The 72,089-nt window shown below is 42.2% G+C and overlaps 4 protein-coding genes across 4 annotated transcripts in view; all 4 read right to left on the minus strand.

The window, feature by feature from the left end:
- Window positions 1-4,839: 4,839 nt before the first annotated feature.
- Window positions 4,840-17,161, minus strand: LOC115191309 (zinc finger protein 23-like). The gene is made up of 3 exons (XM_029749181.1): window positions 16,678-17,161; window positions 15,492-15,622; window positions 4,840-6,426 (listed from the first exon to the last, which is right to left on the minus strand). Exons 1-3 carry the CDS (start codon window positions 16,958-16,960, stop codon window positions 5,263-5,265), a joined length of 1,578 nt encoding a protein of 525 aa, XP_029605041.1. The 5' UTR covers window positions 16,961-17,161; the 3' UTR covers window positions 4,840-5,262.
- Window positions 17,162-30,552: 13,391 nt separating this feature from the next.
- LOC115191355 (zinc finger protein 25-like) lies at window positions 30,553-34,512 on the minus strand. Its single transcript, XM_029749230.1, has 2 exons — window positions 34,463-34,512; window positions 30,553-31,914 (listed from the first exon to the last, which is right to left on the minus strand). Exons 1-2 carry the CDS (start codon window positions 34,473-34,475, stop codon window positions 30,953-30,955), a joined length of 975 nt encoding a protein of 324 aa, XP_029605090.1. The 5' UTR covers window positions 34,476-34,512; the 3' UTR covers window positions 30,553-30,952.
- A 1,387-nt stretch (window positions 34,513-35,899) lies between these two features.
- On the minus strand, window positions 35,900-38,714 carry LOC115191306 (oocyte zinc finger protein XlCOF29-like). The gene is made up of 3 exons (XM_029749176.1): window positions 38,207-38,714; window positions 37,689-37,819; window positions 35,900-37,492 (listed from the first exon to the last, which is right to left on the minus strand). Exons 1-3 carry the CDS (start codon window positions 38,481-38,483, stop codon window positions 36,293-36,295), a joined length of 1,608 nt encoding a protein of 535 aa, XP_029605036.1. The 5' UTR covers window positions 38,484-38,714; the 3' UTR covers window positions 35,900-36,292.
- A 10,488-nt stretch (window positions 38,715-49,202) lies between these two features.
- Window positions 49,203-72,089, minus strand: part of LOC115191316 (oocyte zinc finger protein XlCOF29-like) — a 27,987-nt gene continuing 5,100 nt past the window's right edge. The window contains exons 2-5 of the mRNA XM_029749191.1: window positions 56,925-57,097; window positions 51,153-51,317; window positions 50,692-50,803; window positions 49,203-50,454 (exon numbers count right to left, since the gene is read on the minus strand). Coding sequence (XP_029605051.1) covers window positions 49,538-50,454; window positions 50,692-50,803; window positions 51,153-51,317; window positions 56,925-57,097 — 1,367 coding nt within the window. The 3' untranslated portion in view covers window positions 49,203-49,537. The remainder of the gene's footprint in view (window positions 50,455-50,691; window positions 50,804-51,152; window positions 51,318-56,924; window positions 57,098-72,089) is intronic.

Below are 72,089 nucleotides of genomic sequence, written 5' to 3' on the forward strand. Positions count from 1 at the left end.
CTGGTATGGAGTTTGTTTTGTTCACCTGAAATGACGCTTTAGTAATAGTAGCCTACTTGTTACTACTCAATCATCTATTGTTGTTTAGACTAAGATATCTAATCTTTACATACGAGTTAGCGTATTTGTACATTACGTGTTGATTCTTTGAAGTGAAGTGTTTAAACTTGATTTAATTGTTAAACTATTATTCAAAATGTATTAATCACATATCACAATCCTGCAATAAAGAGTGGAAGGGGTTCTGTCTGTAATGTGTCTGTGTGTCTGTGTTGTATTCTCAAATTAACATTTCCTTCGTGTGTAAAATCTAGCTGTAAAATCTCCAGTCTTTTATTTGGTTGTCACTCTGTCGCAGTATATCAGCTATCTGAATCCATTTTGCAGCTTATCATACGGCTTGCATCACCAATGCAGCCACAGGCTTACAGTATAATGGCATTACTGGTCTTATGGGCATCTGTCATCTGAAGCAGAGAATATCTAAACTCACACATTGTTTACATGTTGAGCTATACGTTCTCAGTTTAAAATGATACCAGTAGACAATGTTGATGAGGCAAACCATATACCAGATTTTGTACATGCCATTTAAGTGCTGACATGTAAAATGGTTTAGTGCAAATCCAACTCCTGTAATTTAGGTAGAGTATGACAATAAGGAGATGACAATTAGGCTACAGGAGATGAGTATTACAGGTAACATATTATGATGTTCATTTTATTTTATTGATTTTAGCAATGTTGCTTGCAAAAAGATTGCAGTTGTTCCCATAGTAGATAGACCAGGGGTATTCAACTCTTACCGTACATCGTCCGGAGCCTGCTGGTTTTCTGTTCCACCTGATAATTCATTGCATTCACCTGGTGTCCCAGGTCTTAATCAGTCCCCGATTTAGAGGGGAAGAATGAGAAAACGTTTTAAAATGTTTTGTCACTAGTGCTTGTGTTGTTGACATGTTTAGTCCTCACGCACTGTTGCTCTTACGGCACTAATCTGGTGAGCATCTTTGGAGCTCCGTCCAAGCAAGGCATTTGACTGGTTTGACGTGTTGCGTTACGTCACTGGTTTACACCGGGTTTCTCACCCCTCTTTAGCTAATGTCTGCCATGAAACTTTGCCCGGCTTTCCGTTTTAGGGAAACCTGGATAGCGACGAGGCTACTATGAGTACTATGCAAAAATGATAGTTCATATAATACTATGCAAATGTGCTAGTTGATTTGATTACTTGACACTCTTCAATGGTTTGATAATTCAAAGGCATGGTCCCATACTTACGACAACATTTATCAAGACCTGGGCCCATATCCACAAAGAGTCTCAGAGTAGGACTGCCGATCTAGAATCTTTCCAAGTAATCTTATTCATTATGATCTAAAAGGCAAAACTGATCCTAGACTACTCCTGCTCTGAGAGGCTTTGTGGATATGGACCAGTGGAGGCTCCTCAGAGGAGGAAGAGGAGGACCATCCTCCCCAGTGAATTTCATAAAAATATATTTTAAACATTTACCAAGTTCTCCTTTTTAGATAAAACTATACCAAAAAATGGATTAAAACACACTGTTTTGCAATGAAGGTCTACAGTAGCCTCAACAGCAATCTGTAGGGGAGCACCATGATGTAGCCGGAGGACAGCTAGCGTCGGTCCTCCTCTTGGTACATTGACTTCAATACAAAACCTAGGAGGCTCTTGGTTCTCACACCCTTCCATAGACTTACACAGAAATTATGACAATTTCCAGAGGATGTCCTCCAACCTATCAGAGCTCTTGCAGCATGAACTGACATGTTGTCCAACCAATCAAAGGATCAGAGAATGAATCTAGTACTGAAAGCATAAGCTACAGCTAGCTAGCACTGCAGTGCATAAAATGTGGTGAGTAGTTTACTCAAAGAGAGAGAAAGACAATAGTTGAACAGTTTTGAACAAATTAATTTCTTCAAAAATGAAGGAGAAGCAAGAGAGAGAGAGTCATTGTTTTCACTTTCAGTTTCACTTACTTAGCTAGCAAATGCAGCTAGCTAGTTTAGCTTACTCAAAACACCTGGCTCAAACAGAAGGATGCTATGTTAGCTAGCTGGCTATGAATATCCAACACAACACTGGAACTCTTCCAAGTCAAGGTATGCACGCAAGGCTTTATCGTTGTATTAATTTATTTCCACCGGGGCCGCCGGTATAAACGCTAAACTGCTGAGTGACTAAGATTACTGCATGATTGTAGCGTGTTTACTAATGCATAAGTTCTATTAGCTATGTTGACTAGGATGATACTTTAGCTAATATGGGGACAACAATGTAGGCTGTGTGTAGCGGTTATGATATGATTTGAAAAGGTTTCTTCACCTGGACACATACAGCTGATGTGTTTTGCATTGAAATCCACAAACGAAGGGAAAGGGTGAGAGGAGGAGAGCGCATTGATGCGAGAAAGAATACAACGTGGCTGCTATGAAAGTGAACAAAACAGGGATAAACATACCTGAATTTGTCCAATAGAAACTCTCATTTGCAATTGTTGGACTAATGATTACACCCTAGATCAGCTAGATGTGTCACTGTCTGTCACCTCAACATTTTCTCTCGACCTGTGTGCAGCTACGTTGTAAACTTTAATTCATAGGCTAGGTTGTAACCACCTCATGATGGGTATAGGGGAAAATGTTGCATCACGTAGTAGCCTAAACCTATCGATGTTACATTGAACTGGGTGCTCATGAAAAAAAATCGTCCTCCCTCATCATCAAAACCCCTGACAACCACTGACATGGACCTAATACCATAAAGACAGTAGTTCACAGTGGGCTCACCTCAATGAGACTGTGTGTGGTCCTGTGCTGCTCAGCTGGTTCCTCCGTTGGTTCAGGTGTAGTCTGGTTGTCCTCCATGACCATGGTCCACTCAGGGTTCCCCAGACCCTCCTCACACCCCTCTTCCTTCACCAGCAGCACCTCTGGACACTCCTCCTCCTGGAAGAGACAGATGATACAGATTATTACACAGACATACACTCCCTCAGGTACGTACATACGTCACTACGTTTGAGTCCTATATTGTAGTTACAGAATTACTTTATTGTTCAGAAAGTATTCACACCCCATTAGTTTTTCAAATGTTGTTGTTTTACAGCCAAAAATTGAAATGGATTAAATTTAGATTTGTTGTCACTGGCCTACACACAATACCCCATAATGTCAAAGTGGAATAATGTTTTAGTAAATGTTTACAAATTAATGAAAAATTAAAGGCTGAAATGCCTTGAATCAATAAGTATTCAATCTATTTCTTATGGCAAGCCTAAAAAAGTTCAGGAGTACCAATTTGCTTAACAGTCACATAATACGTTGCATGGACTCATTCTGTCTGCAATAAGAGTTTAACATGAAATTTAAATTACTACCTCATCTCTGTACCCCACACATACAATTATCTGTAAGGTCCCTCAGTTGAGCAGTGAATTTCAAACACAGATTCAACCACAAAGACCAGGGAGGTTTTCCATTGCCTCGCAAAGAAGAACACCTATTGGTAGACATTGAATATCCTTTTGAGCATGGTGAAGTTATTAATTACACTTTGGATGGTGTATCAATACACCCAGTTACTACAAAGATACAGGCGTTCTTCCTAACTCAGTTGCCAGAGAGGAAGGAAACAGCTCAAGATTTCACCATAGTGACTTTAAAAGTGTTAAAGTGTAATGGTTGTGATAGGAGCAAACTGAGGATGGATCAACAATACTGTCGATACTCCACAATACTACACTAATTGACAGAGTGAAAAGAAGGAAGACTGTACAGAATACAAATATCCAAAACATGCATCCTGTTTGCTACAAGGCACTAAAGTAATACTGCAGAAAATATGGCAAAGCGATTCACTTTTTGTCCTGAGTACAAAGTGTTACGTTTTGGTCAAATCCAGTACAACACATTAGAGTATCACTCTCCATATTTTCAAGCATAGTGGTGGCTGCATCGTGCTATGGGTATGCTTATAATCGTTAAGGACTGGGTAGTTTTTTAGGATAAAAAATATATTGAATGGAGTTAAGCACAAGCACAACCCTAGAGGAAAACCTGGTTCAGTCTGCTTTCCACCAGACACTGGGAAATGAATTGACCTTTCAGCAGGACAATAACCTAAAACACAAGGCCAAATCTACACTGGAGTTGCTCACCAAGACAATGAATGTTCCTGAGTGGCTGAGTTACAGCTTTGACATAAATCTACCTAAACATCTATGGCAAGACCTGAAAATGGTTGTCTAGCATTGATCAACAACCAATTTGACACAGCTTGAAGAATTTTGAAAATAATAATTGGCAAATGTTGCAAAATCCAAGTGTGGAAAGCTCTAAGAGACTTACCCAGAAAGACTCAGCTGTAACCGCTTCTACAAAGTACTGATAAGGGGTGTGAATACTTATGTAAATAAGATATTTCTGCGTTTAATTTTCAATAAATTAGCAAACATTTATAAAAACATTTAACTTTGTCATTATGGGGTATTGTGTGTAGACGCGTGAGGAAAAAATACATTTAAACCATTTTCGAATTCAGGCTGTAACACAACAAAATGTGGAATAGATCGGGGTATGAATACTTTCTAAGGGTACTGTAAATATATTGTGGTTAAATATGAGTCTGCTATGATAAGTCATCAGACAAACCTGACTAAACTATTTTGATGTGTATAGTGGGTGTTTGTGTGTTGGTAATGTATTTATCTATATTTAAATGTATATTGGTAATAAAGTACTGTTGTATGTATGCAGAATAGGGTGAGATCAGATGTGATGTATACTAAAGAGAGTCTCAATGAAAGTCTTAAAATGAAAAGTCCCATGTTGTGTTTATTAAACATAAGTGTTAATCACACCATACAAAAACCTCACACACGTCTCAACAACAAAAAAATCATTGTGAACTTGATAAACTGCTTTAATTTAAAAATAAAGTAGTTCAATGGAAGTAATGAAACAGGCATTTGTGAACATCATATAGCCTACACAGTACAAACACTATGTAAGAGACTCATTAGGCTTATATATGCCTTATATATCACACAATGTTTTGATGCAATGTTCTACCCGGGAATTTTCCACCCTGAAATCTGTTTCAACACCGAAACTCTTGTTATTCCAAATCCATCTATGGGTCTTTTGAGCTGACAACAACCAAAATGAATCTGTCTTTAATGCAGGGTTTGATCTAAACATCAGAAGCTATTGAGTGGAATGGTTACTTTCTATATTACAGAGTGGGATGGTTTTTCTGCTGGTGTATCCTGAGGCATCTCCTCTCTGAAAAACTCTTCCCGCAGTGCATACAGGCGAATGGCTTCTCTCCCGTGTGGACCTTCAGGTGCATCTTCAGCTGGTCCTGGCGAGAGAACCTCTTCTCACACTGTGGGCAGCTGTAGGGTTTCTCCCCTGTGTGGACTCTCTGGTGCCTCTTCAGGTGGTGCTGGTGGGAGAACCTCTTCTCACACTGGGTACAACTGAAGGGTTTCTCCCCTGTGTGGACCCTCTGGTGGATCTCCACATTCTGGAGGCAGCTGAAGCCCTTGTGACAGAACATGCAGAGGAACCGTTTCTCTTTACTATTGCCTGATGTTGTTGCCCCTCCCCGAGCCAGGGCTCTAGCCCTGTCGTTTGAGTTCAATAGCTGATCAAAAAGGATGCGGACGTGTGAATCGGAAGGCTCTATCGACGTGGACACTGGGTCACGTTCCCTGAACGCGTGTAAAGGGGAGTGGGTTGCGACATTTGGATTTGTCTCTAAGCTTTCCCTGTAGTCAAAGAAGTCACTGGTGTTGCCCTGCGAGTGTCCTTCTCCTAAGTGAGTTTCGTCTGCATTCCATGACAGAGAAACGTCGCTCTCCACTTTCACAGTCACTTCATCTACGACCAGACCCTCCCCTTTCTTATCTAGGAACCCTTCAGAGTTTACACTACTACTGTACCGGTTCCAGTCACCTCTCATTGGATTAGTCGGTGTATCTAAGCCCAAAGGCATGTCACCAGGTATCATCTCTGTAGCGTATGAACAGGACGGATCATTGTCAGTCTGTGACACGTCACCTGAGTCCTGATGGGACAGAACAGTCCTCGGGCTTGGGTTACCATAAAGTATATACTCTGAGCGGGGAGCAGGAGCACAGCTCAGTGATTCCAGCCCAGTTAAAGTCTCGGTGTCTGTCTCTGACTTGAGGGCGGCGTTCTGCGTTCCACTGACCTCCGTGATGCTGCGTCTGATCCTGGGCTGCGCTGGCGCGGTGGGGGGGTCCTCCATGGCTACAGGGGGCGCCACTTCAGCCACAGCATCCACCTGGATGTTTCTGCTGTGACGTGGGTCCTCCTCTCCTTCAGACCTCTCCTGCTTGACCCCATGACCTGCAGCCTCTGCATCTGCAGACTGACACAAGAAGAGAGGAGGTTATTATCGGTACATGAGTTGAATACCCTTTGAATGTCCCGCCTACTTCCTGGTCGAGTCCTGTATGGTTTTTGAAAGGCAATCAAGCTTATACTATCAAATTCATGAAAACGCGGTCATATAAGACATATATAAAATTAGATTTATATATTTGATTTGCTCATACCCGATGCCTTTTATTCAAATATTTGACGGTCAAGAAGTAAGACACATTGGCGAAAGTTAGAAAAGTCTCATTTAACTACAACTCAGCACACTTGTTAGCATGGCTGCTCAAGTTTGAGGACGATAAAAACCTGTTAGTTACAGCCAGTACTTTTTAACCCCTTAACCCTATTCTCAACCGGCTGGTAGAGCATGTTTTGACAATGGATTTAGAACTGGATTTGAAAGAAATCTTCACTCCCCCAGCCCTCCTGCATCAATTTACATAATTTGTATCATTTTGGGTTGCTACAGTTCAGTGTTGTGGCATTAACTTTGCCCACTCAGAGGGCTGTAAGAAAACAAAAAATGAGTCACCAAAGATATGGGATAAAGGCAGGAATTACATTTGTGATGGATTAATATTGTTCCATTCCTGTTAGTAGAGACCTTGAAGAGTAAGAATATGAAAATAAATAGTTAAAATGTAAAAAAGCTAACAAGCAAAAAAAAAAAGAAAAAAAAAGGGACATATCAACCAGGTGGTTGATATGTCAGTAAAAAGTACGGTGGACTGAGATTAGTTTACATTATCTTTTTAATTAAAAATACTTATTTTGCTGAAAAATATGATTGAATTGTTGACAACGCACTATAGTAGGCAACATGAATTGGTTAAACCACATTTCATAACCCATGGGGTCAATTAATCAATATTCATACTTTAAGGTCGCCTATAAAATAATGCCTATAATAGTCATTAAAAAAAATCTACACTTTGCCATATATTCTCAAAATGTAGTCTGAACATGTGAGAAATATGGTGGAAGAACCTGGATCATTATTAATTTAAGAAAACCATTTTGAGGGACATTGCACTATACACTACCTGAAAACGCATTGAAAACATTTTAATATACACTGAACAAAAATGTAAACGCAACATGTAAAGTGTTGGTCCCATGTTTCATGAGCTGAAAAAAAAGATCCCAGAAATCTTTAATATGCACAAAAAGTTTATTTCTCTCAAATGTTTTATTTATATCCCTGTTAGTGAGCAATTCTCCTTTGCCAAGATAATCCAGCCACCTGACAGGTGCGGCATATCAAGAAGCTGGTTAAACTGCATGATCATTATACAGGTGTATCTTGTGCTGGAGACAATAAAGGTGCTCTAAAAATGTGTAGTTTTGTCACACAACACAATACCAAAGATGTCTCAAGTTGAGGAAGGGTTCAATTGGCATGCTGACTGCAGCAATGTCCACCAGAGCTGTTGCCAGAGAATGTAATGTTAATTTCTCTACCATATAAGCCGCCTCCAACATCATTTTAGAGAATTTGAACCCGGCCTCACAACTGCAGACCACGTGTAATCACTGTGGTGGTTATTTCTTTATTATCAAATGAGGAGAGACAAACTTATCACACAAGTCAAAGTTATACTTAAAACGAAATCTTTATTCACATATTAATAAGGAAAGCATGTCACCCCACACACAAGTGAATGATGTGAGTGCTCTGCAATAACTATGGCTGGTCGACACAACACTCTTGACTGTTGTGTTGAGAGCCCCGACACAAAGAATACAAATACCTTTTATAGCAAAGATACACCCTCTTAGTCTACATGACAAACAACAGAAGTGTGGAATGGGTCACAAGGTTAGGATTCGTACAAAGGAAATTAATAATACACAGCAGACAGTATCTGCTGTTAAGATTGTTCTCATTGTGTGGAAACTAGAGTCATTATCCATACTCGAGTCATCTCCACCCTGGTACTTCCCAGTAAACAAACACCAACTCATGCTATGGAATGGGGTCTTTAGGTTTTATCACCAAAGGCATCGTAAATCCAGTGTCAGCATTAAGCGCCAAAGGCCCAATTCTGTAGAACACACACAGATGAGCGTGTTCTAAAAACCCCTATTCTATCACATAAAACAACCATTTGATGCAGTAACAGTATTATAACATAATATTGTAATTTTGCTCTCACACAACGCCAGCCCAGGACCTACACGTCCGGCTTCTTCACCTGCGGGATCGTCTGAGACCAGCCACCCGGACAGCTGATGAAACTGTGGGTTTGCACAACCGGCGTCTGGGCGAGCGATTTGCTGATGTCAACTTTGTAAACAGAGTGCCCCGTGGTGGGGTTATGGTATGGGCAGGCATAAACTACGGACAACGAACACAATTGCATTTTATCAATGGCAATTTGACTGATTTGCTTATGTCAACAATAACTCAGTAAAATCTTTGAGACTGTTGCAAGATGTGTTTATATTTTTGTTCAGTATATATCTTATATGACCACGTTTTCATGAATTTGCCGATGCAAATTTGGAGAAAAATCTTTGCTTACAAAACGAGGAACCTGGAAGTACCACTTTCATGGCGTATTGGATAATGTTGTAGGGAGGTCTCTCAAGCTCCCCATGGCAGATAAATAAAGACGTAAATGCAAGCAAGTGAATAGCTGAGGGGAGCCTTTCTGAAATAGACGGGCCACATTTAATTAACTGTAATTCTTAATGCAAAACTATTACACTGACCACCAGTGGTGCCTGAAGAAGTGGGTACATTCTAATTTTGAAAAAAAAAATCCCAAAACGGCCCACCCGGAGAAGGATAGGCGCCCTGTGTGAAAAATATGAAAAACAGTCACATACAGTGCATTCGGAAAGTATTCAGACCCCTTGACCTTTTCCACATTTTGTTACATTACAGCCTTGTTCTAAAATTGATGAAATAGTTTTTTTTCCCCCTCATCAACTTACACAATACCCTATAATGACAGAGCACAAACAGATTTTAATGTTGGCAAATTTATAAAAATAGAAACCTGAAATATAACATTTACATACAGTACCAATCAAACATTTGGACACCTACTCATTCCAGGATTTTTCTTTATTTTTACTATTTTCTACATTGTGAAGACATCAAAACTATGAAATAACACATATGGTATCATGTAGTAACCAAAAGTGTTCAACAAATCAAAATATATTTCATATTTGAAATTCTTCAAAGTAGCCACCCTTTGCCTTGACAGTTTTGCCCACGCTTGGCATTCTCTCAACCAGCTTCATGAGGTAGTCACCTGGAATGCATTTAAATTAACAGGTGTGCCTTGTTAAAAGTTAATTTGTGGAATTTCTTTCCTTCTTAATGAGTTTGAGCCATGGTAGGGGTGGTATACAGAAGATAGCCCTATTTGGTAAAAGACCAAGTCCATATTATGGCAAGAACAGCTCAAATAAGTAAAGAGAAATGACAGTCCATCATTGCTTTAAGATATGAAGGTCAGTCAATACAGAACATTTCAAGAACTTTGAAAGTTTCTTTAAGGGCAGTCGCAAAAAAAAAAAAAACGACTCTCATGAGGACCGACACAGGAAAGGAAGACCGAGTTAACTCAGCCACAGAGGGTAGGTTCATTAGAGTTAACTGCACCTCAGATCGCAACCCAAATAAATTCTGCAAAGAAACCACTACTAAAGGAAACTAATAAGAATAGACTTGCTTGGGCCAAGAAACACGAGCAATGGACATTAGACCGGTGGAAATCTGTCCATTGGTCAAATGAGTCCAAATTTGAGATTTTTGGTTCCAACCGCCGTGTCTTTGTGAGACGCAGAGTAGGTGAACGGCTGATCTCCACATGTGTGGTTCCCACGGTGAAGCATGGAGGAGGAGGTGTGACGCTGCTTTGCTGGTGACACTGTCTGTGATTTATTTAGAATTCAAGGCAGACTTAACCAGCATGGCTACCACAGCATTCTGCAGCGATACACCATCCCATCTGGTTTGCGCATTAGTGGGACTATTATTTATTTTTCAACAGGACAATGACCAAACACACCTCCAGGCTGTGTAAGGGCTATTTTACCAAGAAGGAGAGTGATGAGTGCTGCACAAGATGACCTAGCCTACACAATCAACTGACCTCAACCCAATTGAGATGGTTTGGGATGAGTTGGACCGCAGAGTGAAGGAAAAGCAGCCAACAAGTGCTCAGCATATGTGGTAACTCCTTCAAGACTGTTGGAAAAGCATTCCAGGTGAAGCTGGTTGAGAGAATGCCAAGTGTGGGCAAAGCTGCAATCAAGGCAAAAGGATGCTACTTTGAAGAATTTGTGTAACACTTTTTTGGTAACTACAGGATTCCATTTGTGTTATTTCATAGTTTTGATGTCTTCACTAATATTCTACAATGTAGATAATAGTAAAAATAAAGAAAAACGCTTGAATGAGTATGTGTGTCCAAACTTTTGACTGGTACTGTAAGTATTCAAACCGTTTACTCAGTACTTTGTTGAAGCACCTTTAGCAGTGATTACAGCCTAGAGTCTTCTTGGGTATGACACTACAAGCTTGGCACACCTGTAATTGGGGAGTTCCTCCCATTCTTCTCTGCAGATCCTCTCAAGTTCTGTCAGGTTGGATGATGAGTGTCGCTGCACAGCTATTTTCAGGTCTCTCAAGAGATTTTCGATCCGGTTCAAGTCCGGGTTCTGGCTGGGCCACTCAAGGACATTCAGAGACTTGTCCCGAAGCCACTCCTGCGGTCTTGACTGTGTGCTTAGGGTTGTTGTATTGTTGGAAGATGAACCTTCGCCCCAGTCTGAGGTCCGGAGCGCTCTGGAGCAGGTTTTCCTCAAGGATCTCTCTGTACTTTGCTCCGTCATCTTTCCCTCGATCATGACTAGTCTCCCAGTCCCTGCCTCTGAAAAACATCCCCACAGCATGATGCTGCCACCACCATGCTTCACCGTATCGAAGGTGCCAGGTTTCCCTGCAGATGTGACGCTTGGCATTCAGGCCAAAGAGTTCAATCTTGGTTTCATCAGACCAGAGAATCTTCTTACTCATGGTTTGAGAGTCCTTTAGGTGCCTTTTGGCAAACTCCAAGTGAGCTGTCGTGCCTTTTACTGAGGAGAGGTTTCCGTCTGGCCACTCTACCATAAAGGCCTGATTGGTAGAGTGCTACAGAGATGGGAGAACCTTCCAGAAAGACAACCATCTCCACAGAGGAACTCAGGAGCTCTGACAGAGTGACCATTGGGTTCTTGGTCACGTCCCTGCCCAAGGCCTTTCTCCCCCAATTTCTCAGTTTGGCCAGATGGCCAGCTCTAGGAAGTATTGGTGGTTCCAAACTTCTTCCATTTAATGATGGAGGCCACTGTGTTCTTGGGGACCCTCAATGAAGCAGACATTTTTTGGTACCGTTCCCCAGATCGGTGCCTCGACACAATCCTGTCTCAGAGCTCTGTACTATCAACTGTGGGACCTTATATAGACAGGTGTGTGCCTTTCCAAATAATATCCAATCAATTGAATTTACCACAGGTGGACTCCAATCAAGTTGTAGATACATTTCAAGGAAGATCAATGGAAACAGGATGCACCTGAGCTCAATTTCGAGTCTGATAGCAAAGGGTCTGAATACTTATATAAATAAGGTATCTGTTTTTTATATTTAATACATTTGCAAACATTTCTAAAAACCTGTTTTCGCTTTGTCATTATGGGGTATTGTGTGTGGTATTATTTAATCCATTTTAGAATAAGGCTGTAACGTAACAAAATGTGGAAATGAATATTTTCCAAATGTACTGTACACTCTGAATGACCTAAAATGTTATACAGTGGCTTGTGAAAGTGAAGATTGAAGATGCAAAATATTTTTTTTTGTAAAACAAACAAGAAATAACACAAAAGACAGAAAACTTGAGCGTGCATAACTATTCACCCCCCCAAAGTCAATACTTTGTAGAGCCACCTTTTGCAGCAATTACAGCTGCAAGTCTCTTGGGGTATGTCTCTATAAGCTTAGCACATCTAGCCACTGGGATTTTTGCCCATTCTTCAAGGCAAAACTGCTCCAGCTCCTTCAAGTTGGATGGGTTCTGCTTTTGTACAGCAATCTTTAAGTCATACCAAAGATTATCAATTGGATTGAAGTTTGGGTTTACCTAGGCCATTCCAAGACATTTAAATGTTTCCTCTTAAACCACACGAGTGTTGCTTTAGCAGTATGCTTAGGGTTATTGTCCTGCAGGAAGGTGAACCTCCGTCCCAGTCTCAAATCTCTGGAAGACTGAAACAGGTTTCCCTCAAGAATTTCCCTGTATTTAGTGCACTCCATCATTCCTTCAATACTGACCAGTTTCCCAGTCCCTGCCGATGAAAAACATCCCCACAGCATGATGCTGCCACCACCATACTTCACTGTGGGGATGGTGTTCTCGGGGTGATGGGAAGTGTTGGGTTTGCGCCAGACATAGCTTTTTCCTTGATGGCCAAAAAGCTCAATTTTAGTCTCATCTAACCAGAGTACCATCTTCCATATGTTTGGGGAGTCTCCCAAATGCCTTTTGGCGAACACCAAACGTGTTTGCTTGCAATGTCTTTTTTTCTGGCCACTCTTCCGTAAAGCCCAGCTCTGTGGAGTGTACAGCTTAAAGTGGTCCTATGGACAGATACTCCAATCTCCGCTGTGGAGCTTTGCAGCTCCTTCAGGGTTATCTTTGGTCTCTTTGTTGCCTCTCTGATTAACGCCCTCCTTGCCTGGTCTGTGAGTTTTGGTGGGCGGCCCTCTCTTGGCAGGTTTGTTCTGGTGCGAATATTCGTTCCATTTTTTAATAATGGATTTAATGGTGCTCCGCAGGATGTTCAAAGTTTCAGATATTTTTTTTAACCCAACCCTGATCTGTACTTCTCCACAACTTTGTCCCTGACCTGTTTGGAGAGCTCCTTGGTCTTCGTGGTGCCCCTTGCTTAGTGGTGTTGCAGGCTCTGGTGCCTTTCAGAACAGGTTTGTATATATACTGAGATCATGTGACAGATCATGTGACACTTAAATAAAGTCCACCTGTGTGCAAACTAACTAATTATCTGACTTCTGAAGGTAATTGGTTGCATTAGATCTTATTTAGGAGCTTCATAGCAAAGGGGGTGAATACATATGCACGCACCACTTTCCGTATTTAAAAAATAAATACATTTAAACAAGTAATTCTTTTCATTTCACTTCACCAATTTGGACTATATGTCCATTATATGAATCCAAATAAAAAGCCATTTAAATAACAGGTTGTAATGCAACAAAATAGGAAAAATGCCAAGGGGGGTGAATACTTTTGCAAGGCACTGTATCCCATATTGGTCTTTCACAGTCAGGCCAACCCAAGCTGTACTGTGCAAGTAGGCTAAACTGTGCAAGTAAGCTAAACTGAGTCATACATTTACAGGTTTCAGACTTTTATTATTATGATTTTTTTAAAGGCTTTTGCTATCAAAGTCACACGTTTTTAATGAAAAAATAATAAAAAATACAATTGGATGTCAATCCATAACAATGATTAAGCCACATCTTGGGCGCAGCCATATACATACGGGGGTTGTTCCCACATTAGGTCTGGGAAAAACAATTGAAGGAAATCATTTTTTTGTGTAGTTAACCTTTAATTCAAGTGCACAGGCACCTAGCACTGTTGTTTGGTTAACAGTGTTTCTGTAGCAGGGGAGAACGCATGGGTGGGGCTTTTATTTGTTATTTTTATGTTCTTTACCTGTCAGTATTCCAAACAGGACATTATTTGTCTTTTTACTTAAACATGCAAACACCATCAGATAGAATTCATCGCAAGCAATGCACTGGGTTAGTCAGATTAGATCAAATATAACAGAACAGATGAACTGGAATGACATTCACTCTCACAGGCTGGGTTGCCAAAATAACTATGACTGCTTGAGGCATATGTCACTGTGCTATTATGGCTATATGCGCCATGCCACTGCCTATTTCATTTGTTTATTTAGCAAACAAGACAGCTCATAATCTAATGCCGTTATCAACCAACAAATCTATATTTTAGTTTCAATTAGCTTTAAAAATGCAAACTTTTCTCAGCCTCGTGGCAAAATGTGGAGAATAGCATCGGGTGAGCTATAAAACTGCACATTTTTCCCTCTGCCCTATGGCAAAATGTGTAGAACTGCAGGAAATGTGCTTTAAAACTGAACATTTTTCTCTTTGCCCCATGGCAAAATATGCAGGAAGGTACATGCTCCGCCCCCCCCCCCCCCCCATCATAATTATTTTGGGGGGCCCACACACATTTCTGCAGGCCCACCCACCAATATCTCGCTACAGCACTGTTCTGTAGCGCGAGATGGACTTTTAAAACCAAAATGGCCACTGGATTGATGGAAATAATCATGATATCATTCTGAAAGGTAAGCTAGTTAACATTTAATTGAGACGGTTATTGGGAAAGTCTTTCCATCTACCAGAGTACGGTTAGGCCAGGATTAGCGTCGCTATATTTTTGCTGTTCCTTAATTGTTTGAAACCTGGACTTTTTACTTCATATTATGAGGCATGTTTAACCTTGGCTCAAAGTAGCCTATAGGCAAAATCCCACCATAGAAACGTGGAGTCAATTATTTTATAAAGGCTTCCTCATATGCTTTCTCCTTTCTATTGGTTTTCTTTCTTTCATTGTCTAGCAGCCAAGGCATTATCCTTGTCATGTTAGAAACCGATGATAGTTGTTGCATCTTTAGATCTCCCCTCTTTATACATTTCGAACGGATATTTCCATCTCTGTCCATGAAACCTCTCGCATGTGCAGTGCGCATTTTAGAAAGGTGTTTTCCGCAAATTGCATTTTGCAACATCCCCCGTATGTATATGGCTGCGCCCAAAATGTGAAGAAATAATAGTTTATCAACATTTTAAGCTAAACATTCTGATATGTTTCATCAGCCTTATTAATTGATACGGCGTATACCTCCACTACACTACTTTGATACATATCAGTGGGGATTAAGAAGTGAGTATACGCAATGCTCACTGAAAAATAAGTGGGTATACGGCTAACCTCTATCACGATAACGTGCTGGGTCGAGGTTCCACTCCCCTCATCAACAGTGATTGGTTGGTCATCTCTCCATGTATTTTGTCCTGCTGCCTTCACAAAGCTCCTGTGACCTCCAGTGAGATCTCCGTCACCTGACAGTTATTGGGGGAAAGAGGTAGTTAGTTTAGCTACTGTCAATGCTTAACGGTACACTATTTACATTTTTGACACTGTCTAGAATTGGCAAGGATGTAAAGTAACACTTCTCATAACTTTCTATACTATTTAGTGATCGATGTACACTGAACAAAAATATAAACGCAACATGTAAAGTGTTGGTCCCGTGTTTCATGAGCTGAAATAAAAGATCCCAGAAATGTTTCATATGCACAAAAACCTTATTTCTCTCAAATTTGTTTACATCCGTTAGTGAGCATATCTCATTTGCCAAGATAATCCATCCACCTGACAGGTCTGGCATCTCAAGAAGCTGAGGACAATAAAAGCCCACTGTACAGTTGTCACACAACACAATGCCACTGATGTCTCAAGTTTTGAGAGAGCGTGCAATTGGCATGGTGACTGCAGGAATGTCCACCAGAGCTGTAGCCAGAGAATTTAATGTTCATGTCTCTACTACCATAAGCTGCCTCCAATGTCGTTTTAGAGAATTTGGCCGTACTTCCAACCGGCCTCACAACCGCAGACCACGTGTAACCACACCAGCCTAGTTCCTCCACATCCGGCTTCTTCACCTGCGGGATCGTCTGACACCAGCCACCCAGACAGCTGATGAAACCGAGGAGTATTTCTGCCTGTAAAAAATGTATTCTGATTGGCTGGGAATGGTGGGCCAAGTGGGTGGGCCTATGCCCTCCCAGGCCCACCCATGGCTGCACCTCTGCCCAGTCATGTGAAATCTATAGATGTGGGCCTAATTTATTTAAATTGACTGATTTCCTTACATGAACTGTAACTCAGTAAAATATTTGAAATTGTTGCGTTTATATTTTTGTTCACAATATTATGTTCCATTCATCACATTGTTTTCATTGAGAAAATAATAGGAAATGCAGTAATTATTGCATACTATCCAAAAACTGACCAAGACCCAATTTTAGGTAACACATCGGAACGGGAGCGACAGGAACGAAACTATATATGAAAGTCGACAGGCCGCGTAGCCTTGGCCTTCTGCGAAATGTACCTCTTTCCATTCCTCTGTATCGGTCTAGGATCTTGACATTACTGGGACGACTAGCGAGGATGCGTTCTCGCATTGTCCTGTCTGCGCGCTCCCTTGCTACCTTCAATTCAAGTAGCTGTAGTTTCCTACGCAATCCCCTGTTTTCTTTCTGGCTTTGAGAAATTTCCAAACGAAACACTGCATAGTCGTCGTCTACGAGTTTACAGATCTCTGCCACGGCTGAATTTGCAAGCACTTCCATGATGGAGGCTATTTGAGTGTGAAAAACCATACAGTTAGCCATTGTTAGTTCAGCGTTACCTAAATAATATCTATCAACCAAGTCCTGTCTCCAACGCGAATTAAAGACTACATGGGGTAAGTATGTGATGCTGTGCAGTTAAATTAGTCATATTTGTTTGTCCCATGTTGTTAATAAACGTCTAAATAACAACAAAAACGCTAACGTGGAAATTGTCCTTGGTCACTGTTCACTTCCGTTTAAACTGAAGAGAAAGGATGTTATTGGGTAACGTCATAGCTCAAAGGGTGTGTCTAAATGAAAAAAGTATGAGCGCAGTTTTTTTTTAAAATAAGGTACCACTAAGAAATCTGTTCCCAAGTATTTCCACACATAATGGAGAAAAACGTGATCGTATACAAATGTGAGCAAGGTTATAAATTATTGTTTTAGTCGAACATTATATCTGCTTGGGCTTCGTGCGGTCAATTTGCGTTCTACAAATTATTTGTAATTATGTTCTGGCCCCCAACCATCAGCTCAAGAAAAAAATCGGATCAAATCAAAATTGATTGGTCACAGACACATGGTTAGCAAATGTTTGTGCTTCTAGTCCCTACAGTGCAGTAATATCTAACATGTAATCTAACAATTCCACAACAACTACCCAATACACACAGATCTAAGTAAAGGAATGGAATAAGAATATATAAATATATGGATGAGCAATGACAGAGCGGCATAGGCAAAATGCAATAGATGGTATAAAATACAGTATATACATATGAGATGAGTAATGCAAGATATGTGAACATTATTAAAGTGACTAGTGTTCCATTCCTTAAAGTGGCCAGTGATTCCTAGTCTATGCCTATAGGCAGCAGCCTCTAATGTGCTAGTGATGGCTGTTTAACAGTCTGATGGCCTTGAGATAGAAGCTGTTTTTCAGTCTCTCGGTCCCAGCTTTGCTGCACCTGTACTGACCTTGCTTTCTGCATAGTAGCGGGGTGAACAGGCAGTGGCTTGGGTGGTTGTTGTCCTTGATGATCTTTTTGGCCTTCCTGTGACATCGGGTGCTGTAGGTGTCCTGGAGGGCAGGTAGTTTGCACCCAGTGATGCATTGTGCAGACCGCACCACCCTCTGGAGAGCCTTGCGGTTGTGGGTAGTGCAGTTGCCGTACCATGCGGTGATACAGCCCGACAGGATGCTCTCAATTGTGCATCTGTAAAAGTTTGAGGGTTTTAGGTGACAAGACAAATTTCTTCAGCCTCCTGAGGTTGAAGAGGCGCTGTTGCGCCTTCTTCACCACACTGTCTGTGTGGGTGGACCATTTCAGTTTGTACGTGATGTGTACGCCGAGGAACTTAAAAACTGTCCACCTTCTCCACTGCTGTCCCGTCGATGTGGATAGGGGGGTGCTCCCTCTGCTGTTTCCTGAAGTCCACCTTCATCTCCTCTGTTTTGTTGACGTTGAGTGAGAGGTTGTTTTCCTGACACCACACTCCGAGTGCCCTCACCTTCTCCTTGTAGGCTGTCTCCTCGTTGTTGGTAATCAAGCCTACTACTGTTGTGTTGTCTGCAAACTTGATGATTGAGTTGGAGGCGTGCATGGCCTCCAACTCAAATGGTGCCAACGGAGAGGGCTGCCTCGCTTCTAGTCCTTAGGAAAATTTGCAGTATTGTTTTTTTATGTATTATTTCTTACATTGTTAGCCCAGAAAATCTTAAGTGTTATTCCATACAGCGGGGAAGAACTATTGGATATCAGAGCAACGTCAACTTACCAGCACTACGGCCAGGAATACAACTTTCCCGAAGCGGAACCTTTGTCTGTACCACCGAGGGCATTTTAACTGATTCCAGAGGCTGACACAAAACAACGCTGCAGGAGAAGAGGTAGACGGAGCGGTCTTCTGGTCAGACTTCGGAGGCGCACACCACCCACCGCTCCCGAGTATGTTACTCGCTAATGTCCAGTCTCTAGATAACAAGGTTGCCAAAATTAGGGCAAGAGTTGCTTTCCAGAAAGACAACAGGGATTGTAACATACTCTGTTTCACGGAAACATGGCTCTCTCGGTATATGCTGTCAGAGTCAGTACAGCCACCTGGATTCTTTGTGCGTTGCGCCAACTGGAATAAACATCTCTCCGGACAGAAGAAGGGCGGCTCATGGTGTAATTGTAACAACATACAGGAACTCGAGTCCTTTTGTTCACCTGACCTAGAATTCCTTACAATCAAATGCCGACCACATTATCACCCAAGGGAATTCTCCTTGGTTATTGTCACAGCCGTGTATATCCCACCTCAAGCCGATACCACGACGGCCCTCAAGGAACTTCACTGGACTTTATGCAAAACTGGAAACTATATATCCTGAGGCTGAATTTATTATAGCTGGGGATTTTAACAAAGCAAATTTGAGAACAAGGCTACCTAAATTCTATCAGCATATTGACTGTAGTCTACTCTAACTTCCGCGATGCATACAAGGCCCTCCCCCAACTTTCTTTCGGCAAATCTGACCATGACTCCATTTTGCTCCTCCCTTCCTAGAGGCAGAAACTCAAACAGGATGTACCCGTGCTAAGGACTATTCAACGCTGGTCTGACCAATCCACGCTTCAAGATTGTTTTGATCACGCGGACTGGGACATGTTCCGGGCAGCCTCAGAGAATAATATCGACGTATACACTGATTCGGTATGTGAGTTTATAAGGAAGTGCATAGGAGATGTTGTACCTACTGTGACTATTAAAACCTACCCTAACCAGAAACCGTGGATAGTAGAATCTAATACATTCGTTCTGCACGAATGGCGGCATTCGTGCAGAACTGAAAGCGCAAACCACCGCATTTAACCATGGAAAGGTGACTGGGAATATGGCTGAATACAAACAGTGTAGTTATTCCCTCCAAGGCAATCAAACAAACAAAATGTCAGTATAGAGACAAAGTGGAGTCGCAAATCAAAGGCTCAGACACGAGACGTATGTGGCAGATTCTACAGACCATCTAGTTGATGACCCCTGCGGTACTGTTTATTACATTACATATCAAATCTCCTGTTCATGAAAAGTGTAGAATATCATTGTATGCTGTAGCGTTAAGATTTCACTTCACTGGAACTAAGAGACCTAGCTTGAACCATGAAAAACATAATTAATCAAACTCTGAATCGGTCAGAAAAACGCCTCCAAGACTGAAATCTAATCTAATAATCGAATGAGCAGCATAAAAACACACGTGCCAATCGGAGTGTTCAGTGGCTCATTAAACATGTAAAATGTGTTGTACCGCAGGGCAGCTCTCTTGGCCCTCTACTCTTTTCTATTTTGACTAACGACCTGCCACTGCCATTAAACAAAGCCTGTGTCTATGTACAGTACATTCGGAAAGTATTCAGACCCCTACACTTTTTCCACATTTTGTTATGTTACAGCCTTATTCTAAAATGTATTAAATAAACCATTTTCTTCATCAGTCTACACACAATATCCCATAATGACAAGTGAAAACAGGTTTTTAGATTTTTTCAAATGTATTAAACATAAAAAGCAGATACCTTATTTACATAAGTATTCAGACCCTTTGCTATGAGACTCAAAATTGAGCTCAAGTGCATTCTGTTTCTATTGATCGTCCTTGATGTTTTTACAACTTGATTGGAGTCCAGCTGTGGTAAATTTAATTGATTGGACATGATTTCCATATTATCAAAGGAAATTGAAGGACTAACAGTACAGTTAGATAGCAATAAAAACTGTACCATAGAGGCAAGTTAGAGGAAAAACTAAAAGAAATGTAGGAACTTATTCAAGAAAGATCCAGTGTAATATATTATAGAAAATAAAGCGAACTGGATGGAATATGGGGAAAAATACACAAAATTATTTTTCAATCTTCAACATAGAAATGCTACCAAAACTTGTTACAAATGATGGAGTCACACATGATTCACCGAACGATATTTTGAAAGAGGAAGTAAAGTACTTTAAGAATATGTTTTCGTTTCAGTCTCCTCCATCTCCACTAACTGAAGCTAATTGTATGGATTTTTTTCCTATTAATAATGTAAAATTAACATCTATACATCTATACAGAAAGACTCATGTGAAGGCCAAATTACAGAGGAGGAACTTCTTGATGCAATTAAAGCCTTTAAGTCTGGGAAAACTCCAGGGCTAGATGGCATACCAGTGGAAGTATACCAAACTTTTTTGATATACTCAGAGGACCATTATTAGCATGTTTTAACCACTCCTGTATAAACGGTAGATTATCGGACACGCAACAAGGTCTGATTTCATTATTACTGAAACAGGATCCAAGTGGTATATATAAAGATCCAGTCCATTACAAAAATTGGAGGCCTCTTACACTTCAGTGTTGTGATGCAAAAATTCTAGCTAACTGCTTGGCGCATAGAATTAAAAAGGTATTGTCAGATATTATTCATCCAAATCAGACAGGTTTTTTACATGGACGATACATTGGAGATAATATAAGTACTGGAAACAATAGAATACTATGAAATATCGGGGAAACCCTGCCTGGTTTTCATTGCTGATTTTGAAAAGGCTTTTCATAAAGTACGACTGGAGTTTATATATAAATGCCTAGAATATTTCAATTTTGGAGAATCTCTTATAAAATGGGTTAAAGTTATGTATAGTAACCCTAGGTGTAAAATAGTAAATAATGGCTACATCTCAGAAAGTTTTAAACTGTCAAGAGGAATAAAACAAGGTTGTCCACTATCGGCATATATATTTATTATTGCCATCGAAATGTTAGCTGTTAAAATTAGATCCAACAATAATATTAAGGGATTAGAAATCCGTTGCTTAAAAGCAAAGGTGTCATTGTACGCTGATGATTCATGTTTTCTTTTAAAACCACAATTAGAATCCCTCCACAGCCTCATAGATGATCTAGATACTTTTGCTAACCTCTCTGGATTAAAACCAAATTATGATATTACATATTGGATCACAAAAAAATTATACTTTTACATTACCGTGTAGTTTACCAATAAAATGGTCTGACGGGGATGTGGACATACTCGGTATACATATCCCAAAAGAAAGAAATTCTCACTCCAATACATTTTTATAGAACGTTAGCAAAAATAGACAAAATCTTGCTACCATGGAAAGGAAAATACCTGTATTTGTGGAAAAATCACCCTGATTAACTCTTTAGTCATATCACAGTTGACCTATTTTCTTATGGTTTTGCCTACACCTAGTGACCTGCTTTTTAAATTATATGAACAAAAAATATTCCATTTTATTTGGAATGGCAAGCCAGACAAAATTAAAAGGGCCTATTTATATAACGAATATGAATTCGGAGGGCAGAAATGATTAGATATTAAAGCATTAGACCTCTCACTAACGGCATCAGTCATACAAAAGTTATACTTAAATCCGAAATGGTTCTCTAGTAAATTAGTAAGAATGTCTCACCCCATGTTCAAGAATAGTCTTTTTCCCTTTATTCAGATTACAACTGATCACTTTCAGTTATTCAGTTATCTCCAAAATATCGTTATTTTTTAAACAAGCCTTAGAAAGTTGTTTGCAATTTCAGTTTAATCCACCTAAAAAGACAGAAAAAATAATACAACAAATATTGTGGTAAAACTCAAATATACTAATTGATTAAAAAAAAAACATTTTTCAATAAAATCTTGAAAAAAGGTATAATTTTTGTAAATTATATCATAAATAGGACTGATGGAGTTATGTCACACATGCAGCTAACACAGACATATGGAAATGTCTGCTCTACCCAAAATTACAACCAACTAATTGTCACATTACCACAAAAATGGAAGAGGCAAGTGGAAGGGGGAAAAAGTAAGGAACTTGTCTGTCGGGCCCTGCATTAAAGACCAAAAATGGTTAAAAAAATTGTGATAAATAAAAATATATACCAATTTCATTCAAAGACCAAAAAATTGACAACTGTGCCATGTAAATCGCAAAATAGTTGGGAAGAGATTTTCAATGTGCCGATTCCATGGCACATGGTTTATGAATTGACACGCAAAATGACGCCAGATTCAAAACTTCCAATTTTTCTATTTCAATTATTATACAAAATTCTTGCAACCAATAGAATATTACATATATATATATATATATATATATATATATATATATATATATATATATATAATATTCTATGTGAGGGATACAATCTTCCCAGCTCTGCAGATTTTGCTGTGAGGAGGAAGAGACATTAGATCATTTATTTTGGTACTGTCCATATGTAGCTTGTTTTTGGTCACAGGTCCAGGAATGGCTGAAGAATTGCAACATTTACCTAGAACTAACGCTGCAGATAGCAATACTGGGTGATTTGAAAAGTCAGTCAATTGATCAATAATATAATCATTATTTTAGATTTTTTTTATCTTTAATTTACAATCTGTAGAAGCTATGAAAATAAAAAGGTTCAGTACTTTTGTGAAGCATCACAGCACAGTTGAAAAATATATGGCAAATAGAAATCCAAAATTGATGGTGTTAAGAGATAGATGGGTGGGGTTGAATGGAGCTGAAGGGTGGGGCTAATAACAACAAGATAACCACTGTAAAACATACGGGTCTGTAAAATAGGTTCAGAAATGTTGTGAAATAGCACAGTTACAAACTGGATGGACATCAGAAATAGAGGAAGGACTAAAAACAAACAAAGCATAACTATTGTAAAATAGATAATGTATATAATATGTATAAACTGAAGGTAGAAGCCTAAGTGTTATTGTTTCTTAGTTTACTCCAATTGGGGGAGGGGTGGTAGGGTTTGCGGGGCATAATAAAGGTATAGTAAAAAAAAGTGTGTTACAAAAAAATATATCGAGGATTGGAAATTTTGCAGACAATTACATTGATGTAAGCAACAATCTATCTGCAATATTAAAGCTGATCCACCCCCTGAAAAAAACCACACATAAAACGCACACCTGTCTATATAAGGTCCCACAGTTGACAGTGCATGTCAGCGCAAGAACCAAGTCACGAGGTCGAAGGAATAGTCCGTAGAGCTCCGAGACAGGATTGTGTTGAGGAACAGATCTGGGGAAGGGTTCCAAAAAAATGAAGGTCATTGAAGGTCCCCAAGAACACAGTGGCCTCCATCATTCTTAAATTGAAGAAATTTGGAACCACCAAGACTCTTCGTAGAGCTGGCTGCCTGGGCCAAACTGAGAAATCGGGGGAGAAAGGCCTTGGTCAGGGACGTGACCAAGAACCCGATAGTCACTCTGTCATAGCTCCAGGGTTCCTCTGTGGAGATGAGAGAACCTTCCAGAAAGACAACCATCTCTGCAGCACTCCACCAATCAGGCCTTTATGGTAGAGTGGCCAGACGGAAGCCATTCCTCAGTAAATGGCACATGACAGCCCGCTTGGAGTTTGCCAAAATGCACCTAAAGGACTCTCAAACCGTAAGAAAGAAGATTCTCTGGTCTGATGAAACCAAGATTGAACTCTTTGGCCTGAATGCCAAGCGTCACATCTGGAGGAAACCTGGCACCTTCGATACGGTGAAGCATGGTGCTGGCAGCATCATGCTGTGGAGATGTTTTTCAGAGGCAGGGACTGGGAGACTAGTCATGATCGAGGGAAAGATGACGGAGCAAAGTACCGAGAGTTCCTTGATGAAAACCTGCTCCAGAGCACTCCGGACCTCAGACTGAGGTGAAGGTTCCCCTTCCAACAGGACAACGACCCTAAGTACAGCCAAGAAAAAGCAGGAGTGGCTTCGGGACAAATCTCTGAATGTCCTTGAGTGGCCCAGCCAGACCGGACTTGAACCCGATCAAACATCTCTGGAGAGACCTGGAGAGCTGTCCAGTGACACTCCCCATCCAACCTGACAGAGCTTGAGAGGATCTGTAGAGAAGAATGGGAGAAACTCTCCAAATATAGGTGTGCCAAGCTTGTAGCATCATGCCCAAGAATACTCAAGGCTGTAATCGCTTCTAAAGGTGCTTCAACAAAGTACTGAGTAAAGGGTCTGAATACTTATGTAAATGTGATATTTTCATTTTTTCGAAAAACCTGTTTTTGCTTCGTCATTATGGGGTATTGTGAGTAAATTGATGAGGGGGGAAAAAAACAATTTAATCAATTTTAGAATAAGGCTGTAACGTAAGAAAATGAAGGTGTCTGAATACTTTCCGAATGCACTGACTGTACCCTGATGATTCAACCCTATATGTGTCAGCAACCACAGCTAGTGAAATCACTGCAACCCTAAACAAAGAGTTGAAGTCAGTTTTAGAATAGGTGGCCAGTAATAAACTAGTCCTGAACATCTCTAAAACTAAGAGCATTATATTTTGTAAAAATCATTCCCTCAAATCATTTAAGTTCTATACCTCATCTGAATCTGATCATGAATAATGTGGCCGTTGAGCAAGTTGAGGAGACTAAATTACATGGTGTGACCTTGGATTTATAAAAAAATATATATTTAACCAGGAAAAGATTGTAAACTGGCATGGTCAAAACATATTCATTGAGTAGTTGTAAAGATGGGGAGAGGTCTGTTTAAAGAGATTCTTGGCTTTTTTGACACCACACTCCGCATATAAAGGCTCTAGTTTTATCTTATCTTGATTATTGCCCAGTCAGGTGCTGCAAAGGACATGAAGCTGGCCCATGAAGCTGGCCCAGAACAGAGTGGAACGTCTTGCTCTTCACTGTAATCAGAGGGCTAATATCAATACTATACATACCAGTCTCTCTTGGCTAAAAGTAGAGCAGAGACTGTTTCTTATGAAAAAAGGTGATGCAGTCAATGTGTTAAATTCCAAATTCTTTGCATTGTCAACTTACACACAGCTCTGACACACACACTTAGCCTACCAGACATACCACTAGGGGACTTTTCACAGTCCCCAAATCCAGAACAAATTCAAGAAATGTACAGTATTATATAGAGCCATGATTACATGGAACTCTCTTCCATCTCAAATTGCTCAAGTTTACAGCAAACCTGTTTTTAAAAAACAGATTAATGAACATCTCACGGCACAGCACCTCTCCCTTATTTGACCTAGAGTTTTTGTGTGTATGTACTCATTTGTAATCTGTGTGACATTTTAAATGTATGTAGTTCTGTCCTTGAGCTGTTCTTGACTATGAATGTTCTTATTGTATCATGTTTTGTGTGGACCCCAGGAAGAGAACCTGATGCATTTGCAACAGTTAATGGGGATCCTAATAAAATACCAATACATCTCAAACCACACTGCTATGATTTCTCCCCATTGTGGACCTTCCCACTGTCTGATAAGGATACTCAGGAAGGCGAAGCTCTTGAAACATACACATATATACATAGGTATGTGGACACCCTTCAAATGAGTGGATTTGGCTTTTTCAGCCACACCCATTGCTGACAGGTGTATAACATTGAGCACACTGACATGCAATCTCCATAGACAAACACTGGCAGTGGAATGGCCTTACTGAAGAGCTTAGTGACTTTCAACGTGGCACTGTCATAGGATGCCACCTTTCCAACAAGTTAGTTTGTCAAAGTTCTGCCCTGCTAGAGCTGCCCCGGTCAACTGTAAGAGCTGTTATTCTGAAGTGGAAAGTCTAAGAGCAACAACGGCTCAGCCGTGAAGTGGTAGGCCACACAAGCTCACAGAACCGGACCGCCGAGTGCTGAAGAACGTAGCATGTAAAGATTGTTTGTCCTTGGTTGCAACACTCACTACCCAGTTCCAAAATGCCTCTGAAAGCAACGTCAGCACAAGAACTGTTCGTCGGGACCTTCATGAAATGGGTTTCCATAGCCAAGCAGCCGCACACAAGCCTAAGATCATCATGCGCAATGCCAAGCGTCGGTTGGAGTGGTGTAAAGCTCGCCGGCATTGGACTCTGGAGCAGTGGAAACGCATTCTCTGGAGTGATGAATCACGCTTCACCATCTGGAAGAACGACTTCACCATCTGGCAGTCCAATGGATGAATCTGGGTTTGGTGGATGCCACGAGAACGCTACCTGCCCGAATGCATAGTGCCAACTGTAAAGTTTGGTGGAGGATGAATAATGGTTTGGAGCTGTTTTTCATGGTTTGGGCTAGGCCCTTAGTTCCAGTGAAAGGAAATGTTAACGCAACATCATACAACAACATTCTAGAAGATTCTGTGTGTCCAAGTTTGTGGAAACAGTTTGGGGAAGGCCCTTTCCTGTCTCAGCATGACAATGCCCCCGTGCACAAAGTGAGGTCCATACACAAATGATTTGTTGAGATCGGTGTGGAAGAACTTGACTGGCCTGCACAGAGCCCTGACCTCAACCCCATCGAACACCTTTGGGATGAATTGGAACGCCGACTGCGAGCCAGATCTAATCGCTTAACAACAGTGGCCGACCTCACTAATGCTCTTGTAGCTGAATGGAAGCAAGTCCCCGCAGCAATGTTCCAACATCTAGTGGAAAGCCTTACTAGAAGAGTGCAGGATGTTATAGCAGCAAAGGGGAGACCATATAAATGCCCATGATTTTGGAATGAGATGTTAGACGAGCATGTGTCCACATACTTTTGGCCCTGTAGTGTTTGGGAGCTAAAGAATGGTTCCCAGATATCCCCTGCGTAAAACTCAAGCCACACTGCTATGATTTCTCCCCTTTGTGGACACTCCTATGTCTGGTAAGGTTAGTCAGGAAGGAGAAGCTTTTGTGACATAGTTTGCACTTGAAGGGCCTCTCCTTGGTGTGAACTGTCTGGTGCTTCTTCACATAGTTTGCCTCAGTAAAGCGCTTCCCACACGTGGGGCAGGCGTATGGCTTGTCTGCGTCCGTCCAAATGCTCAGCCTCCCACGTTGTGACCCGATGACACCAGAGGAGGTAGAAGCAGGAGCCACCGCCCTCAGGTGGTTAGTCTTTGAGCTCCCTCCTTGACCTCTAGTCATTATTTGGGTGTTGTTGGGGTTGTGTGCTGTGTTATAAGCAAGGTACATCTCGTGGGGAACGCCCATCCTGACCCTGTCTGTGTTGGTGGGGTAACCATAAGGTAACTGAGGAAGGCTAGACCCAGGTCCAGGCTTTCTATGAACCCAGTCACCAGGCATTAGACGAGACCCTGAAGAAGACAGACTTCCTGAAAGGCTACCATCAGGAGGGTCGCCCACCACCCTCTTTGAAGGCTGAAGCTCAGGGTGACCTGCTCTGTTCATCATGGATACTGTGGTGTTTGTATCATAGGAACAGGACGGTCTATCTCTATCAGCCCCAGGCCCTGCTCCATCCCTGCACTGAGAATGTGAAGAGAAGGGTCTGGGCTGCAGACTAGATCCCTGATTGGAGCCTCTGTCTCTCTGATGACCACCAGGACTGAGGTTGTTCAGTCCCCCTGTCCACTGGTTGTGTTCTGTGTAGTGGTGGTGGAGTCTCTGTCCCTCACGGTTGGGTCCTGGTTCCGACTTGGGAAGGAAGAGTGACGGATCTTGATCCACTGTCCTGATTCGAGGCCAAGGTTTGTGACCAGCCGCCTCAGAGGTCCAGTCTCTTCCGCCAGCAACACCTGATATCAGCAGGTCTTCATGGACTGCAGACTGTAAACACAAATTGTACAGAAGAGAATATAAAGGTTTATATAAGAAACAATTTGCTGTACACAAAAAAACATGACATGATATTATAAAATATCATGTTTAGCAACGGAGGCCAGAACAAATGGACGCTTTTCGCCGGCAGCTTTCATCAGCGGCACCCGCAGAACTTTTGTCACTACGAACATTTGAACTGAGCACACCCATTTCTCTTTCTATGATAAAACATTAACCACAGTCAATAGAACAAGCTCCCCAAGGAGCGAAAAGATGCAGAAACTATTCTACAGACACTGCCGATTTGGAAACAACTCTGGTTGAAACCAATGTACTACAGTCCTTCAAAAAGAAATGTTCAATGCTATAAGTTGTGTAACATCTGTCAATGGTATTACATGCCTACGATTGAAAAAAATACAAGGAAACAAAACCCGCCAAAAGAATAAGGATGGCTCCTTATATTTGTAAACTCATCAAAAAAAGAAACATCCCTTTTTCAGGATCCTGTCTTTCAAAGATAATTTGTAAAAATCCAAATAACTTCACAGATCTTCATTGTAAACGGTTTAAACACTGTTTCCCATGCTTGTTCAATGAACCATAAACAATTAATGAACATGCACCTGTGGAACTGTCGTTAAGACACTAACAGCTTACAGACGGTAGGCAATTAAGGTCAAAGTTATGAAAACTTAGGACACTAAAGAGGCCTTTCTACTGACTCTGAAAAACACCAAAAGAAAGATGCCCAGGGTCCCTGCTCATCTGCGTGAACGTGCCTTAGGCATGCTGCAAGGAGGCATGAGGACAGCAGATGTGGCCAGGGCAATAAATCGCAATGTCCGTACTGTGTGACACCTAAGACAGCGCTACAGGGAGACAGGACGGACAGCTGATCGTCCTTGCAGTGGCAGACCACGTGTAACAACACCTGCACAGGATCGGTACATCCTAACATCACACCTGCGGGACAGGTACAGGATGGCAACAACAACTGCCTGAGTTACACCAGGAACTCACAATCCCTCCATCAGTGCTCAGACTGTTCACAATAGGCTGAGAGAGGCTGGACTGAGGGCTTGTAGGCCTGTTGTAAGGCAGGTCCTCACCAGACATCACCGGCAACAACGTAACCTATGGGCACAAACCCACCGTCACTGGACCAGACAGGACTAGCAAAAAGTGCTCTTCACTGACGATTCGCGGTCTTGTCTCACCAGGGGTGATGGTCCGATTCACGTTTATTGTCGAAGGAATGAGCATAACACCAAGGCCTGTACTATGGAGCGGTATCGATTTGGAGGTGGAGGGTCCGTCATGGTCTGGGGCGGTGTGTCACAGGCTCATCCTGACATGACCCTCCAGCATGACAATGCCACCAGCCATTCTGCTCATTCTGTGCGGTATTTCCTGTAAGACAGGAATGTCAGTGTTCTGCCATGGCCAGCGAAGAGCCCGGATCTCAATCCCATTGAGCACGTCTGGGACCTGTTGGATCGGTGGGTGAGGGCTAGGGCCATTCCCCCCAGAAATGTCCGGGAACTTGCAGATGGCTTGGTGGAAGAGTGGGGTAACATCTCAGCAAGAACTGGCAAATCTGGTGCAGTCCATGAGGAGGAAATGCATTGCAGTACTGGTGGCCACACCAGATACTGACTGTTACTTTTGATTTTGACACCCCCCTTTGTTCAGGGACACATTATTCCATTTCTGTTAGTCATATGTCTGTGGAACTTGTTCAGTTTATGTCTCAGTTGTTGAATCTTATGTTCATACAAATATGTACACGTTAAGTTTGTTGAAAATAAACGCAGTTGACAGTGAGAAGACGTTTCTTTTTTTGCTCAGTTTATAATAAATCGTTTAGTTCCTCCAAATGTGGGAAGGTGGAGGTTTGGTAAAATATTAAATAAAGTCTAGCCCATCTCTAACACTGATTTCAAGTACCTAACAATATGGAGCCAATGTCCATAAGTGTTGATTAAAAAATGAAGTATAATGTTTTGGTTAGACTGAGAAAGGCAACTCAGTCCCTAAAATAATACAAAAATAACCAAGTCAGTCAGCACAGTCAATATTGTATTTCATTTCAACAAAATGGTCATACACTAACATAACTTTGAAGTACAGTACTTTTATTGCACAAAACGATACGTGACAAGTATAATAACTTTTCTCACTACGGTAACACTTTACATTTTCTGTAACTCTAGTAAACTCGCTTTGATAAATTCATTTGAGAATACTTTGGAAAAGGTTCAACATTACATTACACACATTTTCACTACTTTACACCAGTGAAGAATTTTTACAGACACCTTCACACCAACCATCACCATATACTCTACTCTGCCTTATCATACTCATTCTTTCCTCGGTTCACTTCATTCAGTTCCTTACTACATCCAAAACCAAGGGAATGAATTACAAACTAACTAGTACTACATTACATGTCAACACTACACACTATACATGGGCCGTGTGCATTTTCTGCTGGTGTATCCTGAGGTAGCTCCTCTCTGAGAACCTCTTCCCACAGTGCGTACAGGCAAACGGCCTCTCTCCCGTGTGGACCTTCAGGTGCATCTTCAGCTGGTGCTGGTGGGAGAACCTCTTCTCACACTGGGGGCAGCTGTAGGGTTTCTCCCCTGTGTGGACCCTCTGGTGTCTCTTTAGGTGACCAGCCTGGGCGAAGCGCATGTGACAATGGGTACAGCTGTAGGGTTTCTCCCCCGTGTGCATCCTCTGGTGGATCTCCACCTGTTTGGGGAAACTGAAGGCTTTCCCACAGAAAGAACACGGGAAGCGCTTCTCTTTTCCACCGGATTTACAGATAGCGTTACTACTACTGTCATTTGTCATCGGGCTTAAATAGCCATTTAGTGTTGAGGCTCTGGCATTGTCTGAAGTCTGGTTTAACATAAGGTGAGTGTGAGGAGGACGAAGGCCAGGGAGTGCCTGTGTTGTCGCAGGGTCCATGTTCCAGTTGATAGATCCTATAGAAGGCAGGCTGAAGGCAGCAACTGTTAGGTGGTTAACCAGAGGCGCCATCAGTGTCTCTGAATCACAACTATAGGAGCAGGACGGAGCAACACTAGCTGAGTCTGTGTCTGTTGTTCTCTCCCCCCGTATACAGACACCTCCCCGTCCCCGCGGACCAAATCTACGCCTCGCCCTGGTCTCAGCCAGTCTGTTGTTATGGAGACTAAGTTTGGTTGTTTTGTGTTCGACTGTCTGTTTCTGGTTGTGGTTAACAGTGTTGTTCCCCAGCCCAGAGTTGAGGACGCTGTCCCATCCACTGACCTCCACTATGTCACCTCTGGTCCTGGCCTTCTCAGTGATGTCCCCTGGGCCCTTGGTTGCACCCGTCTGGTTCTGGGAATCCAAGATGGCCGCCCAGTCTCCCCTGTTAGCCTCCAGCCAACCACCTGCAAGAAAAGGTTAGAATATAGACTTATTTAGATTTTTTTGTCACTTACCAGGTCAAGTTTATACATTATAATTTTTGTTTTTGTATGTAAACATAAGTTGTATTGATTTAATTTTTTGAATGAAGAAAAAATAGCCAGTTGCATCACTATTCCCATTGAAGATCTATTACTGTATGTAGGCTATATGTACACTGAGTATACAAAACATGCTCTTTCGATGACATAGAGATGACATAGACTGAAAGGGAGGAGACAGGTTAAAGAAGGATTTTTAAGCCTTGAGACAATTGAGACATGGCTTGTTTATGTATGTGTGCCATTTCAGATGGTGAATGGGCAAGAGAAAATATTTAAGTGCCTTTGAACGGGGTTTGGTAGTAGGTGCCAGGCATAGGGCTGTTGCGGGGACCGTATTACCGCCACATCGGCGGTCACGAGTCATGAAGGCAGTCAAATTCCATGTGACCGTTTAGTCATGGTAATAAGGCTTCTCCAAGCTCTGATGCTGCTGCTGGTCATTAGCGGCCTACCAAACTTTCTAACTGCCTGGTACTCAGCATTCTATTGTCCCTCTAATCACTCTTACATTGCAAATGTAATCAAAAATCAAATCAAACACTTCATGAGAGCCCATGAGCTCATGTTGCGCAACATTTCAATAGGCTATGCAATTGCGCGAGAAAACAGAGTGATGGCCTCCCATTAGCTTTCTATAGGTTTGGCCTACTATATTTATTTCGCAACTTCCCTAATATTAAGCACATTGCTTCTCTTTACAACAGGAGTATAGCCTACCTGGTTGAGATGAAAATGAAGCACGGGGAAAAATGTCCTGTATTCGCTATTTAAGTGCATAGATGACATGTATTTGTTCCCGCTGCCCGTTTCGATACAGGTGCATGATAATGGCCAATTCTAAATCAAAACAAATTTCACACATTATTTAGAGACAAGATTAAATCAAGAATAGTCTGATGGGTGACAATATTAGCCTATCACTTGTGAATTATAAACTCAGCAAAAAAGGTCATGGTCTGGGGCGGTGTGTCACAGCATTGTCGGACTGAGCTTGTTGTCATTGCAGGCAATCTCAACGCTGTGCGTTACAGGGAAGACATCCTCCTCCCTCATGTGGTACCCTTCCTGCAGGCTCATCTTGACATGACCCTCCAGCATGACAATGCCACCAGCCATACTGCTTGTTCTGTACGTGATTTCCTGCAAGATAGGAATGTCAGTGTTCTGCCATGGCCAGCGAAGAGCCCGGATCTCAATCCCATTGAGCACGTCTGGGACCTGTTGGATTGGAGGGTAAATGTGGACAGTTCTTTCAATATCTTCAATATGCACCTCGGAAATGGATAACGATGCACGCAGTTGCGTCCCCCGATGTGTGTCTTCACTTGTAGCCTTTGAGAAAGACCTGATCACGTGACAGACCGCGCAGCACTCCAGGAGAAGGGCACAACTGCCACTGGCTGCAAAAGGCATGGATTGTTTTAGGGTGCATTACGGCCACACAAAGGGGATACCGTCGTGAAATTCTAGGCATTATAAAATGCTTGTCAAATTGTGAATGTGTGACTAATGTAGCGCGTGTACAGCGTTCGCAAAAAAACTAAGCAGAGCACATGCCTTTCAAGCAACTTTTTTCAAATCATCATTAGTCTCCTCATGCAGCAGTACAATGTATTAAAAATCCAAACATATAGCCCAACATTTGTAGAACAACTAAAGGGACATTAATAACTCTAAATTAAGCATATAGTAGTGCCTATTTCTTTGTTAACCACTCAACCCAGAATAGCCGCATGTGCGCACTCCCTTAAATCGTTTGGAGAAAATATCCTTTATTCTGCTTTGTTAAATTGTATTCTTCATACTATAAAATAATGCCACGGAATTCTAAGAAAATCTTGTCTGCTAAATGAACTAGTGTAGCCCATAGCCATTTGGCATAGCCAGATCAGGACCTAACATAAGGACAATTCAGAGTATGCTATTCTGTTCTTCTGAAATAGACTACATTTTCTTCATATCATGCTTTAGAGCTGTCTAAAATAAATAATGGATTTATTGTGATGGTGTAGGCTATATTAAATGGATTTATTAGACTTTTTAAAATGTAGATGTTCCAAAGGTCAACATCAGTGGGCTATGTGTGGTAGCCAGGAGATGCTAAATGTGTTTGTTAATTAACGGTCAATTACCGTGAGACCGACAGTTATTTGCCACCGGCTGATGGCACTTAGCCAGGCACACCGGTTTGTGTCAAGAACTGCAACGCTGCTAGGTATTTCACGCTCAACAGTTTCCCGTGTGCATCAAGAATGGTCCACCACCCAAAGGACATCCAGCCAACTTGACACAACTGTGGGAAGCATTGGAGTCAACGTGGGCCAGCATCCCTGTGGAACGCTTTTTATACCTTGTAGAGTCCATGCCCCGACGAATTGAGGCTGTTCTGAGTGGGGAGGGGAGGTTATAACTCAATATTAGGAAGGTGTTCTTAATGTTTGGTACACTCAGTGTATTTCTCCCTTACCTTGCTCCCCCATCTTTAGTTCACTCAGCAGATCAATGCTCTCTGGTCCATCTTCTATTGTCTCCTCTTTGACTATCAGCAGATCAGGCTTCCCATCCTCCATGTCTACTGACTGTAAGAGATACAGAGTGAGAGGATGTTGGATCAATAAATCTGATATGAGCACCCTGCTATGGAGCATCTTCCGATTGGGCAATGAGGGACTGCTATTAATACTATGCAAACGTGTTAGTTGATTTGATTACTTGACACTCTTTAATGGTTTGATAATTCAAAGGCATGGTCCCACAATCAATCAAGAAAGACCTGGCTTCGTATCCACAAAGAGTCTCAGAGTAGAAGTGCTGACCGGGAATCAGGTCCCCACCCATCTACATAGCCTTATTCATTACGATCTAAAAGGCTAAACTGATCCTAGATCAGCACTCCTACTCTGAAATGCTTTGTGGAACTGTCCCTAACCTAATACCATATAGACAGTAGTTTACAGTGGGCTTACCTCAGTGAGACTGTGTGTGGTCCTGTGCTGCTCAGTGGGTTCAGGAGGAGGTGTAGTCTGGTTGTCCTCCATGACCATGGTCTCCTCGGGGTTCCCCAGACCCTCCTCACACCCCTCCTCCTTCACCAGCAACACCTCTGGACCCTCCTCCTCCTGGAAGAGAGAGGTGATACAGATTACACAGACATACACTCCCTCAGGTACATACACACACAAGATAATAAACACACTCCACATGGAGGGGCCACACTTGCAAACATAAGCAAGCATTTAAAGTTAAACAGGTTCTCACGTAGAAAATGCACATCAGCCAATTAAAATGTTTGTTTTACTTGCATGTGACAGAAAGCTAAATTGTAGCTGGTCCCATCAGATAACATGGCACACATTAGCCCTTTGCTAACCTCACCAGGTGGCAACGATTACATCCCGGCACAACTTCTGCAGCCAATTAAAGTCGTATACATAGTTGGAAGTGTTCATGGAAGCGTCCTTAGCAACAAGGCCGTCACGTGCATTTCATTGACTTGTCAAATTGCTCTCTGTGTAAAGTGCCTAGTCCATGTAATTTTCGCAGATCGTGGCAAAGGGTTCGAATCTCACATGAGTCGCCTCCCGCACACACAAATGCACTGCTATTGTCAAATAATCATATTGCATAGGCTATATTACATGGACGTGTACACCTAAATGTAGGCCAACGTTTTATATGCATTTTCATAATCTCCTTTGTCACGTGTTATGAATTGTCTCAAGGCTTAAAAGTCCTTCTTTAACCTGTCTCCAGCCCTTCATCTACACTGATTGAAGTGGATTTAACAAGTGACATTAATAACGGATCACAGCTTTCACCTGGTCAGTCTGTCATAAAAGAGCAGGTGTTCTTAATGTTTTGTACACTCAGTGTATATTAAAGGGAGTCTCAATGAAAGTCAGAATAAAAAGTCCCATTTTGTGTTTATTAAACATAAACATGGGTTAAATACACCATATGAAAACCACATACACATGTCTAAACCAAAACTATATTCACTTTCTCATTACAAAAGTGTCTTGGGAAAAATGTTTATTGTTGAATGGAAGTAATGAAATAGGCATTTGTAAACATTACAGTACAAACACTATGTAAAATACTTTTCAGACTTATATATCACACAATGTCTGGATGCAATATTCTAACCAGGAATATTCAACACTGAAATCTGTGACTCTCATTATTCCAAATGCATCTGTGGATCTTTTCTGCTGAAGATTTTTTAAATATTTTTTTATTTATGCAGGCTTTGATATAAACGTCAGAAGCTATCGAGTGGAATAGGTATGTTTCTATGCTATAGAGTGGAATGTTTTTTCTGCTGGTGTATCCTGAGGTAGCTCCTCTCTGAGAACCTCTTCCCGCAGTGTGTACAGGCAAACGGCCTTTCTCCCGTGTGGACCTTCAAGTGTATCTTCAGTTGACCAGCCTGTGTGAAGCGCATGTGACACTGTGAACAGCTGTATGGTTTCTCCCCTGTGTGGATCCTCTGGTGCCTCTTCAGGGTGTCCTGGCGAGAGAACCTCTTCTCACACTGGGTACAGCTGAATGGTTTCTCTCCTGTGTGGACCCTCTGGTGCCTCTCCACCTTCTGGGAGCTGCTGAAGCCTTTGTTACAGAACATGCAGAGGAACCGTTTCTCTTTACTATTGCCTGATGTGGCAACCCCTCCCTGAGCCTGGGCTCTAGCCCGGTCATTGGAGTTCAATACCTGATCGAAAAGGACACAGCCGTGTGAATCGGAAGGTGCCATCAACGTGGACACTGGGTAGCGATCCTTGAACACGTGTAAAGGGGAGTGGGTGGCGACATTTGTATTTGTCTCCAAGCTTTCCCTGTAATCTAAGAAATCTCTGCCCTGTGAGTGTCCGTCTCCAAGGAGACTATCTGCATTCCATGTGGGAGGAACGTCGCCCTCCACTTTTACAGTCACCTCATCTGCTAATATAACCTCCTCTTTCTTATCTAGGCACCCTTCAGAGTATACATTACTACTGCGCCGATTCCAGTCCCCTCTAGACAGATCCGTCTGTGTCTCTAAACCCAAGGGCATGTTGCCAGGGTCCATCTCTGTATTGTAAGAACAAGACGGATCATCACTGGCAGTGTCTAACGCGTCACCATCACCATCCCCACGGGAATTAACCGTCCTCTGGCTCTGGTGAAATACTGGTAAATACTCTGAACCAGGAGCAGGAGGACTGCCCAGTTTACCCAGCCCCGGTCTCTCTGGATCTGATCTATGGTCAGATCCTGGGTGTAGGAGCCTGTGTGTTACAGTTAAAGTCTTGGTGTCTGTCTCTGACTTGAGGACGGCGTTCTGTGTTCCACTGACCTCCGTGATGCTGCGTCGGGTCCTGGGCTGCGCTTGGTTGGTGGGGTCCTCCGTGGCTGCAGAGGGCGCTCCAGACTGAATTTCTCTGATGTTCCGTGGGTCCTCCTCTCCTTCAGACCTCTCCTGCTTGACCCCAGGACCTGCAGCCTCTGCATCTGCAGACTGACACAAGAAGATAACAATATCGTCTCACAAGCTTCCTTATGGCAGATTTAAAAAAAATAATGTTTTACCTTTATTTAACTGAGGATAAATGACGATGTTACATGTAAGCAAGTGAATAGCTGAGGGGAGATTTTCTGAAATAAACAGGCCACATTTGCTAACTGTAATTTTTGTGTAACACTATTACACTAACCTCTATCACCATAAAATTCTGGGATGTGGTTCCACTCCCCTCATCAACAGTGATTGGTTGGTCATCTCTCCATGTATATTGTTCCGCTGGCTTCACAAAGCTTCTGTGGCCTCCAGTGAGATGTCCTTCACCTGAGAGTGTGATTTGGAGAAAAGAGGTGGTTAGGTTAGCTACTGTCAATGCTATATTATACATGTTTGACCCTGTCTACAATTGGTATGGATTTAAGGTAACACTTCTCATAACTTATTGATATACTATTTATTGATTATGTTCCATGCATCTTATAGTTTTCATTTAGTAAATAATGGAAAATGCAGTAAATCAAGAATCTGGTTATAATATGATAATGTCTCTGCACAAGATAGCTAAGTAATCAGGGGATTTATTGTATACGACCCAAAAACTGACAATTCTGGGTAACATCTGAACACATACAGAGGGGAACGGGGCGACAGGCACTGATCTATAAATGAACGGCGATAGGTCGCACAGCCTCTGCTTTCTGCAAAATGTACCTCTTGCCATTCCTCTGTATCGGTCGAGGATCTTGACACTACTTGGACGACTGGCGAGGACCCGCTCTCGCATTGTCCTCTCTGCGCGCTCCCGTGCAACCTTCAGTTCTAGTAGTTTCCTCCGCAGAGCCCTGTTTTCTTTCTGGCTTTGATTTATTTCCAAACGGAACACTGCATAGTCGTCGTCTACGAGTTTACAGATCTCTGCTACGGCGGCATTCGCTAGCACCTCCATGATGGAGGCTATTTGAGTGTGAAAAACCATACAGTTAGCCATTTTTTGCTAACGTTAGCAGCTAGCTAGCTAGCGAGATAACAGCTATCAATCAAGTCCCGTCTCCAACGTGAATTAAACACAACATGGGGTGTAATGCGATGCAGTTAAATGACTCATATTTTGAGTTCATGTGTGTTAATACACGTCTAAATAACAACAATAAAAACGATAACGTGGAAATTGTTTTTTCATAACTGTTCACTTCCGTCTACTTCTTCGTGTGAGTTTCCGGCAGACTAGACGTTGTTTTGCGTATTTCCGCCTTTCACAGGGTTTCCACTAGTTACCACAGCCCCAAAGTAACAATTATTGTCTATCGTAAAAGTTCATTAAAATAAATAAAAAACGTTTTGGTCTTAATACGTGTGCGTGGGGTAAGGTGACTAGGCATCAGGATAGATAATAAACAGAGTAGCTGGAGCGTTATTTTATTGAACCTTTATTTTAACAGGGAAATAATATTGTGCCCTGTATAATACAATATAACAACACATATTGTACACACAAACAATTATTTTAGATATATAGCACAAATAAAACATCACAAATCACCCTGAAAAACAGTTACATTCCTCCACAAAGTCCCCAATCAATACTTTAAATTGCCCGAATGGCACCAGAATATCAGATGAAATGTGTTTTGAATTTTGTTCCAGCAATACAGTGCATTAAAACTAAAAGCAGATTTACCTAGCTCTGAGGAGACCCTAGGAACCTCAAGAGTTAACCAATCATGTGAATGGTTTAGGCAACTCAGGTGTCTATACTTCAACAACAAAGTTAGATAAAACTGCCGTGTAAGTAGGGCCTTGTAAACAAAAAGGGAGTAATGTAGAAATCTACGGGTCTTTAGTGAAGTACAGCAAACCTTTTGATACAGGATACAGTAATGAGTATCAACACTGTAACATGTAACAAAATGAATGGCACTATGGTAGATGGCATCCAAAGGTTTAAGAGTACTAGCAGCTGCACTTTGATAAATAATATCACATTAATCAAGAACAGATAAAGGTTGACTGAATAACCTGCTTAGAGAAAGGCACAATCTGTTTCTGTAGAAAAAGCCAAATCTAAATCTTAACTTCTTGCTCATCTGTATGTTTCTTAAACGTCAAATCCATATCCATCCAAATGCCTAAGTATTTATAAACGGGAATACGTTTGATTGGAGAACCACCTAATGTTTGAACATGTAGTTATTCTGAAACATTCTTACGAGAGGTTAAATTTAGTTTTGCCCGTAATAAGCACAAGTTTTAAATCAGCAAGGGATTCCTGCATAGGTATAAAATCTGACTGTAGTTTAGACACAGCCAATCAACAGTCGTGGCACAGCCAATCAACAATAGCATTGATAGTTTAGACACAGCCAATCAACAATAGCATTGATAATAGTATCATCCACATATACAGTGCATTTGGAAAGTATTCAGACCCCTGGACTTTTCCCACATTTTGTTACATTACAACCTTATTCTAAAATTGATTAAATTGTTTTTTCCACCTCATCAATCTACACACAATACCCCATAATGACAAAGCATAAACAGGTTATTGGACATCTTTATAAAAACTGAAATATAAAATGTACATAAATAGTCAGACCCTTTACTCAGAACTTTGTTGAAGCACTTTTGGCAGCGATTACAGCCTCAAGTCTTCTTGGGTATGAGGGCTACAAGCTTGGCACATTTGGGGAGTTTCTCCCATTCTTCTCTGCAGATCCTCTCAAGCTCTGTCAGTTTGGATGGGGAGCATTGCTGCCTAGCCAATTTCAGGTCTCTCCAGAGATGCTAGATCTTGTTCAAGTCCGGGCTCTGGCTGGGCCACTCAAGGACATTCGGAGACTTGTCCCAAAACCACCCCTGAGTTGTCTTGTGGCTGTGTGCTTAGGGTCGTTGTCCTGTTGGAAGGTGAACCTTCGCCCTAGTCTGAGGTCCTGAGTGCTCTAGAGCAGGGTTTAATGAAGGATCTCTCTGTAATAAGGACCCCTTAATCTGAAGTGTTACCTAGTTCAATCTTGGTTTCATCAGACCAGAGAATCTTGTCTCTCATTGTCTGAGAATACCTTAGGTGCCTTTTGGCAAAATCCAAGCGGGCTGTCATGTGTCTTCCGTCTGACCACTCTACCATAAAGGCCTGATTGGTGGAGTGCTGCAGAGATGGTTGTCCATCTGGAAGGTTCTCCCATTTCCACAGAGGAACTCTGGAGCTCTGTCAGAGTGACCATCAGGTCACCTCCCTGACCAAGGCTCTTTTCCCCCGATTACTCAGTTTGGCTGAGCATCCAGCTCTAGGAAGAGTCTTGGTGGTTCCAAACTTCTTCCATTTAAGAATATTGGAGGCCACTGTGTTCTTGGGGACCTTCAATGCTGCAGAAATGTTTTGGTACCCATAATCCTGTCTCAGAGCTCTACAGACAATTCCTTCGACCTCATGGCTTGGTTTTTGCTCTGACATACACTGTCAACTGTGGGACCTTATATAGATCTGTTCACCCCGCTATCATCCAGAAGGCGAGGTCAGTACAGGTGCATCAAAGCTGGGACAGAGAGACTGAAAAACAGCTTTTATCTCAAGGCCGTCGGACTGCTAAATAGCCATCACTAGCTCAGAGAGGCTGCTGCCTAAAAACACATACTTGATATCATTGGCCACTTTAATAAATGGAACACTAGTCACTTTAATAATGTTTACATATGTTGCATTACTCATCTCATATGTATATACTGTATTTTATACTATTCTACTGTATCTTAGTTTATGCCGTTCTGACATTGCTCGTCCATATATTTATATGTTCTTAATTCCATTCATTACTTAGATTGTGTGTATTGGGTATATGTTGTGAAATTGTTAGATATTACTTGTTAGATACTGCTGTAGTGTCAGAACTGTAAGCACAAGCATTTCACTACACCCGCAATAACATTTGCTAAACACGTGTATGTGACCAATAAAAATCTATTTGATTTTGTGTGCTTTTCCAAATCATGTCCAATCAATTCAATTTACCACAGGTGGACTCCAATCATGTTGTAGAAATATCTCAAGGATGATCAATGGAAACAGAATGCACCTGAGCTCAATTTCGAGTCAAAGGTCTGAATACCTTTGTAAATAAGGTATGTATATATATGTGTGTGTGTGTGTGTGTGTGTGTGTGTGTGTGTGTGTGTGTGTGTGTGTGTGTGTGTGTATATATATATATATATATATATATATATATATATATATATATATTATACCAGATTTGTTTTACTTTGTCATTATGGGGTATTGTGTGTATGTAGATTGATGAAGAAAAAGAATAAGGCTGTAACGCAACAAAATGTGGAAAAAGTCAAGGGGTCTGAACACATTCTGAATGCACTGTAGATTGACCCCTGTGGTACACCTTTATGTATTTCAATAAATTCAGACTTAACCCCATCAATCACAATGGCCTGAGTTCTGAAACCATAAACAGGCGTCAGAGCTCAGGCCTATCGAGGACAACTTATTCAATAAATTGGCATGATCAACAGTATCAAAAGCTTTTGACAAGTCCACAAACAAAGCGGCACATTTATTTGAGTGTCTAAACCATTGACAAGATCATTAAGAACTGAAGTGGGTGCTGTAATAGTTTTATGCCCGGGCCTAAACCATGATTGGTTTAGGCCTGGGCATAGCAAACAAATATCTTTCTCACATAAAAAAGAACAAAGTTGTACATTTACAAAATATTCCAGAATCTCAGCTAGACATGGAAGCCTTGAAATGGGGTGATAATGATTAAGATCCCTACTATCCCCACCTTTATGGGGTGGCGGCACAAGAGCTGATTTCCATACTTTTTGAATATTTCTTGATAATAGTGTAAAATAAAAAATGTGGGTTATTGAGCCAACAATGATGGGCGCTGCACACTTATGCAGACCAGGATCCAATTGGTCAGCCCTTGTGGATTTATTGTTGTCTATTGCTACCAAAGCATCCAGGCCTTTCTGTAAATGGCCTAAAAGAAAAGATTTGACTATCATTTTTCTGATCATTCAGCAAGTATCGCCTATCAGCATCCAGCCCAATATCATTGTGAATAGGCTTCAGAGTTATTTTCAAGAGATAGCCCACTTAAATAAAATGGTGATTAAATGCATCATTGATGGCCTTTTTCTGCGTAATGAGGCCAGTGAATTAATTTGTTGTGGCAGAGAGGAGGAAGTAGAACTCTTCAGGGATTTGACAGTTTTCCAGAATGTAGCCGGGTTCCCATTACAATCGAAAAGAGTGTTTACATAATAATCAGATTTAGCCTTTCTGATTTGTCTTACACAATGATTCCTCATTCCTCAAATGATGATTGTATGTGATTGTGTGTGTAGAGAAACATAATATATTTAAATAAAATAGAAAGACATGTAAATATATTTGGAAAATATATTTACCTAATATATAAATAAAGAAAATATATCTACATATACAGTGCCTTCAGAAAGTATTTACACCCCTTAACTTTTTCCACATTTTGTTGTTACAAAATGGGATTAAAACGATCTACACAAAATACTCTAATGTCAACGTGCAAGAAAAATAGGTAACACTTCAGTTTAAGGGGTCCTTATTACAGTGTAATTATATATGTAACTCCACTGTAACAAGTATTGTAATTCATTTTAATATTTTATAGTTACACTGTAATAACAACATGTAACTGGTAGTAATTGCAGTCTGTAATTACAGGGGTGTAACAATTAATGCTTGTTAGCATGGTTGTTACAAATTTTTAAGTTTCTGATAGCATCCCAATGCACCATACTTCAGGCTGCACAAACCATGTGTTATCCAATTGAAAACCGACCACCTCATTGACACAACTCTGCAATAAAGGGCTCTGGAGTCTGATGCCCAGGCCCAATGGCAAAAACGGGTTCACAAATGGTTCACATTTAAAATGATTTAAATTGTTAAATCATTTAATGGTGCATTTGAAAATGGGTCCATTATTTTAACCATCAATTAAACATTTTTAGACACATTAATAAAAAGTGATGGTTAAAATTGTCAGAGACATATATGCTTGTAAAATTGTACGCCTATTAAGCTTGGTTGACTAATGGTCTATAAATGAACTTAAAATGGTCATAAGACAAACTCTTATTCCATCATGCAACCTTTCATGCAACCTGGTGAGGAACATTCTCACTTTTGGATGGGATGCATTCCTGCATTTATTTAAACCCAGGAATAAGGCATCATGTCGAGATCTGCCCATCTGCCCAACTCGCTTGAAATAACGCCAACATCAAACTTGCCTACATGTGCTGACACTCACATCATGTAACAATGCGCAAAGAATGGGGTCGAAAAGAAAGTAAGTGTGCAAAACCCAGACATGAAAGATTGCTGCGAAAGAAACAGAAGAGTTGTAGATCCAAAACTTCAACACAGGAGATAGAAAGTACGTTTTCTACGGAATTTGTTAAGCTTTTTAGGATACATGAATTATGATGGACGATTTAGCATAGGTAGTTAACTAGAATTTGCAGTCAGCTAGCCTAGTGCTGGCTAGCTAGCTAACTGTAGCTAGCTAGATAGAAAACATTAGCTGGAGTTTTTGTTGGGCCTACCAACTAGGCTAGCTAGTTAGCATCTACATCTAGACTTTCCATTCAATCTCTTGAGTTTTTGGGGATTAGCTAGCATGCTAGCTAGCTAGCTAGCTTTCTAACCATGACTAGCTAGCTAGCTAAAGCTTGATAGTCTTATCATCCCTGAACCTTTATCTCACAGTATCTGTTACCTAAGGGTATTATGTGAGTAGGCCTATATCTTTGTTTAATCTAATTATTAATCTAACAATAAAAATCCTTATTATTTTGTAAGAAATGTAATGTGATGTTGCAATAAAGTTTATTAAAGTTGAAGCTCATCTTTTGTTTATAGGTATTTTCACTTGATAATGAGTAATAAGTAATTAATGAATAAGGCAATAAAGTAATACTGCAAGATATGGGGCAAAGAAAATAACTTTTTGGCCTGAATACAAACCGTTATGTTTGGGGCAAATCCAACATAACACATCACAAAGTACCACTCTTCATATTTTCAAGCATGGTGGTGGCTGCATCATGTTATGGGTATACTTGTCATCGACAAGGACTAGGGAGTCTTTTTTTAGGATAAAAAGAAACGTGATAGAGCTAGGCACAGGGAAAATCCTAGAGGAAAACATTGTTTGGTCTGCTTTCCAAGAGACACTAGGAATTCACCTTTCAGCAGGACAACTACCTAACTCACAAGGTCACAAAAACACGAGTTGCTTACCAAGACGACATTGAATGTTCCTGAGTGGCCTAGTTACAGTTTTGACTTAAATCGACTTGAAAATCTATGGCAAGACTTAAAAATGATCAATGACAACCAACTGGAGCTTGAAGAATAAAAAAAGGGACAAATATTGTACAATCCAGGTATGCAAAGCTCTTAAAGACTCCGCCAAGCAAGTTCTTGTTGGGAAGCTAAATGTTATTGCGTGTGTACAATAAGTGTGGCATACTAACTCTTCCACCTGTCCTGTCACAGGATGAGATTATAGTTGTGTATAGTAATGTCAGTGTTGGAAAAAGCTGGTGATAACAATGTAAATAAAACCACTACTTCTTTGTACTTTATACCATCGATGACTACTCTGTTCCTGCTCTATACTTCCTATCTGATTATGTTTAGCTAACATCCTGCGACTTTCACCATAATCTGTTTTCCTCTCACAGGAACGCCTTACAGGCTTCAAATCAAATTAAATTGCATTTGTCACATGCGCCGAATACAACTGGTGTAGACCTTACCGGGAAATACTTACTTACAAGCCCTTAACCAACAATGCAGTTCAATAAATAGAGTTAAGAAAATACTTACTAAATAAACTAAAGTGAAAATAAATAAATAAATAAAAATATTAACACAAAATTGTGTGTGTGGGGGTGGTCAATGTAAATAGTCTGGGTGGATTAATTGTTCAGCAGTTTTATGGCTTGTGGGTAGAAGCTGTTAAGGAGTCTTTTGGTCTCAGACTTGGCGCTCAGGTACCACTTACCGTGCGGTAGCAGAGAGAGCAGTCTATGCCTTGGGTGACTGGAGACTTTGACAATTTTTTGGGCCTTCCTCTGACACCGCCTAGTACATAGGTCCTGGATGTCAGGAAGCTTGGCCCCAGTGATGTACTGGGCCGTACGCACTACCCTCTGTAGTGCCTTACGCTCAGATGCCGAGCAGTTGCCATACCAGGCGGTGACGCAACCGGTCAGGATGCCCTTGATGGTGCAGCTGTAGAACGTTTTGAGGATCTGGGGACCCATGCCAAATCTTTTCAGTTTCCTAAGGGGAAAAGGTGTTGTCGTGATCTCTTCACAACTGTCTTGGTATGTTTGGACCATGATAGTTCGTTGGTGGAACTTGATAGTTCGTTCAAGGAACATGAAACCCTCCACTACAGCCCCGTCGATGTTAATGAACTTAAAATACACTGCTCAAAAAAATAAAGGGAACACTTAAACAACACATCCTAGATCTGAATGAAAGAAATCATCTTATTAAATACTTTTTTCTTTACATAGTTGAATGTGCTGACAACAAAATCACACAAAAATAATCAATGGAAATCCAATTTATCAACCCATGGAGGTCTGGATTTGGAGTCACACTCAAAATTAAAGTGGAAAACCACACTACAGGCTGATCCAACTTTGATGTAATGTCCTTAAAACAAGTCAAAATGAGGCTCAGTAGTGTGTGTGGCCTCCACGTGCCTGTATGACCTCCCTACAACGCCTGGGCATGCTCCTGATGAGGTGGCGGATGGTCTCCTGAGGGATCTCCTCCCAGACCTGGACTAAAGCATCCGCCAACTCCTGGACAGTCTGTGGTGCAACGTGGCATTGGTGGATGGAGCGAGACATGATGTCCCAGATGTGCTCAATTGGATTCAGGTCTGGGGAACGGGCGGGCCAGTCCATAGCATCAATGCCTTCCTCTTGCAGGAACTGCTGACACACTCCAGCCACATGAGGTCTAGCATTGTCTTGCATTAGGAGGAACCCAGGGCCAACCGCACCAGCATATGGTCTCACAAGGGGTCTGAGGATCTCATCTCGGTACCTAATGGCAGTCAGGCTACCTCTGGCGAGCACATGGAGGGCTGTGCGGCCCCCCAAAGAAATGCCACCCCACACCATGACTGACCCACCGCCAAACCGGTCATGCTGGAGGATGTTGCAGGCAGCAGAACGTTCTCCACGGCGTCTCCAGACTCTGTCACGTCTGTCACATGCTCAGTGTGAACCTGCTTTCATCTGTGAAGAGCACAGGGCGCCAGTGGCGAATGTGCCAATCTTGGTGTTCTCTGGCAAATGCCAAACGTCCTGCACGGTGTTGGGCTGTAAGCAAAACCCCCACCTGTGGACGTCGGGCCCTCATACCACCCTCATGGAGTCTGTTTCTGACCGTTTGAGCAGACACATGCACATTTGTGGCCTGCTGGAGGTCATTTTGCAGGGCTCTGGCAGTGCTCCTCCTGCTCCTCCTTGCACAAAGGTGGAGGTAGCGGTCCTGCTGCTGGGTTGTTGCCCTCCTACGGCCTCCTCCACGTCTCCTGATGTACTGGCCTGTCTCCTGGTAGCGCCTCCATGCTCTGGACACTACGCTGACAGACACAGCAAACCTTCTTGCCACAGCTCGCATTGATGTGCCATCCTGGATGAGCTGCACTACCTGAGCCACTTGTGTGGGTTGTAGACTCCGTCTTATGCTACCACTACAGTGAAAGCACCGCCAGCATTCAAAAGTGACCAAAACATCAGCCAGGAAGCATAGGAACTGAGAAGTTGTCTGTGGTCACCACCTGCAGAACCACTCCTTTATTGGGGGTGTCTTGCTAATTGCCTATAATTTCCACCTGTTGTCTATTCCATTTGCACAACAGCATGTGAAATGTATTGTCAATCAGTGTTGCTTCCTAAGTGGACTGTTTGATTTCACAGAAGTGTGATTGACTTGGAGTTACATTGTGTTGTTTAAGTGTTCCCTTTATTTTTTTGAGCAGTGTATAATCTACACCTCCTTTAGGATGATAGAGATCCTCATTATTTAGTTGAATGATTTTTAAATTTTAATGTAATTATTTCAACATACTTCAAAACAAGAAAGTGTAGGCAAATGCGAGGGGGCGGGTGTGGCTTCGTGACAATAATCACAAGAGCAGCTGCTCACCAATTTGACGGCTCCAACGCAGTTCCACCTCCGACACCACAAAAACATCTGGTATCGCCGATTAACGCTTGATTTGATTGAATCTATGCCTTATTGATGATATTGAAGATTATACCATATAGTCTGCCCTGTAGATAATCATTGCATTCTGCAATTAATTGTTTTATTTACTATGGATCCCTGGGGTCCAGCAAAATAAAGGCAGTTTATACAATTTTAAAAACATTACAACACATTCACAGATTTCATAACACACTGTATGCCCTCAGGCCCCTACTCCACCACTACCACATATCTACAGTACACGGCAGACAGGGTATAGGTCTGGATGGTCCAGTATGTTCTGGTCCTGCATTTTCTGGTGACCTATTGGAAACTGTACAACAATGATATTAAGATTACTTTTGTTTTGATGACAAGACAAAGTAGCCTGCACACCTGTGGAAGTTATCTAGACCCCTGCTATCAGCCAATCAGGGCTGTGTATGTAAATATATAATTTCATATTCAAATTTGTTTCCTAATGCCCACACGATCAGACTGAGCATTTCAGTGGCCCAAGGAGGCCCAGGGAAATAACTAAAACAATATATAATTTGGTGTTCTATTAAAGAAATAAACACCCAGTGAATTATTAGACATAAAGTGATGATACTTAATTAAAAAGACTGCTTTAAAATTAGTCATTGGGCATAGAGTTGCATAATTTGTTGAACTTTGAAATCAAGGGTTTTTGTTTGGTAACATTTCGAAGTAAAAAATCTGAGTCTCAGAAAAGCACGAAACGTTTATATAAGAAACTCTGCTGAACACAAAGAAACATGACATTATAAAATGTGAACCACAGTCAAGCCCATCTCTAACACTGTGATAAGTACCTAACAATATGGAGCCATTGGTGTTTACTATAAAAAATGGCTGTGTTGATTCAAGAATTAAGTATAATGTTTTGGTTCGACTGAGATAAGGGAAACTCAGTCCCTGAATGAAAAAAAACCCCAAGTCAGTCAGCACAGAAATACAGAAATACACTCACAACGTGAAATACAGTACTTTTTTGCACAAAACAATACGCGACAAGTAGAAATTGTTTTCTCACCATGGTAAAACTTGACCTTTTCTGTAAATCTGGCACTCTCACTTTGATCAAATACATTTTAGAATACTTTGGAAAAGGTTTAACATTACATTACACACAGCTTCACTACTTCATGTCAAGTAAACATTTCCTCATTATAAAATTCAAACAACAGGACAAGGTTGTCCTTTTTCATCAGTGAATCATTTTTACAGACACCATCACACCAACCATCATCATGTCAAGACTTCTGCCGAAGTCGATGCCCCTCCTTGCACAGGTGGTGCTCGGCGGTCGACGTCACCGGTCTTCTAGCCATCATTGATCAGTTTTTCATTATCCATTGGTTTTGTCTTGCCTTCCATCACGCCTGTTTCCAATCCCATTAATTACTTGTGTATTTAACCCTCTGTTTCCCCTCATGTCCTTGTCGGTGATTGTTTTTATGTTATGTTACGTGGATTTGTGTTTCGGTGTGCGACGGGTATTCTTTACCCAGTTTATTTTGTACTTTGGTTATGGAGTTTGTTTTTTATTAAATACTCCATATTTAACCAACTTGGTTTCTCCTGCGCCTGACTTCCCTGCCACCTACATTCACGAATATGACACATCACCATATATCTACTAATTCTTTCCTCAGTTCACCTCATCCAGTTCCATATACATCCAACACCAACAGAATTAACAAACTAACTAATACTACATTACATGTCACTATACTCTATACATGGGTCATGTGCATTTTCTGCTGGTGTATCCTGAGGTAGCTCCTCTCTGAGAACCTCTTCACACAGTGCATACAGGCGAATGGCCTCTCTCCCGTGTGGACCTTCAGGTGCATCTTCAGCTGGTCCTGGCAGGAAAACTTATTCTCACACTGGGGGCAGCTGTAGGGTTTCTCCCCTGTGTGGACCCTCTGGTGCCTCTTCAGGTTAGACGAGTCGGAGAAACTGGCCCGGCACAGTTGGCAGCTGAATGGTTTCTCCCCCGTGTGTATCCTCTGGTGGATCTCCACCTGTTTGGGGAAACTCAAGGCTTTCCCGCAGAATGAGCACAGGAAGCGCTTCTCTTTGGAGCTGCCACCTTTACTGATTCCGTCTCTACTACTGTCATTTGTCAATGGGCTTGTGTAGCCATTTAGTGTTGAGGCACTGGCATTGTCTGAGGTCTGATTTAACATTAGGAGAGTGTGAGGAGGACGAAGGCCAGGGAGTGTCTGTGTTGTTGCAGGGTCCATGTTCCAGTTAATAGATCCTATAGAAGGCAGGCTGAAGGCAGCCTCTGTTAGGGGGTTAACCTGAGGCACCATCAGTGTCTCTGAATCACAACTATAGGAGCAGGACGGAGCATCGCTAGCCGAGTCTGTGTCTGTTCTCGCCTGCCAAATAGGGACAGCCATTCTGTTATTATGGAGACTAAGTTCGGATGTTGTTTTGTGTGCGACTGTCTGTTTTTGGTTAACAGTGCTGTTCCCCAGCCCAGAGTTGAGGACGCTGTCCCATCCACTGACTTCCACTATGTCGCCTCTGGTCCTTGCCTGCTCAGTGATGTTGTCCCCAGGCCCCTTGGCTGAACCTTCCTGGTTGTGGGAATCCAAGATAGCTGCCCAGTCTTCTCTGTTAGCCTCCAGCCAACCACCTACAGAAAGAGGATAGAAAACAGCCTTCACAAAGTTGGCAGAGAAAACTCAAGTTTTTTTTAAAATCAATTACCTGGTCAAGTTCATACAATATAATGTGTGTTTTTGTATGTAAACATAAGTTGAATTGATTTAATTTTATGAATGAAGAAAATGAAACAAATAATAGCCAGGTGCATCACTATTCCCATTGAAGATCTATTACTGTATCTAGGCTATATGTAATTCTCTCTTACCTTGCTCCCCCATCTTTAGTCCACTCAGCAGGTCAATGCTCTCTGATCCGTCTTCTATTGTCTCCTCTTTGACTAACAGCAGATCAGGCTTCCCATCCTCCATATCTACTGACTGTAAGAGATACAGAGTGAGAGGATGTTGGATCAAGAGATCTGATATGAGCACCCTGTTATGGAGCATCTTCTGATTGGGCAATGAGGGATTGCTATGAGTACTATGCAAACGTCTTAGTTGAATTGATTACTTAACACTCTAATGATTTGATAATTCAAAGGCATGGTCCCACACTTCAGACACAATTAATCAAGACCTGGGCCTGTATCCACAAAGAGTATCAGAGTAGAAGTAGGTCCCCACCTGTCTGCATAGCCTTAATCATTATGGTCTAAAAGGCTAAACTGATCATAGATCAGCACTCCTGACATAATACCATTCAGACAGTAGTTCACAGTGGGCTCACCTCAGTGAGACTGTATGCGGTCCTGTGCTGCTCAGCTGGTTCCTCTGTGGGTTCAGGAGGAGGTGTAGTTTGGTTGTCCTCCATGACCATGTTCCCCTCAGGGCTCCCCAGACCGTCCTCACACCCCTCCTCCTTCACCAACAGCACCTCTGGACCCTCCTCCTCCTGGAAGAGATAGGTGATACAGATTATACAGACATACACTCCCTCCGGTATGTACACACAGATAATAAACACACTTTCAACATGGATTGTTTACCCATCCCCACTACGTTTGAGTCCTATACTGTAGTTACAGAATGACTTCATTGTCCCCCACAATGAAATCAGAGAGGGGACCATGGAACTGTCTCTGTACGTACGTTAGTCACACGCAATATCTCAGACACCACTGGCCCGATTTTGACTAAAGTTGGGTTAATGAAACATCTTGCCATAGAGATCTGGGCCCAGTTTCCCAAAAGCACCTTAAGGCTAAGTTCATCGTTAGCACCATTTTGGGAAACCGGGCCCTAGCATTTACAAAATTACACTGACTGGCACCAAGAGGGCGATCAACTGAAGTTCTAAAGTTTGAACAAGCACCTCTCCTGTCTAGACATGTTTACTGTTGCTGTTAAACCCATCATGGTGGACATACACTGAGTGTACAAAACATTAGGAACACCTGCTCTTTCCATGACATAGACTGACCAGGTGAAAGCTGTGATCCCTTATTGATGTCACTTGTTAAATCCACTTCAATCAGTGTAGATGAAGATTAAAGAAATTAGACAATTGAGACGTGGATAGTGTATGTGTGCCATTCAGAGGGTGAATGGACAAGACAAAATATGTAAGTGCCTTTGAAAGGGGTATGGTAGTAGGTGCCAAGCGCACCAGTTTGAGTGTGTCAAGAACTGCAACGCTTCTGGGTTTTTCACGCTCAACAGAATGGTCCCCCACCCAAAGGACATCCAGCCAACTTGACATAACTGTGGGAAGCATTAGAGTCAACATGGGCCACCATCCCTGTGGAATGCTTGTAGATGCCTTGTAGAGTCCATACCCCTACAAATTGAGGCTGTTCTTAGGGCAAAAGGGGGTGAAACTCTATATTAGGAAGGTGTTCCTAATGTTTTGTACACCTTTTAAATATGTTGTGGGTAAATATGTCAGCTTTGATAAGTCAAAAGTCATCATCAGACAAACCTGACTAAACTATTTTGATGTGTACAGTAGGTGTTTGTTAGTGTGTGAGTATGTGTAGGTATATTTAGTAAGTGTATATTGATTATAAAGGTAACTGTTGTCGAGTGTATGCAGAATAGGGTGAGATCAGATGTGATGTATACTAAAGAGAGTGTTCTGGAAGTCTTAGAATGAAAAGTCCCATTTTGTGTTTATTAAACATTAACAAGTTTTGAATACATGTCTCAACTACAATTCTGCATGAACTTGATAAACTACATTCATTTTCTCATTAAAAGCATCTTTGGAAAAACATTAAGTAGTTGAACGGAAGTAATGAAATGGGTATTTGTGAACATCATATATCCTACACAGTACAAACACAATATGTAACAGACTTTTTAGGCTTATATATGCCTTACATATCACACAATGTCTGAGCTTCAACACTCTTAGTTGTTGCAGAAATGGACCCACTACTGCTGTTGACTTTTTTGTATTTCGTATTTTATTAGGATCCTCAATGAGCTGCTGCCAAGGCAGTGGCTACTCTTCGTGGGGTCCAAGCAGGAAACAGCACAACAAATAAAATACATAAATATATACTGAACAAATATAAGTTAAATCAGTCAATTTAAATAAATTCATTAGATCCTAATCTATGGATTTTACATGACTGGGAATACAGATATGCATCTGCTGGTCACTGATACCTTAAAACAATGGGCCTCGCAATTGGCCTCAAAAGTTTGTTACTGTATTCTTGTGCATTCAAATTGCCATTGATAAAATGCAATTGTGTTTGTTGTCCATAGTTTATGCCTGCTCATACCATAACTCCACCGCCACCATGGGGCACTCTGTTCCCAACAGCAAACCGCTAGCCCACACGACGCCATACACGTGGTCTGCGGTTGTGAGGCCAGTTGGACGTACAGCCAAATTCTCTAAAACGATGTTGGAGGTGGCTTATGGTAAAGAAATGAACATTCAATTATATGGCAACAGCTCTGGTGGACACTCCTGCAGTCAACATGCAAATTGCAAGCTCTCTTGAGACATCTGTGGCATTGTGTTGTGTGGCAAACTGCACATTTTTGAGTGTCCTTTTATTGTCCCTAGCACAAGGGGCATCTGTGTAATGATCATGCTGTTTCATCAGATTCTTGATATGCTACACCTGTCAGATGGATGGATTATCTTGGCAAAGGAGAAATGCTCACTAACAGGGATGTAAGCAAATTTGTGCAGAACATTTTAGAGAAATAAGCTTTTTGTGCGTATGGAACATTTTGGGGATCTTTTATTTCAGCTCATGAAACATGAGGCCAACACTACATGTTGTGTTTATATTTTTGTTCAATGTACATACATAGCAATACATTTACATTACAATTGAGCCATTCAGCAGATGCTCCCATCCAGAGTGACCCACAGCTGGTGTATTCATCTTAAGATAGTCAGGAGAGACAACCACATATCACAGTCGCATTCCAACCACATATCACATACATAATACAATACAAAATGCATAAAATTGTCTGTGTGTTTCTTCACAGTCACTGTTGAACTTTTCATTTTTTTTTATCACTATCTTGAGTTACCTGGGTTGGCAGAGAGTTTAGTCCTGATACTGTGTGTTTCCCAGACTCTGTTCTGGACCTGGGGACTGTGAAGAGACCTCCGGTTGCATGTCTTGTGTGATACCGATAAGTGTCCGTACTGTGTGCCAACTGCTTGAACAGACAGTTCGGTACCTTCAACACATCAACACCTAGCACAAAGACCAATAGTGATGCAGTCAATCTCTCCTCAACTTTGAGCCAGGAGAGATGGACATACATGTCATTGACATTCGCCCTCTGTGTGCAACTAAGTGCAATACCTGCTGCTCTGTTTAGGACCAACTGCAATTTGCCTATGTTCTTCTTTGCTGCACCAGACCACACAACAGGACAGATTTGACAGTAGTCTATGTGCGACAAAACCTGGACCTGTAGGACCTGTCTGGTTGACTGAGATATCAAGAAAGCAGAGTAACACCTTCCCATTTTACTTGCTCAATAGCCACATTCAATAATAGATCAAGATGAGGTTTAGGGTTGAGCCAGTGATTTTTCCCAGAAATGATGCTTTTAGTTGTTGAGATATTTAGCCCCAGACTATTGCTAGTTACCCATTCTAAAACTGACTGGAGCTCTATATTAAGGGTGTCAGTTGTTTATTTTACTGTTGCAGCCAAAGCGTATACTGTTGAGTCGTCAGGGTACATGGACACACAGGCTTTATTCAAAGTCAGTGGAAGGTCATTAGTAAACACAGAAAACAATAAATGGTCCAAGCCGGCTGCCCTGCGGTACACCACACTCAAACAAATTTGCATTAGACAGCCTTCCATTAAATAAAACCCTCTGTGTTCTATTGGATAGGTAACTGTCCATCAATGATAAGGCAGAGGATGTTAATAACACCTACATTTTTTTCAGCAATATGTTATGATCAATGATATCAAAGGCCGCACTGAAGTCTAACAAAACAACTCCCACAATCTTCTTAACAATTTCTTCCAACCAATGATCAGTCATGTGTGTCAGTGCCGAGTATGTTGAGTGCCCTTCCCTATTAGCATGCTGAAAGTCTGTTGCTAGATTGTTTTCTGTAAAATAACATTGTATTTGGTCGAAGGTGCTTTGCTATTTTTGGGCAGCAAAATGACCTTTGCCTCCCTCCAGGCCTGAGGGCACACTCCGTATTCTAGGCTTAGATTGAAGATCTGGCAAATAGGAGTCGCAATATATTCTGCAACAAACCTGAGTAATTTACCATCCAGGTTGTCAGTTCCAGGTGGTTTGTCCTTATTTTTAGATGACAATTTTTTTTTTACCTCTTCCACACAAACATTGCGGGAATTCAAAGCTACAGTGCTTGTCTTTCATAATTTGGTCTGTTATGTATGAATATGGAGGCTCAGCATTTCTTGTTTGCATGTCATGCCTAAGTTTGCTAATCTTGTCAACAAAAAAGTTATTAAAGTGGTTGGCAATATCAAAGGGTTTTGTTATGAATGAGCCATCAGCCTCAATGAAGGATGGAGCCGAGTTAGCTTTAATGCCTAGAATTTTATTGAAGTACTCCAGAGGTTTTTATTATAATTCTTTAAATCATTTCTTATTTCCATTGTATAGTTTCTTCTTCTTTTTGTTTAGTTACGTGATTTGTCAATTTACTGTATGTTTGCCAATCTGCTGTGTTGCCAGACTTATTTTCCATTACCTTAGTGTACAGGCGAAAAACCTCACTCCTGTGTGGACCTTCAGGTGCCTCTGCAGATGGTGCTGGTGTAAGGACAGACGCTGGGAGACGAGAAGCAAGTACAGGGAGTGAACATTTAATAAAATAACCGACATGAAACAAACAAGGACAGTGTCTGGACAGGGGAAACATAACGACAATAATGCTGATTCAGGGATCAAACCGAGGAAGACAGATATAGGAGGGGCAATCAACAAAGTAATGGAGTCCAGGTCAGTCCAAAGAAGTGCTGGTGCACATAACGATGGTGACAGGTGTGCGTAATGATGGGCCGCCGGGCGCCCTTGAGCGCCAGAGAGGGGGAGCGGGAGCGGGTGTGACAGTATACCCCCCTCTAGGGGTGCCACCCGGCATCCCACCTGGGCGAGCCCGACGGGCCGGCTGAGTCCGACGAGCAAGTTGAGGCGTAGAAACCTCTCGAGCCAGCTAAGGCGTGGAAGCCTGACGAGCCATCGGAGGCACCCCCGGTTCCATCGGCAGCCGGACCCGACGTCACCAACCAAAACAAAAAAACAAAACTCCCTGATGCTTCCAATATTGGGGTCAGCATTCTGTAAGGACAGACGCTGGGAGACGAGAAGCAAGTACAGGGAGTGAACATTTAATAAAAAAAATGAAATGAAACAAACAAGGACAGCATCTGGACAAGGGAAACATAACGACAATAATTCTGACACGGGGATCAAACCCGAGGAACAGACAGATATGAGGGGCAATCAACAAAGTAATGGAGTCCAGGTGAGTCCAAAGAAGCGCTGGTGTGCGTTACGATGGTGACAGGTGTGCGTAATGATGGCCTCCTGGCGCCCTCAAGCACCAGAGAGAGGGAGTGGGAGCAGGCGTGATAGCTGGTGGCAGAACCACTTCTCACAGTGGGGGGCAGCTGTAGCGTTTCTTCCCTGTGCTTCTTCAGGGTGCCAGCTTCAACGAAGCACATGTGACACTGGGTACAGCCCTCCCCTTTCTTAGCTAGGCACCCTTCAGAGTATACACTACTACTGTACCGGTTCCAGTCCCCTCTAGACAGATCAGTCTGTGTCTCTAAACCCAAGGGCATGTTGCCAGGGTCCATCTCTGTGGCGTAAGAACAAGACAGATCATCTAACGTGTCACCATCACCATGGTTATGGACCGTCCTCTGGCTCTGGTGATATACCAGGAGGACAGCCTAGTCTCCCCAGACCCAGTCTTTCTGGGTCTGATCTGTGGTCAGATCCTGTGTAAAAGCCTGTGTGTTACAGTTAAAGCCTTGTGTGTCTGTCTCTGACTTGAGGACGGCGATCCACTGACCTCCGTCATGCTCCGTCGGGTTCTGGGCTGCACTGGGGTGGTGGTGGGTCCCTCTGTGGCTACAGGGGTCGCTCCAGCCTTTCCAGTCTGGATGTCTCTGCTGTGCCGTAGGTCCTCCTCCACTTCAGATCTCTCCAGCTTGACCCCAGAACCTGTAGCCTTGCATCTGCAGACTGACACAAGAAGAGAGGTTATTACCGGTACATGAGTACAATTGGATAACAATATCCTTGGGAAGTTTCACAAGCTCCCCTATTGCAGATGTACATGTAAGAAAGTGAGCCTTTCTCGGGGACAAAAAGTGGAGCCTTTCTGGGGGACAAAATAATAATAATAAAATAATAAAATAGACCACATTTTACAAAGTACTTGCAACAATATTACCCTGGACCTCTATCATGTGCTGGGTTGAGGTTCCAGGTTAGCTGTTGTCTGCTCAAAGGTATAGACCCCTTTTTGTGTTTCCAAACATTGCTGCACGAGGGCAACACGCAATTTGGTTGCAGAACACGGGGAGTTATCATAGAACTCCGCCCCCCCAAAAATCTATTTACATGCTTCTTATGAATGTATTTCAAACTAATTTTGGAGTATAATTGTATTTTAAGGCTCATATGAATGTCCTGCTTTGTGTCATCGCAAATCAACTGCATAATACTTTTTAAAAAACACTTAAACTTGGCCCAGTGTTACGAACCGGCTCAGAGTTCGCAACAAAAGGGAGACAACGTGGAGACAAGGAGTATCAAAAATATATATTTATTAGATTGCACAACCAAAAACAAGGTGTCTGCATGGAGAGAGTCTCCCAATGACTGTGGAAGAGGTCTCTTTATCCTGGGACACACCCGAGCCCAGGTGTTTTCCATGTAGCTGACGACCCTTCCAACTCCGCCCACTGGCATCCTAATAAGGAACAAGAGCAAAGAGAGAAAATACAGCAGACAGAGTGGGAGGGTCGTCACAACCCCCCCATAAAACCGGGGACCAACAAGGGCCCCGGAACAACGTACCAGTCTCTGCGTCCCAAATTGACACCGGCCTCTGCGTCCCAAATTGACACCGGCCTCTGCGTCCCAAATTGACACCGGCCTCTGCGTCCCAAATTGACACCGGCCTCTGCGTCCCAAATTGACACCGGCCTCTGCGTCCCAAATTGACACCGGCCTCTGCGTCCCAAATTGACACCGGCCTCTGCGTCCCAAATTGACACCGGCCTCTGCGTCCCAAATTGACACCGGCCTCTGCGTCCCAAATTGACACAGGCCTCTGCGTCCCAAATTGACACAGGCCTCTGCGTCCCAAATTGACACAGGCCTCTGCGTCCCAAATTGACACAGGCCTCTGCGTCCCAAATTGACACAGGCCTCTGCGTCCCAAATTGACACAGGCCTCTGCGTCCCAAATTGACACAGGCCTCTGCGTCCCAAATTGACACAGGCCTCTGCGTCCCAAATTGACACAGGCCTCTGCGTCCCAAATTGACACAGGCCTCTGCGTCCCAAATTGACACAGGCCTCTGCGTCCCAAATTGACACAGGCCTCTGCGTCCCAAATTTACGAGAGGTTACATGTTCACCTTCCACTTGCCCCAGCCAACCTCCTTCTCCCCAAACCTCAGCAACCTTTGCGCACAGGAAGCAACGTTTAAGAGGAAAGGAGAACACAAGACCAGGAGGGAACAGACAGGAAAGTTAGAACATGACAAAACCAACCAATGGTCAGTCACATAACTCAGGAACAGGGCACACAAGAGACCGTATCTCCCAACGGTTCATAGTCACTCCTCAACGGTTCATAGTCACTCCAACGGTTCATAGTCACTCCAACGGTTCATAGTCACTCCAACGGTTCATAGTCACTCCAACGGTTCATAGTCACTCCAACGGTTCATAGTCACTCCAACGGTTCATAGTCACTCCAACGGTTCATAGTCACTCCAACGGTTCATAGTCACTCCAACGATTCATGCTGAGCACACCAGACCACAACAAGAGAAAATACAATCACACCGGGCACCACAGAAAAGAGACGAGATATGGAGCTTCCCCAAAACCTACAATAAGTCAACCCTAGTCTTCATGCAGATTTGTAGTGGGTATGTATGCATGCACTGTAGCCCGCTGGCAAAGAAGTAACCCCCCAGCACGCTGGTAGATTCCACCAAGCCACGGATGTGCCCCCGAGACCACTGCTCAGTCCACAGACACCACACAAAAATAACAAACATTAACAATGCCCAACATATTCCAAAAATGAAACACGTCGCTAAGCCTATCAGGGGAAAAAGGCTATAGCTCCGGGTAGTAAGTTTTACTACCCTATCCAAATCTCCCACCGAGGTACACAGCCGATTGCACTCACCTCAGACCAATGTCCCAACAGCGAGTAGAACAAGCGTTTCCAGGCTGGGCAGGGGCCTGGAAACTAACCAATGTACCCTCTCCAACACAGCACACAAACCAAACAACCAAAGGCAACCAGTACTGAGCACCAAACTCAAACAAACAAAGCACCTCATTTTAACATACCTCCACGTTTTCTCCCAAACACAAGTTCAAGATCCCGGATGAGCTCCCACTTGTTACAAACTGGCTCAGGGTTTGCAACAAAAGGGAGACAACGTGGAGACAAGGAGTATCAAAAATATATATTTATTCGATACCATAACTAGCACAACCAAAAACAACAAGGTGTCTGCGTGGAGAGAGTCTCCCAATGACTGTGGAAGAGGTCTCTTTATCCTGGGACACACCCGAGCCCAGGTGTTTTCCATGTAGCTGACGACCCTTCCAACTCCGCCCACTGGCATCCTAATAAGGAACAAGAGCAAAGAGAGAAAATACAGCAGACAGAGTGGGAGGGTCGTCACACCAGTAAAATGGCTCTTTGGCTAACTTTGCTACAGCCTATGTGAATGAGTGTTAGCATTCTAGCTAACAACTGCTACATCCAAAATAGATATTGTACAAAGATCACAACCAAATATAATGTTGGTGACTGTTCCAGCAATAATCAAAACAACCCAAAAATATATTGCTGTGGTTACAACAACCTATGAATGTTTCTTCATGGAGCTGACTGACCTGGGTGACAGATTATTCTGCAATCTGCATCCAAAAGTCTCACGCATCTGGTTAGAATATTCAGGGTTGGGTAGGTTACTTTCAAAATGTAATCCAGTACTAGTTACCTGTCCAAAATTGCAATAGTAACGTAACTTTTGGATTACCCAAACTCAGTAACGTAATCTGATTACTTTCCCCTTAAGAGGCATTAGAAGAAGACAAAAATGAATATTACAAATTGAATGACATCTATTGCAGGATAAATCAATGTTAGAGTTTACATTGCTGGCCATAAATGGATGTTGTATTTTACTTTATGGGTTGGTTAGGTAGGCTTCTAACACATTGCTCTCTCCTACATAATAATAATACAATTAGACTAGATCTTTACATTCAAAACCAAATTCTGTCAAATTTCCAGTCATTACAATTCATTCAATACCCCTTGATCTTTAAGAATAGGACTTGGAATTATGGAAATATTAGATTAGCCAAATTGTTTTGGGATTATACTCAGGTAAGACAAAGGATTTATTAGCCTACTCTGTTGTTTATGATTTTGTTGTCAGGGAGGACTGATTGGGCTCATAATTGATTCGAGATGAAAAATAAATGCTGCTCTTAGAATTGCATGCTTTGAGCAGTACCGAAAAGTGCTATTTGCATGTGAAAAATGTATGCCATATGCTGCATTTGCTATAGGCCTATTGTTTACATTTTGTTGGTGATATACTTAGATATTTCAATAATCTGCAGCTGTCTATCAAAAGTGTGTGAGTTTGAGCAGACTGTATTTGCAAGCTGACGGCTTGAGCGCAAGTGCCAAGACCAGAGTACATTTGCTATTTAACGCAACAGTTTGTGAAAAAACTATCGGTAGAGTTGAAAATGGGATGGAAACACATTGAACATTATATTTTTATTCGGTGTATTGAAACTTAAGCGAAAAATGCGTCATCATGCACTGATTTTTGTGTGAAACGAGTCTGTTTGGTGGAAACACCCCTGGTGGTAAAATGCCTTCTTTATGCAGATTTTAGAATAGTCGCATGAAAATCTGCCACCAATTGGACGGAAAACTATCTATTGAGAAAACAGAAAGGTCTCAAATAAATTTTGCGCAAAACATATTTTCAGAATTTTTAAGGAATCCTCAATGTAATCATCTAGTTTTTCAAAAGGAATCTGTAATCTGATTACAATATTCTAGCTGGTAATGTAATGGATTAGGCTACAATTAGTATTTTTGTAATCCGTTACATGTAATGGTTTACATGTGATCCGTTACTCCTCAACCTTGAATATTATATATGGTCTTTGTGCAAGATACACTACCTGACCAAAAGTATGTGGACACCTGCTTGTCGAACATCTTGGTACAAAATCATGGGCATTCTATACAGTGCCAGTCAAAAGTTTGAACACACCTACTCATTCAAGGGTTTTTCTTTATTTGTACTATTTTCTACATTGTAGAATAATAGTGAAGACATCAAAACTATGAAATAACACATATGGAATCATGTAGTAACCAAAGAAATGTTAAACAAATCAAAATATATTTTATATTTGAGATTCTTCAAATAGCCACCCTTTGCATTGACGACAGCTTTGCACACTCTTGGCATTCTCTCAATAAGCTTCATGAAGTAGTCACCTAGAATGCATTTCAGTTAACAGATGGGTCTTGTTAAGTGAATTTGTTGAATTTCTTTCCTTCTTAATGTATTTGAGCCAATCAGTTGTGCTGTGACAAGGTAGGGGTGGTATACAGAAGATGGTCTTTTACCAAATAGGGCTAAGTCCATATTATTGTAATAACAGCTCAAATAAGCAATGAGAAACAACAGTCCATCATTACTTTAAGACACGAAGGTAAGTCAATCTGGAAAATTAAGCACTTTGTGCAGTTGCAAAAACCATCAAGCGCTATGATGGAACTGGCTCTCATTAGGACTTCTACAGGTAAGGAAGACCCAGAATTACCTGTGCTGCAGAGGATAAGTTCATTAGTTACCAGCCTCAGAAATTGCAGCCCAAATAAATCCTTCAGAGTTCAAGTAAGAGACACATCTCAATATCAACTGTTCAGAGGACACTGTGTGAGTCAGGCCTTCGTGGTCGAATTGCTACAAAGAAACCACTACTAAAAGGACACCAATAATAAGAAGAGACTTGTTTGGGCCAAGAAACACTTGGCCCAAACAATGGCAATGGACATTATACCGGTGGAAATCTGTCCTTTGGTCTGATGAGTCCAAATTTGACCGCTGTGTCTTTGTGAGACGCAGAGTTGGTGAACGGATGCCTCCGCATGTGATGGTGTAGGGGTGCTTTGCTGGTGACACTGTCAGTGATTTATTTAGAATTCAAGGCACACTTAACCAGCATGGCTACCACAGCATTCTGCAGCGATACACCATCCCATCTGGTTTGTGCTTAGTGGGACTATCATTTGTTTTTCAACAGGACAATGACCCAACACACCTCCAGGCTGTGTAAGGGGTATTTGATCAAGAAGGAGAGTGATGGAGTGCTGCATCAGATGACCTGGCCTCCACAATCACCTGACTTCAACCCAAATGAGATGGTTTGGGACGAGTTGGACCTCAGAGTGAAGGAAAAGCAGCCAACAAGTGCTCAGCATATGTGGAACCTCCTTCAAGACGGTTGGAACATCATTGCAGGTGAAGCTGGTTGAGAGAATGCCAAGAGTATACAAAGCTGCCAACAAGGCAAAGGGTGGCTACTTTGAAGAATATAAAATATACACTACCGTTCAAAAGTTTGGGGTCACTTCGAAATGTCCTTGTTTTTGAAAGAAAAGCACATTTTTTGTCCATTAAAATAACATCAAATTGATCAGATATACAGCGTAGACATTGTTAGTGTTGTAAATTACTATTGTAACTAGAAACAGCAGTTTTTTAGGGAATATCTACATAGGCGTACAGAGGCCCATTATCAGCAACCATCACTACTGTGTTCCAATGGCACGGTGTGTTAGCTAATCAAAGTCTATAATTTTAAAAAGGCCAATTGATCATTAGAAAACACTTTTGCAATTGTAAGCACAGTTGAAAACTGTTGTGCTTATTAAAGAAGCAATAAAACTGGCCATCTTTAGACTAGTTGAGTATCTGGAGCATCAGCATGTGGGTTCGATTACAGGCTGAAAATGGCCAGAAACAAAGAACTTTGTTCTGAAACTCGTTAGTCTCAAATCAAATCAAAGTTTATTTGTCACATGTGCCGAATACAACAGGTGTAGACCTTACAGTGAAATGCTTACTTACAGGCTCTAACCAATAGTGCGAAAAAAAAAAGTATGCGTGTAGGTAAGTAAAGAAATAAAACAACAGTAAAAAGACATTTGAAAAATAAGAGTAGCAAGGCTATATTATAGACACCGGTTAGTCAGGCTTATTGAGGTAGTATGTACATTTGGGTATGGTTAAAGTGACTATGCATATATGATGAACAGAGAGTAGCAGTAGCGTAAAAAGAGGGGTTGGCGGGTGGTGGGACACAATGCAGATAGCCCAGTTAGCCAATGTGCGGGAGCACTGGTTGGTCGGGCCAATTGAGGTAGTATGTACATGAATTTAAAGTGACTATGCATATAAGATAAACAGAGAGTAGCAGCAGCGTAAAAGAGGGGTTGGGGGGGGGGGGCACACAATGCAAATAGTCCGGGTAACCATTTGGTTACCTGTTCAGGAGTCTTATGGCTTATGGCTAAAAACTGTTGAGAAGCCTTTTTGTTCTAGACTTGGCACTCCGGTACCGCTTGCCATGCGGTAGTAGAGAGAACAGTCTATGACTGGGGTGGCTGGGGTCTTTGACAATTTTCAGGGCCTTCCTCTGACACCACCTGGTGCAGAGGTCCTGGATGGCAGGCAGCTTTGCCCTAGTGATGTACTGGGCCGTACGCACTACCCTCTGAAGTGCCTTGCGGTCGGAGGCCGAGCAATTGCCGTACCAGGCAGTGATGCAACCGGTCAGGATGCTCTCGATGTTGCAGCTGTAGAACCTCTTGAGGATCTCAGGACCCATGCCAAATCTTTTTAGTTTCCCGAGGGGGAATTGGCTTTGTCGTGCCCTCTTCACGACTGTCTTGGTGTGTTTGGACTTTTCTAATTTGTTGTTGATGTGGACACCAAGGAGTTTGAAGCTCTCAACCTGCTCCACTACAGACCCGTCGATGAGAATGGGGACGTGCTCGGTGGTCCTTTTCCTGTAGTCCACAATCATCACCTTAGTCTTGGTTACGTTGAGGGATAGGTTGTTTTTCTGGCATCACCCGACCAGGTCTCTGACCTCCTCCCTATAGGCTGTCTCGTCGTTGTCGGTGATCAGGCCTACCACTGTTGTGTCGTCAGCAAACTTAATGATGGTGTTGGAGTCGTGCCTGGCCATGCAGTTGTGGGTGAACAGGGAGTACAGGAGGGAACTGAGCACGCACCCCTGGGGAGCTCCAGTGTTGAGGATCAGCGTGGCAGATGTGTTGCTACCTACCCTCACCACCTTGGGGCGGCCCGTCAGGAAGTCCAGGATCCAGTTGCAGAGGGAGGTGTTTAGTCCCAGGGTCCTTAGCTTAGTGATGAGCTTTGAGGGTACTATGGTGTTGAACGCTGAGCTGTAGTCAATGAACAGCATTCTTACATAGGTGTTCCTTTTGTCCAGGTGGGAAAGGGCAGTGTGGAGTGCAATAGAGAATGCATCATCTGTGGATCTGTTTGGGCGGTATGCAAATTGGAGTGGGTCTAGGGTTTCTGGGATAATGGTGTTGATGTGAGCCATTACCAGACTTTCAAAGCACTTCATGGCTACAGACGTGAGTGCTACGAGTCTGTAGTCATTTAGGCAGGTTGCCTTTGTGTTCTTGGGCACAGGGACTATGGTGGTCTGCTTGAAGCATGTTGGTATTACAGACTCAGACATGTTGAAAATGTCAGTGAAGACACCTGCCAGTTGGTCAGCACATGCCCGGAGCACACGTCCTGGTAATCCATCTGGCCCCGCAGCCTTGTGAATGTTAGCTCGTGTCACTGGGCAGCTCGTGGCTGTGCTTCCCTTTGTAGTCTGTAATAGTTTGCAAGCCCTGCCACATCCGACGAGCGTCGGAGCCGGTGTAGTATGATTCAATCATAGCCCTCTATTGACGCTTTGCCTGTTTGATGGTTCGTTGCAGGGCATTGCGGGATTTCTTGTAAGCTTCCGGGTTAGAGTCCCGCACCTTGAAGCGGCAGCTCTACCCTTTAGCTCAGTGCGAATGTTGCCTGTAATCCATGGCTTCTGGTTGGGGTATGTATGTATGTACAGTCACAGTGGGGACGACGTCCTCAATGCACTTATTGATAAAGCCAGTGACTGATGTGGTGTATTCCTCAATGTCATCGGAAGAATCCCGGAACATGTTCCAGTCTGTGATAGCAAAACAGTCCTGTAGTTTAGCATCTGCTTCATCTGACCATTTTTTTATAGACCAAGTCACTGGTGCTTCCTGCTTTAATTTTTACTTGTAAGCAGGAATCAGGAGGATAGAGTTGTGGTCGGATTTACCAAATGGAGGGCGAGGGAGAGCTTTGTACACGTCTCTGTGTGTGGAGTACAGGTGATCTAGAATTTTTTTCCCTCTGGTTGCACATTTAACATGTTGATAGAGATTTGGTAGAACTGATTTAAATTGCCCTGCATTAAAGTCTTCGGTCACTAGGAGCGCCACCTCTGGGTGAGTGGTTTCCTGTTTGCTTATTTCCTTATACAGCTGGCTGAGTGCGGTCTTAGTGCCGGCATCTGTCTGTGGTGGTAAATAAACATCCACGAAAGTATAGCTGAGAACTCTTTAGGCAAGTAGTGTAGCCTGCAATTTATCACAATATACTACTTCAGGCGAGCAAAATCTAGAGACTTCCTTAGATTCCGTGCAACAGCTATTGTTTACAAATATGCACAGACCCCCCCCCCACCCCCCCCGTCTTACCGGAGTGTGCTGTTCTATCCTGCCGGTGCAGCATGTATCCCGCTAGCTGAATACCCATGTCGTCATTCAGCCACGATTCCGTGAAACATAGAATATTACTGTTTTTGATGTCCCGTTGGTAGAATATTCGTGATTGTACCTCGTCTAGTTTATTGTCCAATGATTGCACGTTGGCGAGTAATATTGACGTAACGGCAGCTTTCCTAGTTGCCTTCTGCAGGTCCGATGAGGCATCCGGCTCTTCTTCCACTGCGTCGCTTCCTTTTGCGAATAATTGGGATGTCTGCCCTGTGGGGTGTTTGGAGAATATCGTGTGAGTCCTGCTTGCTGCTGTTGATGTTGTTGTTGAAAAAAATCTTTGTCTAATCCGAGGTGGGTGATCGCTGTCCTGATATCTAGAAGCTCTTTTCTGCCGTAAGATACGGTTGCAGAAACATTATGTACAAAATAATTTACAAATATCGCAAAAAAAAAACACATAATTGCACAATTGGTTAGGAGACCATAAAACGGTGCCCATCTCCTCCGGAGCCATGATTCCTTCTATTCTTGTTCTGAGAAATTAAGGCTATTCCATGCGAGATATTGCCAAAAAACTGAAGATCTCATAAAACGCTATGTACTACTCCCTTCACAGAACAGCGCAAACAGGCTCTAATCAGAATAGAAAGAGGAGTGGGAGGCCCCGGTTCACAACTGAGCAAGAGGACAAATAAATGAGTGTCTAGTTTGAGAAACAGACGCTTCACATGTCCTCAACTGGCAGCTTCATTAAATAGTACCCGCAAAACACCAGTCTCCACGTCAACAGTGAAGAGGCGACTCCGGGATGCTGGCCTTCTAGGCAGAGCTGCAAAGAAAAAGCCATATCTCAGACTGGCCAATAAAAAGAAAAGAACAGACACTGGACAGAGGAACTCTGCCTAGAAGGCCAGCATCCCGGAGTCGGATCTTCCCTGTTGACTTTGAGACTGGTGTTTTGCGGGTTCAAGTAAGAGACACATCTCAATATCAACTGTTCAGAGGAGACTGTGTGAATCAGGCCTGCTGGAGTGGTGTAAAGCTCGCAGCCTTTGGACTCTGGAGCAGTGGAAACACGTTCTCTGGAGTGATGAATCACGCTTCACCATATGGCAGTCCGACGGAAGAATCTGGGTTGGCGGATGCCAGGAACATGCTACCTGCCAGAATGCATAGTGCCAAAAGTAAAATTTGGTGGAGGAGGAATAATGGTCTGGGGCTGTTTTTCATGGTTCGGGCTAGGCCCCATAGTTTCCATTGAAGGGAAATCTTAACGCTACAGCATTCAATGTAGTGGAGCAGGTTGAGAGCTTCAAGTTCCTTGGTGTCCACACCACCAACGAACTATCATGGTCCAAACACACCAAGACAGTCGTGAAGAGGGCACGACAATGTCTATTCCCCCTCAGGCGACTGAAAATATTTTGGCATGGGTCCTCAGATCCTCAAAAAGTTTTAGCTGCATCATCCTGCCTGGTTGCATCACCGCCTGGTATGGCAACTGCTCAGCCTCCGACTGCAAGGCACTACAGACGGTAGTACATACGGCCCAGTACATCACACAGGCCAAACTTCCTGCCAGTACATCACTGGGGCCAGGACCTCTATACCAGGCGGTGTCAAAGGAAGGCCCTAAAAATTGCCAAAGTCTCCAGCAACCCTAGTCATAGACTATTCCCTCTGCTACCGCATGACAAGCGGTACCGGAGCGCCAAGTCTATGTCCAAAAGTCTTCTTAACAGCTGCTACCCCCAAGTCATAAGACTCTTGCACATTTTGGGGAATATTCAGAGGTGGAAACTTTCCGTGGGAATTAACAAAAATATATGAAAATGAATACCATTTAAATGGTTTTTTTTTGCATTGGCTATGTTTACCATATCATATGGAGACAGAAACATAAACCTTTTACCTTATCATATGTAGACATAATTACAAATGATTAAATCCTTCAAATAGAAATAAAAAAATACAATTTAGTTATGAATTGAACTTTAATTAAATGAGTTGACTCTTCACATGGGATGATTTCACTGAACAACAAAAGAAAGGAAATATTGAATGATCCCCAATGATCCATCGCATCTCCCAAAAACATTTTCAACATACATCTGTAAAATGATAGACTAGAAACTAAAGCTTTGGTTGTCTTCCTCTCAGGCTTCCATGTCTTCTCCCTGGACTTCCTCAATGTTCACCTCTTGAACATCAGACTGAGGCCTCATCTTCACTGTCACTTTTCAACCTTGTTGAGGATGGCTCGTTGTCAGGCTCAAAAAGCCTAAAATTTGCCCGGATGGCCAACAATTTTTCAACCCTTGTATTGGACAACCTGTTGCGTGCTTTGGTGTGTGTGTTCCCAAACAAGGACCAGTTGGGCTCTGAGGTGGCTGATGTTGATGGGATTTGGAGGATGATGGAGGTAACAGGGGAAAGAGCGTCAGATCCACAAAATTCCTTCCACCAGATGGCTGATGAGATATGTTGGCAGGACTGCCAAATTGCATCTCCATCCCAAAGCTCTTACTTGGAAGTGTACTTCGCCAGACTGCCAAGAACCTTGCCCTCATCTGGGCCATGGTGGTATCTGCACCAGACAGGATGTTCTTGCCAGCATACTTGGGGTCCAACATGTACGCTACAGCGTGTATGGGCTTCAGGCAGAAGTCTTCACGCTTTTTGATGTATTTCAGAACTGCAGTTTCCTCTGCTTGGAGCAACAGTGAAGTGGGCAGGGCAGTATGGATTTCTTCTCTTACATCTGCAAGCAGAGTCTGAACATCAGACAGGATGGCATTGTCTCCCTCAATCAGTGCAATGGCTACTGCTATAGGTTTCAGGAGTTTCAGGCTGCTTACCACGCTCTCCCAAAATACATCATCCGGGAGGATCCTCTTGATGGGGCTGTCCATATCGGCAGACTGTGATATGGCCATTTCTTGGAGAGACTCCTTCCCCTCCAGGAGACTGTCAAACATGATGACAACACCACCCCAACAGGTGTTGCTGGGAAGCTTCAATGTGGTGCCCTTATTCTTCTCACTTTGTTTGGTGAGGTAGATTGCTGCTACCTAACCATTTCCTTGGCTCTCTTGTAGAGTGTATCCATTGTTTTCAGTGCCATGATGTCCTTGAGGAGCAGATTCAATGCATGAGCAGCACAGCCAATGGGTATGATGTGAGGGTAGGACTCCTCCACTTTACACCAAGCAGCCTTCATGTTCGCAGCATTGTCTGTCACCAGTGCAAATACCTTCTGTGGTCCAAGGTCATTGATGACTGCCTTCAGCTCATCCGCAATGTAGAGACCGGTGTGTCTGTTGTCGCTTGTGTCTGTGCTCTTATAGAATACTGGTTGAGGGGTGGAGATGATGTAGTTGATTATTCCTTGCCCACGAACATTCGACCACCCATCAGAGATGATTGCAATACAGTCTGCTTTCTCTATGATTTGCTTGACCTTCACTTGAACTCTGTTGAACTCTGCATCCACAAAATGAGTAGATAAAGCATTTCTGGTTGGAGGGGTGTATGCTGGGCAACGAACATTCAGAAATCTCTTCCAATACACATTGCCTGTGAGCATCAGAGGTGAACCAGTTGCATACACAGCTCGAGTGAGACATTCATCAGCATCTCTCCGACTACGTTTCTCCATTGAATCAAAAAAACTTCTGATTCCAGGAGGACCATGAGCTGTTGCTATCGATAAGGTGTCTGATTCATCATTTTCACCTTGAATAGAAGTAGAGGGACTTTTGTCAGAGGTTGCTTGTTGTGAGTGCTGAGGGAACTTTATGCACTTGGCCAGATGATTCTGCATCTTTGTTACATTCTTCACATATGATTTGGCACAGTATTTGCAAATGTACACAGCTTTTCCTTCTACATTAGTTGCAGTGAAATGTCTCTACACATCAGATAGTGCCCAAGGCATTTTCCTGGAAAGATTTTTAAATTAAAAAAAAAAAATCCATGTAGAGATAAATAGTTAAGCAGTTAGATTAAACAACTCCTTTGTAAGATAAATGTTTTGAAATGAAACATGTATAGAAAGAGGCGAATTAACACTCAGTTAGCAGGCTCAAGCAACCCACATGGTAGCAAAAACTAACTAGCAGAAATTGTTAACAAGTTAGAAATGATTTAAACACTTTGCTGTAGGCTACTATTTACTAGTTAACAAAAAATAATGTATGTCATATAAAATATATTCATCCCACCCAGTATTGTAATCAAAACGTACCAGAAAGCATGTAGTCCTTGGCTCAGACAGTGTAGTAATGTGGCCTCAATAGCGTCTCATTAGTGTGCAAGATCTTGAGAATCAGCTGTACATGTGATGGAAGAGTGCACTGCACATGTGATTGAAGAATGCACTGGGCATGCAGAGGGTTGCAATTCCATTGAATTGGTGAAAGTTTAACCAAAATATGCCACAAGACCTAGAATTGCCTTATGTGTATCCCACAAAAAAAGGTTCACTGTTATAAGCTAACTCTTTTGATGAATTTAAGCAAAATTCCCCAAATTCCATGGAAAAATTCTGGAAAAGTTCTAGATATTTACCGACCCTTTGCAACCCTAGCCCCCACACATTGACTCTGTACCGGTCCCCCCTGTATATAGCCTCGCTATTATTATTTTATTGTTGCTCTTCGGCATGGCCGATTAATTAGGGCCGATTTCAAGTTTTTATAACAAATCGGTAATCGGCATTTTTGGACGCCAATTACGGCCGATTACATTGCATTCCACGAGGAAACTGCGTGGCAGGCTGACCACCTGTTACGCGAGTGCAGCAAGGAGCCAAGGTAAGTTGCTAGCTAGCATTAAACGTATCTTCGAAAAAAACTATCAATCTTCACATAATCACTAGTTAACGACACATGGTTGATGATATTACTAGGTTAACTAGCTTGTCCTGCGTTGCATATAATCAATGTGGTGCCTGTTAATTTATCATCGAATCACAGCCTACTTCGCCAAACGGGGGATGATTTAACAAAAGCACAATCTTTGCACGAATGTACCTAACCATAAACATCAATGCCTTTCTTAAAATCATTACACAGAAGTATATTTTTTTAAACCTGCATATTTAGTTAAAAGAAATTCATGTTAGCAGGGAATATCAACTAGGGAAATTGTGTCACTTCTCTTGCGTTCATTGCACGCAGAGTCAGGGTATATGCAACAGTTTGGGCTGCCTGGCTCGTTGCGAACTAATTTGCCAGAATTTTACATAATTATGACATTAACATTGAAGGTTGTGCAATGTAACAGCAATATTTAGACTTAGGGTTGCCACCCGTTTGATAAAATACGGAACGGTTCCGTATTTCACTGAAAGAATAAACATTTTGTTTTCGAAATGATAGTTTCCGGATTTGACCATATTAATGACCAAAGGCTCGTATTTCTGTGTTTATTATATTATAATTAAGTCGATGATCTGATATTTGATAGAGCAGTCTGACTGAGCGGTGGTAGGCAGCAGCAGGCTCATAATCATTCATTCAAACTTTACTGCGTTTGCCAGCAACTCTTAGCAATGCTTGATCACAGCTCTGTTTATGACTTCAAGCCTATCAACTCCTGAGATTAGGCTGGCAATACTAAAGTGCCTATTAGAACATCCAATAGTCAAAAGTATATGAAATACAAATGATATAGAGAGAAATAGTCGACACGTAATAATTCCTATAATAACTACAACCTAAAACTTCTTAACTGGGAATATTGAAGAACTGGGAATATTGAGCCACAAGCTTTCATATGTTCTGAGGACTGAAGGTACCATGTTCATCTGTAAAATCAATGGTACGCAAGTATAAACACCATGGGACCACACAGCCATCATACCGCTCAGGAAGGAGACGCGTACTGTCTCCTAGATATGAACGAACCTTGGTGCGAAAAGTGCAAATCAATCCCAGAACAATAGCAAAGGACCTTGTGAAGATGCTGGAGGACACCGGTACAAAAGTATCTATGTCCACAGTAAAACAAGTCCTATATCGACATAACCTAAAAGGCCGCTCAACAAGGAAGAAGCCACTGCTCCAAAACCGCCATAAAAAAGCCAGA

The sequence above is a fragment of the Salmo trutta genome, chromosome 4 (genome assembly GCF_901001165.1).
Source record: "Salmo trutta chromosome 4, fSalTru1.1, whole genome shotgun sequence".
Taxonomy (NCBI): domain Eukaryota; kingdom Metazoa; phylum Chordata; class Actinopteri; order Salmoniformes; family Salmonidae; genus Salmo; species Salmo trutta.

What these genes read in the sequence shown, in the direction of transcription:
- LOC115191306 (XM_029749176.1), bottom strand. Translation starts at nt 38,483, where the DNA reads ATGGCTAACTGTATGGTTTTTCACACTCAAATAGCCTCCATCATGGAG. An exon ending in ATACAGAGGAATGGCAAGAG is followed by an intron (nt 37,820 to 38,206) that starts GTACATTTTGCA and finishes TCACACTCTCAG; the next exon opens with GTGAAGGACATCTCACTGGA. An exon ending in AGAATTTTATGGTGATAGAG is followed by an intron (nt 37,493 to 37,688) that starts GTTAGTGTAATA and finishes TTCTTGTGTCAG; the next exon opens with TCTGCAGATGCAGAGGCTGC.
- LOC115191309 (XM_029749181.1), bottom strand. Translation starts at nt 16,960, where the DNA reads ATGGCTAACTGTATGGTTTTTCACACTCAAATAGCCTCCATCATGGAA. An exon ending in ATACAGAGGAATGGAAAGAG is followed by an intron (nt 15,623 to 16,677) that starts GTACATTTCGCA and finishes AATAACTGTCAG; the next exon opens with GTGACGGAGATCTCACTGGA. An exon ending in AGCACGTTATCGTGATAGAG is followed by an intron (nt 6,427 to 15,491) that starts GTTAGCCGTATA and finishes TTCTTGTGTCAG; the next exon opens with TCTGCAGATGCAGAGGCTGC.